The 58,724-nt window shown below is 31.2% G+C and overlaps 2 protein-coding genes, 1 non-coding gene and 1 pseudogene across 3 annotated transcripts; 2 read left to right on the top strand and 2 right to left on the bottom strand.

The window, feature by feature from the left end:
- Positions 1-10,359: 10,359 nt before the first annotated feature.
- On the bottom strand, positions 10,360-12,098 carry LOC101260517 (1-Cys peroxiredoxin A). Its single transcript, XM_004235194.5, has 4 exons — positions 11,918-12,098; positions 10,999-11,147; positions 10,780-10,926; positions 10,360-10,710 (listed from the first exon to the last, which is right to left on the bottom strand). The coding sequence occupies exons 1-4, from the start codon at positions 12,033-12,035 to the stop codon at positions 10,465-10,467; spliced, it is 660 nt and encodes a 219-aa protein (XP_004235242.1). The 5' UTR covers positions 12,036-12,098; the 3' UTR covers positions 10,360-10,464.
- A 13,683-nt stretch (positions 12,099-25,781) lies between these two features.
- LOC101260212 (xylan O-acetyltransferase 1) lies at positions 25,782-28,267 on the top strand. Its single transcript, XM_004235193.5, has 5 exons — positions 25,782-26,520; positions 26,594-26,765; positions 27,050-27,249; positions 27,327-27,485; positions 27,598-28,267. The coding sequence occupies exons 1-5, from the start codon at positions 25,988-25,990 to the stop codon at positions 27,944-27,946; spliced, it is 1,413 nt and encodes a 470-aa protein (XP_004235241.1). The 5' UTR covers positions 25,782-25,987; the 3' UTR covers positions 27,947-28,267.
- A 1,064-nt stretch (positions 28,268-29,331) lies between these two features.
- Positions 29,332-29,415, bottom strand: TRNAL-CAA (transfer RNA leucine (anticodon CAA)). The gene has a single exon. It is a non-coding gene; the product is annotated as a tRNA-Leu (tRNA).
- A 9,012-nt stretch (positions 29,416-38,427) lies between these two features.
- On the top strand, positions 38,428-41,024 carry LOC138347676 (uncharacterized; annotated as a pseudogene).
- The last annotated feature ends 17,700 nt before the right edge of the window (positions 41,025-58,724 follow it).

The raw sequence follows: 58,724 nt of genomic DNA, 5'->3' as shown, positions 1-58,724 counted from the left end.
GAGACTGACTTTCGCCTTTATTCTTTGAAAGATGAAGATTTACATCAATTGGAGTCTTTGCCCTTTTAAAATTCAAAAATTTGAATTTTTCAAGTATCTTTTGAATATAATGAGTTTGAGACAATGCTAGACCGTTAGGAGTTTTAAGAATTTTAATTCCTAATATCACATCAGCAACTCCTAAATCTTTCATATCAAAGTTACTAGCAAACATATGCTTTGTAGCTTTTATATTAGCAATGTCTTTGCTCATTATAAGAATATCATCTACATATAGGCATAAAATAACTTCCTGATTTGGAGTATCTTTAATGTAAACACATTTATCACATTCATTGATCTTAAATCCATTTGACAACATGGTTTGATCAAACTTTGCATGCCATTGTTTTGGTGCTTGTTTTAGCCCATAAAGTGACTTAATAAGTTTGCACACTTTCTTTCTTTACCAGGAACTACAAAACCCTCAGGTTGTTCTATGTAAATTTGCTCTTCAAGCTCTCCATTTAAGAAGGCTGTTTTCACATCCATTTGATGAATTTCAAGACCGTATACTGCAGCTAGTGCAATTATCATCCGAATTGATGTAATCCTAGTCACTGGCGAATATGTGTCAAAATAATCAAGACCTTCTTTTTGTCTAAAACCTTTGACAACAAGTCTTGCTTTATATTTGTCAATAGTTCCATCGTCTTTCATCTTCCTTTTAAAGATCCATTTTGAACCCAAGGGTTTGTTCCCTGGAGGAAGATCAACCAACTCCCAAGTATGATTGCTTAAGATTGATTAAATTTCACTATTAACAGCCTGCTTCCAAGAGATTGAGTCGCTAGACAACATTGCTTCCTTGAATGTTTGAGGCTCACTTTCAAGAAGAAATGTTACAAAATCTGATCCAAATGAAGTAGATGTCTTTTGACGTTTACTGCGTCTTGGACTTTCTTCATTTTGTTCATTCTCTTTTGGTTCTTCTCTGGGTTGTTTAGATCCCCCACTAGATGACTCAAGTCTAGTTTTATACGGATAGATATGTTCAAAAAATTCAGCACTATCTGGTTCCATTACCGTATTATCATGAATATCCGGATGTTCAGACTTATGAACCAAAAATCGACATGCCTTACTATTTGTGGCATATCCAATGAATACACAATCCACAGTCTTAGGTCCTATTTTTACCCTCTTAGGTATAGGAACTTGGACTTTGGCTAGACACCCCCACACTTTGAAATATTTCAAATTGGGTTTTCTACCTTTCCATTTCTCATATGGAATTACATTTTGTCTTTGAGTGAGGCACTCTGTTAAGTATCTGATTTGCTGTAAGGATAGCTTCCCCCCACAAGTTCTGTGGTATACTTGAACTTATAAGTAATGCATTCATCATTTCTTTTAAAGTTCGATTTTTTCTTTCTGCAATTCCATTAGACTGAAGAGTGTAGGGAGCAGTAGTTTGATGGATTATTCCATTTTCTAAACATATTTCTGCAAATGGAGATTCATATTCTCCACCTCTATCACTTCTGATCATTTTGATCTTTTTATCTAACTGATTTTCAACTTCAGTTTTATATTGCCTAAATGCATCTATTGTTTCATCCTTACTATTTAGCAAATAGACATAACAATATCTAGTGCAATCGTCAATAAAAGTTATGAAATACTTTTTCCTACCACGTGATGGTGTTGACTTCATGTCACAAATATCAGTGTGAATCAATTCTAAAGGATTTGAATTCCTTTCAACAGATTTATAAGAATGCTTAGCATACTTAGATTCAACACAAATATGACATTTTGATTTATTGCACTCAAATTTTGGTAAAATATTTAAGTTAATCAGTTTTCGCAAGGTTTTGTTATTAATGTGTCCCAAACGTTCATGCCATAAACATTTAGACTCAAGCAAGTAAGAAGAAGCAAAATCTTTATTCATATCAACTGCAATTACATTGAGTTTGAAAAGGCCATCACTAAGGTAGCCTTTTCCTACATAGATATCATTTTTGTTTACTACTACTTTATCTGAAACAAATACACATTTAAATCCATTATTGGTCAGAACTGGAATTGAAACTAAATTCTTTCTCAATTCTGGAACATATGAGACCCTATTCAAAGTCACCACCTTGCCTGATGTCATCTTTAATAGGACTTTGCCAGTTCCTTCCACCTTTGCAACAGCGGAGTTTGCCATAAACAATTTTTCATCTGTAAGTGCTGGAGTATATGATGAAAATAATTCTTTGTTGGCACAAACATGGTATGAGGCACCAGAATCTATCCACCATTCTCTTGGATTTCCAGCCAAGTTACATTCTGAAAGCATTGCATAGAGATCATCCATTTCTCCTTTGGATTCAGCCAAGTTTGCTTGATCTTTCTTTTTTTTGTCCTTCTTAGGACCTCGGCATTCATTAGCCCTATGACCATGTTTACCACAATTAAAGCAGTTTCCATTGAATTTCTTCTTATGAGGATTGCTTTTTGGACCAGATGCTTTCTTTCTTTTCTTTAATTTTGTGGAATCTTCTTCAACAAAATTTACTCCAGATATTGCTGAATTACCACGTGACCTCTTTTTTGCAGCCTTATTATCCTCTTCGATTCTCAACCTTACTATGAGATCTTCAACAGTCATCTCCTTGCGTTTGTGTTTCAAGTAGTTTTTAAAGTCCTTCCACAATGGAGGTAACTTTTCAATAATTGCAGCCCCTTGAAAATCATCATTCACAATCAATCCTACATTAAAGGTTATGTGAGTATTAAGGGAAAACTTAATATTTCTAACATAGGCATTAAATAAATTTATACCTTCAGCAAGGAGATTATGGATTATGACCTACAATTCTTGAACTTGGGTGACGACAGTCTTACTGTCTATCATCTTATAGTCCAGAAATTTTGCCACAATGAATTTCTTCATTCCGGCATCTTCTGTTTTGTACTTCTTTTCTAAAGCATCCCAGAGTTCTTTTGAGGTTTTGGCATTGTTGTACACATTGTACAGATCATCTTGCAGACCACTCAAAATATAATTTTTACACAAAAAATTTGAGTGTGTCCATGCTTCTGTTACCAAGAATCGTTCATCAGCCGGAGTTTCATCTGACATAACAGGAACATTCTCATTGATGAACTTCTGCAGACTCAACGTAGTGAGATAGAAGAACATCATTTGCTGCCAACTCTTAAAGTCGACTCCAGAAAACTTTGCAGGATTCTCAGCCGGTGCTAAGGCAGCATTTGAACGATTATGTGCAACCGTTGTTGTTGCAGCACTTACTATTTCAACATTTGTTTGACTTGAATTAGTCATTTTTTCTGTCACAAATAGCAGATAAATTAAGTATTTAAAATACTAACAGTAAAGAACAAATCTTTACACAAACTGTTTCTGATTTAACGATAAAGTTTTTATGTTCTTTTAATCGTTAATCGAATGAATTTTAAAAATTCAAGCAGAGTAGAAAACCATAAAGGTTTTAATCTCCAGAAACCTCAAATAAAGAAACTATGTAAATTTCTTAAGATTGTTATTAGATTGTTATACTTACAATAACCTGTATTTATAAAGTTAATAAACGGAAACAGAAATAAGATGAAGCAGAAAAAAAAATATAAAATACAAGAAATAATCCGAGTCCACAGAAACTACTGTGTGTCTTTAAGAAATTTAATCCCCTCACTGTACCCAAGGTTATGGATTAATTTCTCCCAAGATAAAACGGATTAAACCTGTTAAAGAAATAGCGGTACCTCAAATTTCTTTAACTTCAACGAACTTAAGAACAACAACAAGTCACACAGACTCAGTCGATCGACACTTTGATTTTTGTTTGAGAGAAAAATAAATGCAGAGAAAGAAAAATTTTCAGTGTTTGAAAAATCAAAAATTGACTTCCTTTTATAGCCATTTTCAGCAAAGAACATGTATGTTCAGTGAAATCTGTTCAGACCCATTTTATCAAGAAAGTTGTGTCTTTTGGAAAAAATAACAACTTTTCGAAAAAATGTGTCTGTTAGGAAAATAACTACTTTTTGGAAAGTAACGACTTTTCGAAAAAGTAACAACTTTTCGGAATGTTACCGTTACCCGCAAATTTATAAGAGATAATATTAACAGGATTTATTTGATTTAACAAAAACTGATTAAATAAATTTTGTCCAAAAAATTTATCAGTCGAGCGACGACGACGGCGCGAGGGGCATCTTCTTCTTATCTCTTTTAAGAAGTAATGGAAGTGTTTCCTTCTATAAGGACAACAATTTCCATTTCTTTTGCCGATATGGGAGAAATGACTTTTCATTTGCATTTTGCAAATGACTTTTCATTTGCATTTTGCAAATGACTTTTCATTTTCCCTCCAAAGTAGTTCCCTCACTTTTCATATTCTTTCTTTTCTTTTCCCATTCGCACTTGCTAAAACCCAACAATGTACACCTATTCCGTGCATGAACTAACATTTTTAGCTATATACGTTTTATCTCTGTCTTCTTCTTTCTTCTTTGATCATATCTTTTTTCAATACCATCACCATTTCTACCGCGCCCATCTCTACCACCACCATCCACCCTTCTCTTTCTCTCTTATCCTTAGCCACCTCATCCCCTTCTTCACCATTATCATATTCATCTAGAAAGCATTATTTTCCTTCTCAAAAATTAAAAAAATCTTCTTAAAATTGATTATTCTCCAGCATCCAAAACCAAAACAAGATAAAAAAGTAGAAAACGGAAATGGATTCAACTACGAACAAAACAATTTTAAAATTCATTTTTCAAAGGGAAAAACCTACACAAAATAGATTCAGTTGTGAAAATTATTTATTCAATTTGGACACAACCCAAATTATTATCCTTAATTAAAGGATCCATAACCCAAATTATTTATCAGCTTACTCCAATATCTCCTTCGCATGATGTCAACATCACTACTATGAGTTAATCCGCATCGATACTTGCTATTTTGATATAATATAGAATTGAGCTTAATTCTTTGTGTTACTTCGTTGATATATTGATACTTAAACGACATCATATAGGACTGGATTCTATTTTTAAGAAATAAATGAGAAACAATTTGGAGATAATTTATTAAAGTTATAAGGACTTTTCAAAATCGAACCGAAATCGATAACTCGAAAAAAAAAAGTTATTGATTTATCAATATAGGTTATTGGTTTAGCGATTTTGATAACGGTTTTAATTTTTTTTGTTATCAAGTTAGCGGTTCTAAATGGTTTGAAGTTCTTTTCTTAACGGGTTAACCGATAACCCGATAGGAAATTAAATAATGATAATACACCATAAAATGTTTGACTTAGAATTGGGTTTCCTACTTTTATTTTTTGTTGTCTCAAACAGTACTTGTTATTCTACAATAAAAAAGTATTTGCTTTTGAGCAAGAGGTAACTTGTGAACTCATGTGCATGATTTATTAGGTTTATCACCTTGTTTCTAAGTGATTTTCAATATTTTTTTGTGTCAAGTCTTAACGATTAATTGGATAACCGAACCGAGAATGATAAAAAATTGATAAACCAATAACTGATAAATCAATATCTTCTAAAAAAAAACAGTATTTAGTGACGAATTGTAGCGACAAACAATATTTCGTCGCTAATAACGATGGATTAGCTACGGTAAAATAAACTGGTCGCAAAATTATTGGATAAAATATTGGGATCTAAAATAGCGACTGAATAGCGGTAAAAACTAAATTATTACTTTTTTAAAGATATAAGTGTTCTTTTCCCTTTTATTAGTAATTTCTTCTGAAGCCCAATTCCAATTTTCAGAAAGGATTAACATTCGTTTGTTTCATTAGCAAAGTCTATCACAAAGTGCTTTAAACTCTGATGGAGAATATGTGTTGAGGGTTTCGATATAGCAGCTGTTATAATGAGTATCCATAGAATATTTGCAAACGTTGTTAGAATGTCAAGAGTAAGGCAAACCTTTTTGGCGACAATTGATGTTGCTGAATCACAGCGTGCAACGGCGATTTGATGTTGAATCTAAATAAACAATCATTCCAATTAATATCTGAACTCTTTTTGGTAAAATAACACTAAAACAATAATATTTTAACGATAACTAACCAATTGTTACATTTTTTTAAATATATTTAAGGAATCAAAACAGAATCATTGAAAGGACTTACACGATCTTTGAGGCTATTCAGAAACTCTCCTTGGGGACTATTTCTGTACAAACAATCAACAAAGACCTTGAGGTAATTATATAGAATTTATAATTAATTATAAGTCAAGAACACGTATTATAGTCTAGGATCTGTCAATCCACAAAAATTTAGCACACCAAACTTGAGGCTTCTCGAACTATAGAAACAAAAGAAAAGGGTAAATATTGGTCCTTAATTTTCCTTGAATAATCATAACAGGAAAAGAGTTGTAAAGTAGACAAAAATAATGGAATCTAAGAGCAATGATGAAATCCCATTAATAATTAACCATTTTGATTCCTTGAAACAATTCAAAGAATTTAGTAACTCAATAGTGAATTTGTGTTGAGTGATAATGAAACCATGATCTTTCCTAAAGATTTCAAACCCAGAGAAGTAGTGTAGGTGACCCAAATCTTTGACTTTAAATTCATCATCAAGAAACACACTGAGTGATGCTGACAGTTAATGATATCATCAACATATATGGCTATGATCATAATAAGATAATTTTTATAAAAAAGAGAATAGTCATTTACACTTTGTTTGGATCATTGTTTCATAATGTATCGTATTGTATTGTACTTTATTGTAATGTATTGTATGGTAGATACAATGGTTGGTTAGATGTATTGTTTGTTATTGTTTAGTAACATTTAAATTGTTTGGTTTGATTGTATCGTATTGTATTGTAATTTATAAATTTACTTAAATATCCTTAATTATTCTTATGTAGGAGCTTTGACTAGATTTAAATAAGTAAGGTAAAGGGTAAAATAGTATCTTGAAATATTATGTAAAGATATAATTGGAAAAAAAATTAAATAACAATGGGAACACACCAAATTGGTTGTTCCATAAATAGGGATTTCCATTGTTACGTAACAATGAAATTTAACAATATAGTACAATAAATTTTAAGTTACAAACAAAACAAAACATTGTAAGTATAGTAACGATACAATACAATACAATGAATAACAATGATCCAAACATATTGTTAGAGAAGAAATAAATCCTTTGAATTGTAAAGCAATTGATAGCCTAGCAAATCATAACCCAAGGTGCATCTTAGATGTGACATGGTAAATAAAATTTTGAAAGGCCCTAAACAAGCCACTTGACGTAAGTAATGACGTAAGATAAAGATATACAATATGAAATCAACAATAAAGCTAAAGAAACCTAAATCATAATAGCTCAACACAAGAGAACCCTTCATACAAAACATTAAATGCGGAAGCTATATTTTAAGTTATACTAAAGTCTAACACAAGTTTTTACTACATAGATGAGTCTTTAGAACCATGCTTAATTTTTTATGACTCTATTAGTAAATACAAGGCTTAGCATGTGTCAAAGGAATAGGTACATATATTAGGTGCTGAATATTCGGAACACCTTTGCTTCAGTAGCCCGATTGAATACCATTTAGACTATTACTAGTAATTATAATATAAAAAAGCTAAAAAGTGTTTTAACTATATGTGAATTCTGCCTTTTTGATGGTGTACCATTGGAAGAACTTGTAACGACCTGATCTGCGTTGTTAGGGAAAAGCAAATGGGGAAACAAATAGGGCCAGCATACTTCCGTAGTAACTTAAGATTTCTTAGTCTAGTCCAGATTTGTACAAAATCGGAGTTAGTGAGATTAGGAAAAATCTGATAACAAATGAGAGATCTATTAATGAATTTGATTACACGAGTGGATACCTAAGACGTTAAGGAACTCGTGCGACTTTAGAAAATTAAATTTGTGTGAGTAGAACTTCCAAACTAATCTTAGCATAAACGAGTAGAACTTCCAAAACTAATCTTCGCATGAACGAGTATTTCTTGAGTGTTATAGGATGATGTTGTGTTGTGAAATGAGGCTTGGAATTCAAATTCCAACATTCTCTCTCCGTGCATGCCGTTGTAAAGAGATGAATTCGCTGTAGCGGGATGGGTTCTGCGGTAGCAGAAAAGACGCGACTTAAATCAAAAATAAAATCCCAAAAATATTTTGTTCTGCACTTTTTGACTTTGAGAGCTAGGAGATGATCCCAGACGAGTTCTTGATTGTTTTTCATCATTCTTTAAGCTAAATGTAATACTTTAACTCCTTGAACACGTTTTTTGATCCGTAGGACGTAACCTAATTAATGGGTAATTATCGATGGGGGAAGGTTTGATCTGAAAATTACGGTGGAAAACCCCTAATCTAGGCCGATATGGGGATCAAGGGTTTGGTCTAGGGTTATTGAGTTTGTTATAATCCGAATAATTAGACCTTGATTTATTTATCCTTGCGTATAAATTGTTGTTTGTAGACCTAGAACAAGCGGAAAAAAATCTGAAAAGAAAAAGTCCAGATTCCTTTATAAGGGGATTCAATCTTGGATAAGAGGTAAGTGATGATTTTAATTTCATGTTTTGTGTGATGTATGTTAGTAATTGTTTCATTGTAATATGTGCATGTATATGAATGAAGCCTATTGATCACACCTACTGTAAATAAGTATGAACGAATCACCTCTTGTTGTATGATTGTGAGAATATAAATAGTGATTGTGACTGTGATTTGTTGAATAAATCTGGTGTTGCATTCCGACACACTCATTAAAATCGATTTCCACATTTTGGCATAACTATGGGACATCAATTACCACAATCTGACATAAATATGGAATTGGTTGTCACGTTCTGACATAAATATGGAATCGTTTACCACATTTCGACATAAATATTGAATTGAATACCACATATTGATATGCTAATAGTTTGGATATGAGTTTTATGAGTAACCCATTAAATTGCATTCTGAGAGAACCATTTATTTATTATATCTACTTGTTATTGAGATTGTGAAATCATGTATTGCTTCTGAAATGATAATCGTGTGTGTGTGTGTGTGTATATATATATATATATCCCTTCACTCCAAAATTCCTCAAAGAAAACAAGCAGCAAGTCAGTCTGCGCATAGCATACTCAGTTCTTCTCTTTTTACGATCGGTCGAAGGGGAATGGGCCAACTCGAAATGGACCGCAAGGATGGTAGCCCGGGGGAAGCTAGTCTATCAGAAGGCAGTTCTTGAGTAAGTGAGATTGGTTGAAGTTCAATATGCATTATCAACTGGAGAAGAAAGATAGGGTCGAAACTCTTTTTCAAAAAATTGGCGATTTAACTGTAGATTCAATAGCACCGATTATGAACCTGGAAAGAGAAGAGCACCGTCTACTCATACTGTCACTTGTCTACCTTGTTGTGATTCTGATATAGATTGTGTACTAGTACACGATGGTTGTGTATTGAAAGTGCACTTACTTATTTTTTTGTTGAGTACATGACATCTTCATGCGGCTATTGATAGACTTCAGCTAGGTGATTATTGAGTGTGATCGAATTTAAGAGTGAGTCAGTTCTTTCATATTGCCATAGATCTTTCTTGTTTAAGTTCACTATTTTCGGACTCAGACTATTGCTTGAGTTGTTCTTTAATTTCGAGTTGTACACCTTTAGACTTGTCATTAGAGTGAAATTTTAGTACAATGACTTTTGAGTTCTAGAAATTATTATTTCGCATTAATTGGTTATTTGAACCTTTGGTGTTTATTGAAACTCTATATAATTTCTGCATTTTTATTGAAACTCTATATAATTTCTGCATTTTGAACCTATTTCCTTTTTTAACCTATTTCTGTATCATTAAATGTCTTAATTTTCATAAAATTTGTTGATTCAAATTGTATAATGATTCTGCCACCGAAAGGGTAATACGGGTGCCAATTACGACAATTAAATTATGACGAGAAGTTAAAGATTAAAATAACACGAAGATTTCGTTAACCAAGGAAAAGAAAAAAATTGTTTCTATTATTAAAGGCTTTTATCGCCTAAAGCAAGTTTCAAGAGTTGATATAGCAGAATTGAAGATCATGCGTTGAGACTTGACTTTGTACAAATCTGAAGGCACTCTTTAGATTAAAGATAAAAATAAAGGAACTGATTTTATCATTATTTCTCTTTTATGTATGAAAATTCAAGGCAACAAGCGTGTACCGATGATTAGATGCTTGATGTATCTCACCACTACTACAGTATCGAATAATCTATTTGTGGCATGTACTTTATTTAGATATAGCATTTTGCAACTGAAATGCATTTTTAGAGAAGGCCCAAAAAACACAATAAACTTTATTTGTTATTATATAACGAAGAGAAGCGATATGGAACATCAAAGTCCAAATATAACTAGTGCACAGAGTGTAAAAAGCTGGAAGAAAGATATTTAAACGTTTGTGAAGCGGAGGTAACCCTTGCCAGATGGAAGATTGGCAGTGTCAAAACCCTGTGGAAACATCTCCTTTGCTTCTTCATTGGATACAGCCGGTGCTATCACTACCGGTTCTCCCGGTTTCCAGTTTGCTGGGGTTGCAACTTTGTACTTTGCCGCTTTCTGTAGCGACTCTACCACCCTCAACACTTCATCCATGTTTCTTCCAGTGCTTGCTGGATACAGAAAGCTCAGCTTTATCTACACACATTTGTTTAAACTATTAAGAAACTTTCGAACTAATCAATAATAATAAGTTCAATCAAATACCTTTTTGTCAGGTCCCACGATGTGAAGCGCACGAGAAGGAAGGTTATAGCCAGAGGAATCTATCTCATCAGGATCCACCATGTTGAGTTGCTTAATCAACTCTCTATTCGGATCGGCAATGATTGGGTATGTCACTTTGTGTCCCTTCTGCAAAATATTTATTATTAATAAAAAAGAAGCTACTTGTAAGGAAGAAATTAAAACTGTGAGTGTAGGTACATTATAAGCTTCAATATCCTTGATCCATTCATTGTGAGACTGAACATCATCACAAGAAAGTCCCAGAAGTTTAACTCCTCTCTCAGCGAACTTGTTAGCATAAGCAGCCATCATAGCTAGCTCCGTCGTGCATACTGGAGTAAAATCACCTGCATGCATCCAAACACCACATTAGGAAGATACAACAACCCCAAAAAAAATTTTAAAAAAATCTGTTCTATAAAAATAAAATATTTTTCCCCTAGCCCCTTCCCAAAAAAAAATAATATATATTTATTTTTTAAAGCTTTTAGATTTTTTTTTTTTCTTACCCTACCTCACTAACGGAAGTGTGTCACGGGACACGACTTTGCGTTAGAAAAATATATATTTAATTTAATTAAAACAAAAAAATATCAATGATCACATAGTACAAAGTGTTAAATATTTACACAAGTATATGTGTGGCGCAGATAGTCCTTAGTTAATTGTTATTACTAAGGGACATGAGTTTGAATCCCCAACAGTGTTTCTATTCATATATATTTATAAAAAAAATATTTAACTCCATTATTTTTAATGATATTATTTAAAAATGAAAATTTAAGTTAATATATATTTTCTTTTTTACCTTTTGGAATATATGTATATATATATATATATATATATATAATAGGTGACACCGCTTGAAAAAATATCTAAGGCCACTGATACTATCGCAACCACCTAGCTCCAATTAATACTTCTTTCTTTTATGAATGGGAAATAAAAAATAACTTTCAAAATTTTAAAATAAGAAAGCAATATGTCATATCACCATCAAGGAGAGTTTATATAAATAAAATAAAGAAGAGGGAAAGTAACTTATTTTAATCATTAATATAGTATAGGTATAAAAAAAATTACTATAGGTGGTGCATAAAAATTAAAATAAATTAACCTGGATGAGAAAATAGAATGGTGTAGCTATCGCCAACATAGTCATGAAGTTTCATCTTTCCATGGTTCGTTTCTACTTGAAGATTAGGAAGATCATCTCCAATAGTAAGGCCTGGCATTTTTATTTTTATTCTTTCTCTTTTCAAATCAAAATATTTTTTTTGTGTGTGGAAAATGATAAGAGGAATAAGCGTGATTTAAAGGATGTTGAAACATTGTTGCATGAAGAGAACGTGGCTTTTGCAATTTGCCACTTCATTCTCCTGCTTCCACGTATGTCCAATTTTGTATCTTCTTACTTACCTGCAATATTTGAATACAACTTATAACACACAACAACTACCTGTTACCACTTTATATGGCATCTTTTCGATCTAATATTTTTTTATAATGTATCATTGTTCTATATTCCTATCCCTCCAAATACATTTCTATCATCTCTGATAAAATAAAATAAAAAAATTCATATATATATTAATATTATAACAATATTTATTATTTATGATAATATAATTTTTTTAATTAAATATAATACTTTAAAAAATTATGAAATTATATCGCTTTTTTCTCAGCCTTTTTTCTATTCGTTCTATTCTTCTTTTTATACTTTTTCTTCTTCCTCTCTTTCCTCTCATTATTTATCTTCCTCCTTTCTTTTTTTTTAATTTTTTTATTCTTCTTCTTTAAATTTCACTTAAATAACTTTTTTTAAATAACTTTTGCTCATATTTCATTATTTTTACTTAAAAACACGATGAGAAGAGAAAGAGAAAAGTCAAATATTTATACTATATCATATTCTCAAATAGAACTTTAAATTTTTAAAAATATAGAAATAAGAGTTCATCATTAATTGATGGTCATTATAAAATTTTAAATTTTGAATTCATTATTTGAACTTTACGAATTTGTGATTAATTTGGACAAATTATTTTTATAAATAATTTTAAAAAATATCGTTTTAGAGTTTATATCTTAATTTTAAGAGGATTTGATTAAGTTTATAATTGATTGTAGGAGAAATTTTAGATTGAAACTTGATAACATGAAATTTATGAAACTGTATCGCAATTGTATTAAAGTTATATTAGATATGTTTCATAATTGTATTAGAATTGTATTAAAATCTCGAACAATACTTTATGATACATATTACAAACTTCACTCCTTTTCTTGTGATATCAATCAAATAATTTAAGTAACACACTTGTAATATATTTATAACATATGCACAATACATTTGTAATATGTATTACAAATATCACTCATATTCTTAGTGATACAAATCAAAATAATTTATAACATATGCACAATACATTTGTAGTACATATTGCAAACATCACTCATGTTCTTAGTGATACAAATCAAAATAATGTATAAGACATATATAATACACCTTTTATTCATAAATAATACTCTCTCTGTCCCTATTTACTTGTCCATATTTCCTTTTATATCTATCCCTATTTATTTGTTCATTTTAACAAATCAAGAAAGGACAATAATTTTTTTCCTAATATGCCCTTATTTAATTCTAGAAAATTTCTAGTACTACTAAGTTGTAATGCATGCTTTTTGGAACTAGAAAATACACTTATTATACTCAGGGAGTTACATAATCTTTTAAGTTAAAGGTAAAATTGTAACTAACCTATGATGATAATTTGTGTCTTAATATGTTTTTCCCTTCTAAAGTGGACAACTAAATAGGGACAGAGGATATACAAGTTTAATTCAATCTATAGATTATTGTCTTGTCTTTTGTTAGTTACGTCTTTCATTTATTGTTAATTTTCTCTTCTAATTCAACTTTTAATATTGTAATACACTTTTAATGCAAAATTAATTCATTTTGTAGTTTATTATTTGTTACTATTAGATTACTTCTTTAATTCACTATTGATATAAGTTTAATTCACTCTATCTAGTGTTTCATTAGTTACATTTTTTATGTATGCTTAATTCATATTTAATATTTGTATAATGTACTTTTAATAAGTTAATTCATTTTGCAGTTTATTTATGCACACTTATAATATATGCATAATAATTTTAATACATATTACACTTAGTGGTATAAATCAAAAGTAATTTATAAGACACATATAGTACTTGTTTTATTCATGAATAATATATTTATAATACGTATTGCACACTTCACTCATTTCTTACCGATAACAACAAGAATAATTTAGGTAACACACTATGATACATATATAAGATATACACAATACATTTTCAATGCATATTACAACCATCACTCGTTTTCTCAATGATAAAAGAAAGATAATTTATAAGATATATATGATATATAAGTTTTATTCATGAATCATTGAGTTTAATTCAGTTTATAGATCGTCGTCTTGTCTTTCGTTAGTTACATTTCTCATTCATTCTTAATTCTCTCTTCTAATTCAACTTTAATATTATGTAATACAATTTGAAAGCAATTTAATGCATTTTGCAATTTTTTGATTTATTTGTTACTAGCAGATTACTTGTTTAATTCATTATTGATAAAAGTTTAATTTACTCTATAAACCATTGTCTACTCTTTCATTGGTTACGTTTTTTATTCATGCTTAATTCTCTCTTCCAATGCAACTTTAATGTTTGTGCAATACACTTTTAATTTATTTTGCAGTTTATTTGTTGATTTTTTATGATTGAATTACTTGTTAAATTTATTATTATTACAAATTCATTCAGTTTACAGACATAGAATGCTTTTTCATTTGCAACATTTTGCATTCATGTATAGTTCTATTCTAATTCAATTTTAATGTGTGTATACATTTTTAATTCAAGTTTTTTTATTTTGCAATTTATCATGTCTCTTCATTTGTTACGATTAAATTATTTTTTAATTGATTAATTAATTAATTATTGATATAAATTTTATTGATCCTATGAATTATTGACTAATGTACCTTGAAAAATAGAGAAATAAAGACCAAAAAAAGAAAGCAAAAGACAGAAAGGAAAACTAGCAGCAAAAAGAAACGAAAAAGAAAAAAAGAAAAAGAAAGTAGAGAGAAATAACAACTAAAAGAAAGGAGCGAGAAAGAGAAAAATTTAAAAGTTGAGATAGAAAAAAGAAAAAGAGGCGAGAGAGAAAAATTTAATATTAATATTGTTATATGTTACTATTAATATTGTTATATATTACTATAAATGATAATAATTAAAAAAAAATTATCTAAAATAAGTTATTATTTTTTTAAAAAAAATTAATCCTAAATAAATTCTATTGGGTCAAATATTTGTATATGTTATTGTCTTTGGTACGGTTTGCTTTGATTTTCATAATGGTTGTGCTTTAATTTTATTTGTGTATTTAAACAAGAGTATTAAGTGGTTTGGATTTTCTTTAACGTTATTATATATTATAGAAATTTTTTACTTTCTTTGTTAGTATGTTATTTGTGCATTAATTTTTTATGATGATGTGCTAATTAATTAGTTCATTTGCTACACTGATGTGCTCACTGTGAACTTCTGTTTGTCAAGCTAATGTTTTTGCCATTCATTCTTTCGTAATCTTGCATATTACTTGATTAGATTAATTATATTATAAGTTGAAGAAAATTTCAGTTAATATCTTAAAAGGTCATTCAATTTTAAAGTTTATCTAATAAAATAATTAAGTTTTATTTAGATTATATTTGGTATGAACGAAAATATTTTTTGAAAAATGTTTTTCAATTTTCTCATGTTTAGTTGGAATAAAAGTTTTGGAAAATGTTTTTCAATCAACTCATTTTCCTCAAAATTAAGGAAAATGACTTCCGTTCAAAAATTAATGAAAACATTTTTCAAAACTCTCCTCCAATTTTAAATTACATTTTTTTTTTTGGAAAAACAACAATTTAAAAAAAAAAGTTAATTTTACCCCTTTCAATACTAATTTCATCAAAATTATCCATCATTTGATGAAATTCCCACAATTGACCCAAATTATCAGAATTTTTTAAAACTATCATCCTATTTCTTATTTTTAATCCAATATTCCACCCCATTTAGAATAGTCGGTTAATCCAATCAATCCAATGCCCTATTACCCATTCTAAAGAACCACAATCAGTATCCAGTTACATTGTTTATATTGCCAGGAGGATGTTGGGACATAATGTCCAATAATCCTTCTTTTATTTGTACTCTTTCATGTAAACCTGTGCAAAAATCGGGTCAAATCATTAATTTGAATCAATTTTTTATTTATTGAGCTAATAGGTCAGGATATTGGATAATTGGTTTGGATCGATTCAGTATTTTTTTTATTGGATTAACAGTTCGGAATCGAGTTGGGAAGGAAAAAAACTCAGGTACCCGATACTTCGATAAGACCCGTTACTTTTTCTCCCTAATTTCTAATTTCTCAGCTAGGGACTTAGGTTAGAAAACTCTTCAGTCTTCATCTCGACTTCTCGCTGCTCCCCTCGTTTCTCCAAATTCCACACTCCAAAGTATCTCCAATTTCCAAACTCAAGCGAGGTGATGACTAACCAACGAGTCACGATTTGACTCCAGTCGCTCAGGCATTCGGCGAGGCGTCGACTACTCCAGTCACTAAGGCGAGGACACAACTTGCAATGTAACGACTAACGATGGCAGCTCAGTCCTTAAGCCTGTAATGTTTTTATTCGTTCCATTTATCATAATGATTCATGTATGTCTATTTTCGTTATTCAAAGTTTAAAAAAAAAAAATATTGGATTGTTAGTCGATTGTCAAGCTTCGGTTACTCTAAAGAAGTGCATATTGTTGTCTAGTTGGATTCAAATACGAATTCAGTGCATTTGTGTACTATATTCTGGTCTAATGGATGATTTTCGCAATGGTAGAGTTCATTTTTAACAGTTTGTTCTGCATAACTGTCTAAAATTTCCTCCTTTAAATTTCATTTGTTGGTTGTCTAATAGGTGAAACGTGAACAAGCTCAAATTTCAGAAGTTAGAAGCTCGAGACTTCGAGTCTTACTCTTCTTGTGTTGAGTGTCGATTGTTGTGACTGTTGGCGGTTAGGTATTAACTATTAAGTGGATGAATTGTGATATTGTGTGAGGATATGAGACTATGAAAGTTACTGGCTTGCTGTTGTGCTGACTGTTGAGTGTTTGTTCTTGATTGTTCACTGCTCACTTGTAATTATACAAGTGTTGTTCACAACTAGGCCTTGCAGGTGTTGTGTTGCATTGAGAGTTGGGTGATGCCAGTCGCCAAGCTTTATGAATGTTCTTGTTGTGTGAGTCTTGGCTAGTAGAAAGTGTTGTGTTGTGTTGTCTTGAGAGTTGGGTGAGCGTAAATGCATACTGGTAAGCCTTAGTGTGAACTCTAAGGAACTGTGAGAGTTCGATTCAAGAATATGATCTAATATGATACATTCCTCTTGTATCTTGGTTCTTGTCTCTCAATTTCTTAGTACACACATCTCCTCTTTCAGGGACTTGTTTCATGTAAAAAAAAGTTGTGATGGATCGTGTACTATCTATTTATGTTTTAATTTATGGCTTTGTGATGAATCATATTCTTCCTTCATTTTTCCCCATTATTTTCTGTTTGTGTTTCAGTTTGTGGCTTTGTGCTATACTGCTATACATGATTTGCCCCTCAACATTTGTTAGCAAGTAAAAAAAAGAGAGAGACGATAGGGGTTGCAAGACTTTCTGACAAAAATTGATCGAGGACTATTTGCATGTTTGATAATGACCTTGATCAGTTCTTCATGTGGTTTTTATTTTAAAAAATTGTATGATATATAAACGGTTAACTCGATAATCAAACCGGTAAGAATCAATAACCTGCTGATAATTGATTAACGATAACTTGAAGATTATTTAACGATTTATCTAGTCTACAAATCGATAATCGATAATGTTCAAAATCGAACTGAATCGATTGATATGCAGCCCTACTTTCATGGTCACTTTGGTAAACAAATCAAGTTTGGTTACAAAAAGAGGGGGGAGGGGGGCGGTCATGGTCACTTTGGTAATGAAATCAAGTTTAGTTACAAAAAAAAAAGGTGTGTACTACTAATATTAAAATTTTTAGGTATTGGTCATGAAAGGATTTTTAATACATATATTAGCACGGTTAAAGATTTCATGGCCCCTCAAATACTCTTTTAAGTATTATTCATTATAATTGTAAAGGATATCTTTGTAAATAAATATTTGTATGCAACGCATGCTGTTTTTAATACATCTAACTAAACAATGCATAAAAAAAATATTTTATGTATAATTAATTCATGCATTAATACTACAAGTTGCATTATGAATGCAAATATTACCAATACACTCTATTTAACATTATCCGTATACTCTCTTATCGGTATAATAATTAGTTTGCTCCTTGTCACAATTATGTAATTTCCCCTTTTTTCTTTTGTAATACTTCAGCGGTATTAGCGAGCATGACCATTCGAGTTTTAATGGTTAGACTCGTACCTTAAGACAATGATGCGCAACAAAGCGATGACAAACATTAAAAGTCATATTTCATCTCATTCTCTAAATGATTAGAACTCATGGTTAAAAGTTATATAGTTATTCATATGCCCAAACCGATCAAAAAGGTCACTGAAGGGATACTTGATCTGAAACTCAGTAGTCGTGTTTAGGTCTCAATTATAGGTATTCAATGATCTCTTGGTCGATTTGCTTGTTAGGAATCAAAATATTTTCATCTTCCTGACTCATCTCTATATCTCCGTACTAACATTTGGCATCTCGAATTTCATCAATCGTTGGAGTAATTTTCGCTGTCCCCAAAATGAAATACCATTTTTCGTTGTTCCAGTATCAGGTGAGGACATCAATTAATTTAGGTCAAGCGGTCATAACTACAAGTACTATCAATGACCCAATGTGCTTATCGAGCTGCCTTTTGTGAAATCTAGGGCTAAAAATAAATACGAAAATATTGAATTAAGTCGAATTATTTTGATTTTTGATTCGGTATTCGATATGAATTTTTGTATTTTTTGGAATTTTAGCTCGATCTTTAGTATTTGAATTTTATGTTGTTCGATATTTCGGATTACCAAAATATATTATATTATAATATATAGGGATAATGCCCAAGTACCCCCTCAATCTATGCCCGAAATCTCAGGGACACACTTATACTATATTAAGGTCCTATTACCCCCTGAACTTATCTTATTAATAATTTTTTACCCCTTTTTAGCTTACGTGACACTATCTTGTGGGCCCAACGATGGTTGACTTTTTTTCGAACTAGTGCCACGTAGGCTAAAAAGGGTAGAAAATTACATATAAAATAAGTTCAGGGGATAATAGGACCTTAGTATAGTATAAGTGTGTCTCTGAAATTTTGGTCATAGATTGAGGGGGTACTTGGGTATTTTTCCTAATATATATTAATATTATATTAATTATTAATAATAAATAACAAATATTATTGGCAAATAAGGTCAAGACTCTAGACTTCTCTTTACAAACTTTCTATTTTCAGTTCTCAAAACCTACTCAGCAATAAGTGTCGCACGTCATCAGTTCCCACTTTCAACGTCAACCAACGACCGACCAGCACAAAATCAACAGCCACCAACACTCAGGTCTCCAGTCGCAATTGACCGACGAGGCGGTGACCACCAACAAGGCAAAAATCGACCGACGAGGCGGCGACCACTAGCAAGGTAGCAACTGAATTAACAAAAATTAAACTGAAATAATAAAAATCAAATCGAATTATTTCGATTCGGTGTCAAGTACATACAAGAAACAAAACTAAAAAAAATCAAAAAAATCAAAAATATAATAAAAATTGAAATCGAACCGAATTATCGGATTGTCAGCCCTAATGGAATTCGTTGAGATAATTAAACCACATCTTAATCTTGGAAGGTTCATCTACAATCATGTCGAATTTGAGAAAACATGTCATACATACAAGACAAAGCACAATTAAAGTCCCCCAAGAGGTAACAATTTGATTACTACATATACTTATTTCAAATGTCACACAAGAATGATATGCCGATAGGTCATGGACTTTGGACATATTTTAGTTGTTTAGTACTAGTGGACTTAATACATCTTGTATATTAAATCGTCATATGTTAATGCTTAAATAGGATTTTGGCTTCGCTTTACACTAGGTGGACTAGAGTTGATTCTGAAACAAGACTTGATTATCTGAATTGGACAAACTGTGGGGTGAATATAATAAATGTCGTTAGATAACCACAAGTCAATTATCAGTCTATAAATTCAAAAAGTAAAGTATTTGTTTTTTGAAGGGACAACCACGAATAACCATGTAGCCGCCCTTTTTATAATGTACACCATTTGTCGTGTGGCGGAATTTAATGTCATGAGTGCAACAGTTATAATTTAAAAAATTAAACAAAGTAAAAATAATTATTCAATATAACCAAATAAATCAAAATCTTTAGGTTAGAACCTATTTAAAGTCTTCGCAAGAATCGTCAGTCTGTTTTATTTTATTTTGTTAAGATAATAGCGTCACTTGATTATTATTTCTTTGAGAAAAATCAAGAAACTTTAATTTCAAAAGATTTAAAACAGAAAATCAATTGAAGTATCAAATGGGGTTGGGGTTCATATTAACACTTCAAGAAGGATTTTTTTAAGCACTCGATGTGCCCACTAACACACGTTTATCCAACAATTAAAATTTTTTGGCTAAGACTAAAAGATCATGTTTAATTACTTTTAAAAAAATAATCAAATTTTTAGACTTCAATAAATTTTTTTAGGAAAAAGGACATTTTTGTTTCAAATATGATTGAGGTTTCCAAATATTTTTAAAAGAACAATTGAAAAGACAAACAATTTATTTATTTATAAATAACTAATACAACAGTAGCTATATATTGGGAATTTTGGATTAACTTAAACTTAAGATTAATGAACAAACAACCAAATAATAATTAAATAAACTGAAAATACGATAAAGAGAGTGAGGTTTTGGATCCCAGACTAGTTTCTGTCCCACTGAGCTAGCTAGTGCTTCAGCATAATTGATGATTCTCTTTGGGTTTTTTCCCCAACTTTTGTCGTCTTGTAACTAATTCACAAAGTCTGCTGAATAATAAATGGGCTTTGGCCCAATTACATTCAAAGAAGAGCTGTTGGAATTCAAGTAGGGGTTGAAAGGGGCTTTTGGCCATATACAATGTAAATGATTACTGTATATTTCTGTATGTCTTATATTTGGCTGTATACAATTTTTATTCTATCTCTTTTTTGACTCTTGAACACCTATAATTTAGTTTTTCAATCATATATTTTGCGTATAAACCTCAAACTTCGAATTTGACTCCAAAGGAAAGGATCCAGAAAGAACTTTGGGCCGGTGTGACCATTCAAGAATGCAAAGGATGAGAAATTAAGCCCAAATGGACTCCTTAGTAAGGCCCGTATGCATCATAAAAAAGACAAGTAAGAATCAATGTGAGTTGGGTGTAGAAAATCGAATCGAAAAGCAAATCAAATTGCAAATCGAGTTAAATTGGGGGAAAAATCACTAATTGTTTCGTTTGATTTGGTTTAGTATTGAAAAAAAAAACTCCGACTATATTTGGATTGGTTTGGTTTAACTAGACGAAAAATTCGAGACCAAACCAACCCTACATTATATATATAATTTAAAATTTTTGTTTTATACATAAAAATATTTACTTTGATATCATTTTAAAATATTTCTTATACTATTTCATTGTTTTTATCTTTTAATATATTATTTAAGTTTAAAACTTAGAATTCGAAATGATCCAATAAATATTATAGTTCATAGATATTGATAATTATAATAAAACTTAAATCAAAATCAAATTAACACTCATTAAAAAAGAAGATCAATTCAACACTAAGAATGACACTAATACTGAATATTTGTACTTTAGTTTTACTTTGGTTTAGATAATTAAAATACAGAATCTAGTAATTTTAAATTATGATTATTTTCATTATGACTTTAGTAAGCCAACTACTTATTAAACTTATTTTAGCATGTTAGTACTTTTAAATTATGATTATTTTCATTTTGACTTTACAATATTTATTTTATATGATGATTCCATTATTATTTTTTATCGAATGTTTTTGTGTCATCAATACTCATCTCATATTTTTTGTTATTTTTTTATGAAACACCTTATATAATAGTATTTTGGTTGGAATAAAAAATATTTATAGCACAAGTTAATTATATGTTTGTATACAAACTATACCCAAAACAACAAAATATGAAAAAATAATCCAAAGTTTATTAGTTTGATTTGATTTATAAATTAAAAAATTCGATACAATGGTTTGGTTTGGTATTTGAAAAATCCAAACCAGCCCGAGGTTGAAAAATCTGATTTTATTAGTTTGATTTGGTTTATAAATTTAAATTTTTTACACAAATAATTTGATTTGATGTTTGAAAAACCTGAACTAACCCGATTATGTACGCCCCTAAAGAATCGATTAAGCTACTGTGCAACATAAAAAAATTCTAACAATTTATGCTACTGCTAAAAATTCACACACAAGTTCACACGATCATTTTTAAAAAAGTCGAGGAATAAAAAAAGAAAGAAGATGATGGGAAGAAAATTAGCATTCTGATTAGAAGAGGACTCAATAGTCACTTCATTGATTTAACTAATCATGCTCAATTGCTCATGATATGACCAAAATTAAACTAGCTTCCAACCTACTGGACATTAATCAGTGATCAAATGAACACTAAACAAACACTAATTTCAATTAGAATTGGAAGCAAATGGAGGAAGGTAGACACGATCAAGTAGAAAACTAAAACATAGTGAGAAAGTATGTAGTAATTATATATATGATTTTTATAAGAAACAAATTATCGATTAAATTTGTCAAATGGGATGAAAAAACTAAATAAATAGATTATATTTTTTATTTTCATATTCTTGCAGAAGTTCATCATATGTAGACAATATACATATTATTTTTTTACCATTACTATTACTATTACTTTATTACTGTTACCGTTACTGTTGTTGTTATTATTATTGTTATTTATGAAAGCTTGATTAAATAAACGTAGAGAGCCAAAATTGGGTGTCAACAACTAACAGTCTTGTTCGTAATTAATCTACGTGAACTGTAGTTATCTATATAGAGATCTAGAATATATATTTAGGCTTGTGAAACCGTAGGACGACATAACTTATAGGTTTGAAAAGCCTTAGAATGGCATAAAATGCAGGTTGGGGAAGCCTTAGAGTTGCAAGAGGATCAAATATTTGATGGTAGAGTTGATAGTTGGGATCAAAGTGTTCTAGTTTATGAGCATTATACCTGAGATGGTAAAAGCATGTGAATAAAGACTTGGAATGGTGTAACCTTCATAGTGCATAGTTTCTTCTGAATGTTTGCTTTGGATTAGCTAATGAATTTGGATCCATCGATGATATTATTTATCGGAATGTATTGTATGTACTAATATTATTTTTACTATGTCACTTGGCACAATATATTTACATAATTAAATAATGTTTCATAAATATAGACGATGATAATCTTAACTATATCAATGAGTTCTTCCTTTTGATGTCATCAGTATGTATGCAAATCTCAAGCTTCTATAAAAACATACCAAGCAACAATTCAGATAAAGTAGCAGCATGATCTCTTTTATATCTTGGGATTAACTTGACTAATATTATTTAATCATATAATTTATCATTATTTGATAAATATTTTAAATAAACAATTTAAAATTTTAAATTCTAGAGAAAATTAGTATTTGAGTCAAATCCTATTGTATATTTTATAAAAATACACATTATTTTTAGTTTTAGATTGAATATGAATCCTAGTAATTCATTGTACAAAATCTATACAGTTATATATATAATTTATATATTTTTTTATTTGAATTGAAGTCACTTTCAATTACAAGTAGCAATAATAACTTTTTGTATACAAATTAATGGTACTTTTTTTCTCTTTTTTTTTTTAGATTCATATTAGTTGTGCTCTTTGTTATACTTTTCACGATACATGTTCGCTTTAAGATGATAATACAAACTTATGAGTATTTTAAATAATTTTTAGAACTTATGAATATAAATTATATTTCTTCATGAAGTCAAATATTTTTCTAAAATATATGATCAAAGCGTAGTAAAACTTCATCTAAAAATAACTTGCCAAAAATATTTAGAAAACTATGATCAAACGCTTAATCAATAATTGCCAAAATTTCTACTACGAACTTATTATCTTGACGTTTCATTACAACGAGAATTATCTTCCTTCCAAATATTTACATTGCCAAACTAAAATCTTATCAAATTTAAAATAACATTGAAAATTATTTCAACTAGTGAGTTTATGGTTAAAGAAAAAATATGTATAGTGTTAGAAGAATGGGAGATGCAATTGGAAAAATCTAGGTGTCTTAGCTTGGCTTGGAAATAAAGATAAAGGGTTATTACAAGATGTCATCTGTCAGACAAGTGAAATGAGGAGATTAGATTGTTGGTGTAGAAGAACAAAAGCTTACGTAGCCTTTACTTTTCTCTAATATAAAGCTAACCATTATTCATTTCTTACTTAATTCTTTTACCCTTACCTTAATTATTCATTAAGAAAATTAGTGATTCTTGATGACAATGAGAGCTTATTTAACCATTCATTTATCAAAACTATTTGTAGAAAGATTACTAGGAATGTACTAATAATTATGAGCACCTCATTCTCTATTGGCCAAACATTTATTAATCAAAATTCATTAGCCAAAGACAGATACTACTTCTTAAGTGTGTATTTTTTCTAAAAAAAAAGGAAATACTTTTGTGGTAAAAACTAGGGTTGCGCAAGTATTGTGCATATCGACATATTGTCTTTGATGTTATCTTGATAAATTGTTCACATTCATAATTCCTTTGGTTTGTCATATTACAAACAATAACTGAATCGATAACGTCAGCTGATTAACCATCTTAACATATTAGTATGTCTACAAACCAACATTCAATAACCCAATCAATAACCTTCAAAATCAAATCAACAAATACATAGTCCAAATGAAAATCATGAAAAATCAGGATTTACTCCCGCATAGACCAAAAAAAGTTAGATGACTTAAATGTTTAGGACATGTATCGATGAGTGATAGTAGATATGTCATTAAATAGTCTAGGTGTATGTGAATTGATCCGAGCACAACTACTATTAAACAAAATTTCAAAATTATTTTCCCAACTAATTTGCTTATTGAAATAATTAAGTCATCTCAAAGATTTAAATAATTGAGTTATGCAGAGTATTGACGTATTTCTATAATAAATAATATAATTTGAAGTTATAGTAGTTAGACTAATTAATTAGCGCACATAATTATAGATGCCAAGAGTAACATGTTTTAGGTAATATCTAATTTTGACTCGGATCCGTATGGTGATTATTTTGCTATTTGTTGTTCACTTGCTTCATATATATATATATTAAAAGAAATGTACAAGCTAAGACAACTTGTATCTACACCATAATTTTATTTTAGTTTCAATCATTTTTATATTTTTAAGGAGGATGATGAAAAAAATATATCTTCTTGATCTTTAATTAAAAGTTTTAAATTTAAATTTTAAAAATAAAAAAACCTCTAATAGGTAGAAATTTTCATTTAAATATTCTTAGGCTACACAAAATTATATTAATAGTATCAATTACCGAATAATTACTATAAAAATCATTTTTATAGTTTGAAAGTTACATGTTAACGAGAAAATGACGCCATTTATGGGTTCCATTTTTGAATGAAATCCTTCATTAATATATAATAATAATTAGAGATAACAGTTTAATAAAAATGCTATATATTAAAAGTAGTTGTTTGTTAGCTGGAGGAGTAGGAGGAACAAAGTAGTTTGAAACAGTTGAGGAGGACAACTCTCCAGCAACTGATACTCTCAGAAAACCTCATTTCACCAAATCTTTCCCCTATTATTATTATTATAATCTTAACTCAAATATTAAAAATGTTACTCTTCTCTTCCTCTATATTTCCTATTCTCATCTCACCATTAATAACACCCATACTCATTTCTCATGTATTCATCACTTCGTAGTCGTAAAACCCCTCTTTTCTTCTCCTCCAATTTACTCAAGATGAAGCATAATGCCCGCAAGAACAATCATTTTTCCATATTCGTTGTCGTTTTCTCCATATTCCTCTTTGGATGCTTCATGTACAATGAAGACGTCAAAACTATTGCGGAATTCCCATTTTCAATGACTAGAAATCAAGATATCTACACTCCACCTTTGAATCAACAAAATGGGGTTCAAGAAATTGAGACTAAGGTAGTAATGAATTCAAGAACAGAGCAAGAAACAGAGCAAGAGAAGGAAAAAATTGAAATCCCCGCTGAAGAAGAAGAGGAAGAGGAGAGTATTGAATTGCCACCAGAAGATTGTGATCTTTTTACAGGGCAATGGGTTTACGATAATGTAACACACCCAGTTTATAAAGAACCAGAATGTGAGTTTCTTACAGCACAGGTAACTTGTATGAGAAATGGAAGGGAGGACTCCATGTATCAGAACTGGAGGTGGCAACCCAGAGACTGTTCTTTACCCAAGTATGAACTAATTCTTCATTCTTTTTTTCTTTGTTTGTCCAGTTTTCTTTTTGACAATATATTGAAATTATAGGTTTAAAGCAAAGTTGCTGCTTGAGAAACTGAGGAACAAGAGACTCATGTTTGTCGGAGACTCGCTCAACAGAAATCAATGGGAATCCATGATTTGTTTGGTTCAATCTGCAGTTCCTTCAGGCCGAAAAAGCTTAAACAAGACTGGTTCTTTGTCTGTTTTCAGAATTGAGGTAGTATGATTCAAAAGTCTTTTTTTTTTTACTCATGTCAATAAATTGAGACAGAGGGAGTATTACGTTATAGATCGTGTTGCTTAGATTGCAAGTTATTAACTACTTTTGCTTAATATTTAATCTTTGATTGGTTGGATTATATTATCTATAAGTATGAACAAAGACTAATTCTATAGTTAAGTTTACCTAATACTGGTGAAGTTGTTGGGCGGATCGCTCTCAGTACACGTACCCCTTGATAGAAGAAGCTTTTGAATTTATTTTCTAATGTGAACATGTAGGATTATAATGCCACTGTGGAATTTTACTGGGCTCCATTTCTGGTGGAGTCAAATTCAGATGATCCAAACATGCATAGTATATTGAACAGGATCATCATGCCTGAATCAATTGAAAAGCATGGAAAGAACTGGAAGAATGTCGATTATCTTGTCTTCAACACCTACATTTGGTGGATGAATACGTTTGCCATGAAAGTTCTGTAAGTAATTATACTCAACTTGATGTGTTCTATTCCTCTGCTGCATACAGTACTTAGGTTTGATATTATTGTATTAGACGAGGGTCGTTCGATGAAGGAGCCACAGAATACGATGAGATTGAAAGACCAGTTGCTTATCGGAGAGTTTTGACAACATGGTCACAATGGGTGGAAAACAATGTGGATGTCAATAGCACAAAAGTCTTCTTCATGAGCATGTCTCCTCTTCATATCAAGTAATCCCCATTTCCTTTCGCGTTTTATCCATTTGGTACATCTCATATCAACATTTTAACTCTCAAACGTTATGCAATAGTAACATATTTGGGCTTGGTTAACTGTCTGCAGGAGTTTGGATTGGAACAATCCTGATGGGATAAAATGTGCAAAAGAGACAACCCCAGTGTTAAACACATCAATGCCGCTAAGTGTTGGGACAGACAAGAGACTATTTGTAGTAGCAGCAAATGTTACTCAATCCATCAATGTCCCTGTTTACTTCCTCAATATCACCTCCCTATCAGAGTACAGGAAAGACGCGCACACCTCTGTCCACACCATTCGACAAGGCAAAATGCTGACAGCGGAGCAGAAAGCTGATCCAACCACCTATGCTGATTGTATTCATTGGTGCCTCCCTGGATTGCCTGATACTTGGAACGAATTCCTCTATTCGCGAATTTTATCCCATTCTTAACACTAGGTACTATATAACAAATGGTGTCCCGTCATTTCACCGGACATCTGTCATCTCAATTGATCGATCATTGTGCAGTTTCTACATTCTTTAGGGGTTTAAGAACCACTATTTTTTTTTTGCTGTCATTGTTATCTTTTTCCTTAAGAAAAGGAAAAATCCTGTAGCTGTGATTTGCCCTGAATTTTATGGTGGTACCAAAGATGTTGTTGGGCTTTTGTAGTGGTTCCCCCAGTTGGGTAAACATCATTTGTTAATCATTGTATTATGGAAGAAAATAAATGAATAATATATACCCAACTAACAATATATTTGCAGAAACTTGTGTCATTCCTTCCTTTTCATTTTTTGCCCAAATGTCTACATTCTTTATGTGACTGATTTAGCCGTAAGTACTTTGGATACGTTCTAAAGTTGGGGAGAACACACTGGCCCATTTTATATGTTACCTTTTTCCATTTCAAAAGTTAAATAAATCTATCATTTTTCATAGATCTTATACACATTTTGAATTATCAATTATTGTGAATTATAGTTCTTTTTACATAGTTTATAATTATATAAATTTCATTCCAAAAAATTGAAGATTTTATGCGCAAATTTTCGATCAAACTAAAACTATTTGCATCAACTTTGCCCAACATTGTAGGATATTTTTTTTTCACCATATTAGTATGAAAAAAATTGTAATTTTTTAAAATTAATGTTGAATTAATAGTACCAAAATTAGTATTCTCGTGAAATGAAACCCGACTACTTTAATACGGAAGGAGCGACAAACAATTTTAGTACACCCTATTCCGTTTTATGGGGATAATAATTTTCTAGTCATGTATGATGAAAATAGAAAAAGCTCTATGTGTAGACGGACGGATCCTTATACTATCTACTGATATACTACCTCCGTTCACTCGTGATTTTCTTTTTAGAATTAAATTACAAAAAAATTTATAGTGTATTTTTATCATATTGATTTTTTTAAAATTGTTTATTCATACTACTTTTCGTATAGTTTTTTTATATTTAATTTTCTAAAAAATATATTGAATTAATGTAATGTAATTCAATTTTGAAATTAATCAATTCAATACGATAATTAAAGGTGGACGGAGAAAATATAATTTAAACCAAGAATAGAAGCCAATAAGGATTGATGATTTAGCTAATTCAATTAAATTTGCTTAAGTTTTGTACTTTATCTATTTCAATTCTTAACCAAAAGAGATTTTGAAACCCACAGCCGATGCAATAACCATATTACTTCAAGTAACAATCAGTGGTAGACAGAAAAAGGAAAATACTAAGCAAAGGAAGTGTTGTAAATAGTTAAATCATTCATGTATTTTAAAGGCAGATCAATTGTGAAAATAATTCAAGAAAAAAAATGTCAGAAGTGGGATTTGAACCCACGCCCTCTTACGAAGACCAGAACTTGAGTCTGGCGCCTTAGACCACTCGGCCATCCTGACAATTGTGAACAAAATATTTTCATTAGACATTATATATCACCTATTTGGATTTTGGACTATCCAACTACAAAAATTAATGTTAAAAACTTTTGATATAATAAATAAATAAATAAAATTTATGTCACATTAAGCTAGATACGAAATATTCCTTTTCTTTCTTTCTTCTAAAATAACATGATATGATTTTAGTTATAATCTATATAATATTATAAAGCGGGATATCGAAAAAGTGATATGTCATCTTTCTATGACCAGCATTTGACTTTATCTTTTTTCTCACTTTTTTGATAGTTTTTTATTTTAATTGCATTTTTATTTTATTTTTGCTACTAATTAAATGACTACTATTAAAAACTTATAAAAATCACACCCTATACACATTTAAGGTTATATATATCGAGTTATAAACATACTTTTTAAAGATTATTACTTATAGCATATTATTATTGAGTTATAACATATCAATTAAAAATATATTTAATTAAAAATAAAATATAATCTAATTTAAATACTAATTAATATATTAAAATTTTTATTTTAATTTTACAGTTTTTTTTTTTTAAAACAAACTTTTTAAATTTTTAAACAGGTTAAGTATTAAAAGTTTACTGCTACCTTTTTGAAATTAAATACTAAATTGATATTACTAGTTTACAGTTACCTTTTTAAAAATAAAAAATAAATTACATATTTTTAGGGATTTGATTTTACCACCTTCTTACTTTATCGTTACTCAATCCTAACCCACCCCCATCACAAGCCAACCGGTGTATACACCATTATTATTATTTTTTCCCAACATGTCTCACGCCTTGAAGCACTATCCACACCAATCTTCTCCAACACCCACAACTCAAGATCCACAATTGTTAATCTACAACACTATTTAATAATATTTGAGCATTGATTTCAAAAATATTTTCTTTTAAATTCTTATACAATATCGAAGAAAGTTAGTGGAACACTCCGTAAAAGTCCAAGATTTGTTGAGGTGATATCATCTAATGATTTTCATATTTCTTCGTTTAATATTTTGACTCAAACTCCACCGCACAATTCCGCTGAAAAAGAGACAGGTAATTTTGTTAAATTGAAGGTTCAAAAAGACCAAAAAAAAATTAGGCAAAGGAAAGAGGATCTCCAAAGAAACGGAAGAAGAGGAAGGGAAAAAAAACTATTCAAACCTCTTCAAAATCTAATTCTAACTTTGTTGATGAAAATAAAAAAGAAAAAATCAACAAATGTTGAACTTGATCGATAAATAAGAACATCATCAAAAAGGAAGAAGTCAGAGATACAAACTTCTAAGAAAGTCAAAAAAGTGGTTAAGGTAAGTAAAATGCTTAATTTAAAATTTGGGTAAAATGTTATATGTGTGTGAGTATAATTATTGATTTTGTTTGACAATCGTTTTATGTATAAATATTATCTGAATTATGTATGAATTGATATAAAAGTATTGTATGAGTACAATTTATGAGTTTGATAGTCACTGTGTAGATTTTTGACAATTTTATGTAATACTATTGTATAATTTATGTATGAATTGACGTATTAATATTGTATGAGTATTATTTTGTAGTTTGAAAGTTACAGAGTAGATTTTTAACAACCATAGTTTAATATTGTATGATTTCTGTAGAATTAATGTATTAGTTTGTATGAATTGTGTATAAATGATGTATGAACTGAGATATGCACTAATGTATTCGTTGTTGTATGATTGTTGTATAAAAGTACCTTAGAATTTCATTTTATAATTTGTGTATGAATTGATGTGGTTGTTGCTTGATAAGGCAGTGTATGAGTGATATTTGTATGAAATTATATATTTCGTTAAAAGTCTTAATTTAGTTTTACCAATTTTATAGGATAAGAAGGTACACACATTGGTCTTCATGTACTAACAAGAACGTGTTCGCTGATCAGTTGATCTTCCTTGGTCAAGATAGATTCCAACAATTTCTGCAAGAAACACCATTTGTTTTTTTTTTTTAAAATGAATTACATAACATACAAATTCAATATCTATTGCTGCGTCATATTTTTATTCTTAAATCTGAAAATGTCAAAGATGACATGTTTTTATTAATGTAAATGGTACAGAACTACACTTTGATGTAAAACAAAAAAACTTTCACTCTTCATACACATTTAATACAAATGTCATACAACAATGATCTAGCACATTATAAATAATCCTTTCTTGCACGTTACTAAACATACTATAACATAAATTTGTTGGCTTTTTTTACTAGTAAATTAACTTATCATTATTCATTTTTTTTATTTTTCTAGAAAACACGTACTAATAAAATTTTCAATTTTAATAAAACTAAAACGTCTATGTTGTTCCATATTGTTGTAAATATGGTACCTATTACCATTTGCATAAAGAAGAAAATTACCAAAAATAAACCAACAAACTATAATAAATACCAACGTGAAGGATTTCACCTTACACCATATTTAATTAATATAAATATGTTGTTGTCCATCACAACAAATCACATTTTTTTCACAGTAAAATATCTTCAATCACAAAAAAAATTGAAAATGCAATCTACAAAAAAGAGAGAGAAACACGATAGAAGAAAAAAACAGATTTTAATTTGATTTCAAATTATTTTGAGCGTCTTAAGGAATCAAAATAGAATTTAATATGATTTCAACTTAATTGAGAGGAAACTGAATAATTTGATTTTTTAAAAAATACATTAATATGTGATAATTAGTTATTATCTATTATTAAATTAAATTATTTAAAATCACAACAATCGTGCTATTTTCAATTTTAAAACAGAAATATTATTTATTTATTTTTTTAAAAATAAATGTTTTCAATTATTTAAATCAAAATTTAATTTATATTAATATGCTATAACTTGATATATTAAATGTTATATATTGAAAGTCAAATTCTAATGCTATAACTTGAGAATATTACTATATAAAATGCTATATACCTAATTTTCACCAAAAAAATCATAAAACTCAATTAAACATAAAATTGCAATACAGACCCAATTGAATCTAATTGCAGCCCACATTGTGTCATTACTTCATTAACCTTGAATGATTTATGAAAATAAATAGATAACAATAAAGATGAGATCATGGAATAACGTAAAAGAGGAATCAGGAAGGGGAGTCACAAAGGGCTTTAGAAATGGATTAAATAGTATTAATAATTATTATTAAAAATAATTTAACATTCAATTCGGTACAATTAATGCATATAATACTCATTTGTTTATAATTACACTCAAATCCGTTAGTATTTTTTATATGCTACATTTTTAACTTTTTTATCAGTATAAATTCGAAAGAAAATTATTTTTACTTCATAACATTCTTCCTAAAGTTTTCTTCTCAAAATCTTTATTATAGTTACTAATTTACTCCTTCATTTGACACTCTTTTTTCAGAAAAATAACTTCTTGATTTCTTTTTTTTTTCCTTTTGTCACCATTATTAATATATCATTCTTGTGCAAAAAATTGTTATTAGGAAACAAAGAAGAATGACATATGGCCTTACTAGTGAGAAGTATATGTACAATTCAAGCTCGGAAATAGTTATTATCATCAATATATCAAATTTATTTTTTTAATTATTTGTTGCAAGTATGTACGTAGTTATAACGTAGATGGAAATGTATTAATTTTATTTTTTATGGGACAAATATTTTATTATAAAATTCACGAAATAATTGTGTTGATTTTTTATTAAATTTTGGTATTTCTTACGATCTTGAAGAATACGTTATTATTAGCTATGTATCAAAATTTGTTACTCTTTTTAAAATTAAATTGTTGCAAGTTATATGTCGTTATAGTGTAATTGAAATAAGACTTTGAATAATATTTAACATTAGCTATAAATCAAATGTCGTTATTTTTTAAATTAATTTGTTGCAAGTTAGTACATAGTTATAATGTGAATTAAAATACAATAATTTTATTTTCTAGGTTAAATTTCCTATTATAATTTTAGCAATAATTATATTAATTTCATAATGATTTATTTTGTACATGCTTCCGAAATAAATGACATCCTTATAAAATATGGTATCTATTTTATCTCAAAATAATTTATGTATAACTAAAATTATGCAAAAGAAAAGTGTTGTGAAACTTTTCTTTGCCCGGCAATTTTATTAATTTTTTTATTTATTTTTATTAAATATTTTATTTTAAAAATTCATCTTTATCTCCATAGTCTTTTTTATTGTACTGTAACTTTGAATTTAGCAAACTTGTTAAAGAACGTTGTTAAGAATTTTAAAAATATTTAACATATGAAATCTTGCTTGATAAATCACTATCATTCACAAATCACAAGTATTTTAGTATATTTAATTTATCTTTTACCTATTAGTTTTTTTTGCTTTCTCCTTCCAAATAGAATTTTAATATTGCAGCAAAACACACTTTATAGGAAAGCTGAAATGTTAAAAAATAAAAAGATATATAACATCCAATGAATTCAAAACGATCAACATTATAATCTATAATAAACTAAAGTGGTAAATTAATTTCAAATTAATAATAAATTAATTAAATTAAGTAATCACAACGAATGAAGCACGGTCAAATTTACTAGTTTATCTATAAATGTGCAATTCGTCTCATCTTGTTATTGGCAATAATTCCTTAGGGTTTACTTGATTGGAATAAATTAAGTTATTTTGAATTTTGTGGTTATTATTTTATATAATATGAGATAAATAATGTTACGTTTTGGGCATATCCTAGACGTGAATGGTAGTAAAAATCAATTCAGATTCCAAGAAAATTCTCGATCTGACTTATTGCTAACTAGATGACCGAATAGCTTATGTGGAAGTTGTATAAAAATGAGCATCATAATGATTTAAATAAACAAAGATATCAACAACTTTATCTAAATGTCTGAAAAGTCTTAATAATAATAGTAGTAATAAATGAGTTTGAGCACATAAAAAAATCATGACTCAACTAACTCATCTAGCTTATCTATGAAGACTCTAATAACATGAGGATAGGTGTAAGGACAAGATCTTTGACTATCTAAATACTCTACTAGCAATTTCTCCTAAATACTGAATAAATTAGAACAAATTGAAGCCCTCCAAAAGTATAAAGGTCTTACTAAATGCTAATAGGGAAAGATCCTATGAAGTATCTCGCTAATCTCACTTTGTTCGAGTGGCTCGGTCCTCTGACAAGGACATCTCTTTCTCTGCTTTAGTCGTAGATCCTGAATACATGAATCTGCATCATTTAAAAAATAGTGTCAAATGATGTCAATACATGAAATGTGGGTTATGTAAAATAGTTGAATGAAACAAGTGATAATTTGAAGTGAAAGAGTAAATCTTAAGGTAGACTGTAAAATAATCAACTGAAAAGTAAAGAATGCACGTTTACTTTAATAAACAATTTTTACATGTTAATATGAATGCAGTAGTAGCAAATATTGAAAATAATATGATTTTATTTTCTTTGTAGAGTTTATCTAACCAACAACCATCACTTTGAGTATCATAATAAACGCCTTGCTCACGTTGTCAGAGTCATCCTATATTTTGCCACAATAAAGTATTGCTCCTAATTACACACGCAAGTGTACACTGTACATGATTGAGCAAGTAATATAGTGACTCTAAATGAGCTCAATTATCAAATTCAAAGAACTTGTCGATTAACTATTGTACTCTATTATACTATTTATTTGGGTATGCCAAAAGAGTTTAATTTATACTTAAATACTATGAATGTAAGAATGAAATAAAAAATATTACCTACAATTGTTGGAAATTTTCAGGGTTGCGGCATGCTAAACGTTTCATGTATCACAATTCATATAATAAAGTAGCTATGATTATCAAATTATTGATTTACAGAAAAATTGATTTTATCATGATCTGTTGACCTTTAATCACCTACTTCATTAGACTATCTAACTACATTGTTGAGTAGGTATAAGCAAATTGAATTGGCGATCGTTTATATTTCATACTATTTCGTAATCAAGCTTGATGTTCGTCCGAGTGTCAACTTTGAACTCAAATATGAACAAATAATTGCAAGAGAAATCGAACTCTTTGTATCTTTTTTTTGTCTATCTATTATTTTTTTTGTGTTCAAGAGTAGACAATATATTTATTTATATGGTGATCAAGTATGAAATACTAAAACAAGAATACAAAGGTAAATATAAGTGATCATAAACATTAATTCAAAACAATTGATGTTCAACAATAATACGTAGTTAAAGCCCCAGAATAAGGGTCTTTAGCTACTAATGTTTAGAAAAGAAGAAGAAGAAAAGAAACCTAAAATTATTATGGCTACAAAGGATAAAGAAGTTCTTCTTCACAAAATATCCTTAGGATCCTATTTATAGAGTTTAGGAAAAAATAGTTCTACTTCTAGTCCAATTAGGAATTCCAAATCAATTAAAATTTGTCTAGAAAGTCGGAATTGGCTTGGGGCAGCGTGTCCCCATAGAGCTAGGACTGTTGGGACAACGCGCTAGCAGTACGCTAGAACTTGACTCTAGTAGTTTAGGCCTTGGAGCGACGAGCCAAGGCTGCTCCAGGTATTTTATTCTTCATACTTATTTTTCCTTCGCTTTCGTTGCGTCTTATTTGGCTCATACTTTAGTAGAAATCCTTGCATATGCTAATCATGTAGTTTAGTGCGTATTTACTACAATATTAAATGAAAGCACAACAATTATCATCAAGAATATTTTTGGAGAAAAGACATAAAGTCACTATTGAAGTTATCCCAAATTTTTAAGACACCTTAACTTTGCAACCATCATATTACCTCACTAAACAATTTTAAATAGATATAGTTACATCATTTTTCGTCCATCTGACATAAAGAATGGTGTGCACTCTCTCAAAGAGAGTGAGCATCCTAAAATAACTATTATAATTTTATTTTTATAAGTATTTTATTATAAAATATATTTTCTTATTTTTTTATTATTTTAGCTTTTTTCCTTTTTTTTCCTCTTTCTTTCTTCATTCTTTTCAAAAATTCATTATCATTTCCATTCATCGAAGCTTGTTACTTTCAATGTCACTATTTTTATCGCAATTTCACTTTTTTTTATTCCTATTAATTTTACTCTCTTTAATTTTAAAATTTTATCTAAATGTTTTCTTACATTTCGAAGAATTCGATAAACTCATTAGATTTCAAGATGATTAGGAAGTATCATATAGTTTTTATTATTCAATTTCAATTAAGTTCTTTCAATCTTAGAGAAATTAATTGATTCTCTTAAAATTATCATTTCTAATCTTGAATTTATATGAAAATGAGTAATTGATGATACCTTCAAAATTTTAAATTTTCTTTAAAAAATAATTAATTTTGTTATCAATAATTCAATAAAGTCTCAATAATGGTATGAATTTTATAAATAATTTGATCGGAGAAGATGAAGAAAAAGAAAAGAAAAAAAATGGAAATGAGTTTCAATTTGACATGGGGGGTGGGAGGTGAAAAAAAGAAAAGAAAATGGAGGGATGCATCACTTGAAAGTGGGAGGTGAAAGATGAAATAAAATTTAAGGTATATCAAAATTAAAATTCAAAAAATAAGAGAGAGAGAAATAAAGAAAGAAAAAGATAAAGAAAAAAATTAAAATGAAATAAACTATATTTTTTAATTACATTAACATGTGTCATATAATGATTGGTGTGTGAATTCACTTGCTTTCTAAAATTTTGGGTTGATTAAAAAATGGTATAATGATATCTGTTCAAAATTGTTTAGTTGGGTAATAGGACAGTCGCAAAGTTAAGGTGTCTATGAATATTCGAGACAACTTCAATGGTGACTTTATGTCTTTTCTCAATATTTTTAAAACATAAGGCACATACATGTAAATCATAGTAAATAAGTATATAAATATGCCTAAGATCATAAAGAACGAACTTAACTAATGAATCCAATCTCTGAATTCTTACTAGAGACTTCATGAGGAATCGTCTGAATCAACGACACAGTCCTATCCTATGTTGATGCACAATTATTGGGTTTGAATTATATAACTCTCACCCACTTGATATTCAATACTATTTTCAAAACAATGTAGTATTGCTCAATAACTGTATTTTGTCCCATTTAGGGGTCGTTTGATAAAGTGTATTAGAAAAAATGGTGTGTGTATTAGTAATACCTTGTTTGTTACATTTTTTTTGTCATGTATAACTAATGCAAGCATTAGTTATACATAATATTGTGTATTACTAATACCAAGAAATTCTAGGTATTAGTAATACATAGCATTTTAACACTTGCATTAGATTATGTAATTACAAAAGTACCCTCAAAGCCCTTTAAAAAAAATTCTGTAGTACTTTGTTTCAGAAACCTATCATCTTCTCTTTCATCACCTGTAGTTTGTCAATGGAAATTCAAGAGTAGGTTTTCTTCCTTTTGCTCAATCAAACATTGTTTGCTCATCTTCATAAGATTAATACTCTTATGACTTATCTTTCATTAAAATCTGTATTTTTCAACATCTTTTTCACAATTTAAGATGAAATTTAGGTATAGCTCATTTTTTAATATGCTTTGAGCTCGTCTATTTCACTCTTTATATGGTCGAAAATTAGGGCACATAGATACTTGTTTAAAAGCTTTATATGTATTCATTCTTATTTTTATGGAAAATATAGATGTTATTATGGATCTTCAATCATTATCATGTATTGAATATAGTATTCTTTTGGAAATAGTGTTTCAGCAAGTTCTTGTTCTCATTTTTTGTCTTTTCATGGATAGTCATGGTCATTCTCTAAGAAGACGATGTCAAAACAGACGTGAGGTTAGATATTGTATGAGTGTTCAAGTTCCGAAAATTATTTCTCGCTTACACTATATTATAAATATGTATCGATAATTTAAGAATGGATAGAAATGCCTTTCACATTCAGTTCTCTTAACTAAGGATATTGGAGGTCTGCCTAATAGTAAAAGTATGTCAAGTAGCGAAAAATTAGCAATGTTTTTAAATATCTTGGCTCATCATGAGAAAAATAGATCCATCAAGGTTGATTATATTAGATCGGGATGGAGCGTAAGTCATGCTTTCAATGAATGCTTAAGTGCTATTCTCAAACTAACTCCATTGCTATTTGTTAATCCTAAACCGGTACTTGAGGATGAGATTAAAGATCGATGGAAATGGTTTGAGGTAGGTGAAATTATCGCTTAGCATCTTTTAACTTATATACAAATTATGCAGTTTTAATAGTTTTAGAAATATATTATATATTTTGAGATAACAATATAATTTATCTTAAAGGGTTGTTTAGGTGCACTAGACGGTACTTACATTCCCATTAGAGTTCCAATCCAACACAAACCAAGATATAGAACAAAAAAAGGAGAGATATCAACTATTGTTTTGGGAGTTTGTGATAGAAATCTCAATTTTACTTATGTGTTACCTGGATGAAAAGGTTCAGCTGCCGATGATCGTGTATTACGAGATGCTATAGTACGAACGAATGGTTTGAAAATTCATGAGGGTAAGCCTTTTATATGCTTTCAAGTTACATCATAGAAAGAATGACACTAGTAACTAAATTATATGTTTATATTATAGGTAACTATTATTTGTGTGACGGAGGATATACGAATGGAAAAAGATTTTTTTCACCTTATCGAGGTTATAGATATTGGTTAAAGGATTGACATGGCGATAATCCATCGCCTCGTTGTAAAGAAGAACTTTTCAACATGAGGCATGCTAGAGCTCGTAATATAATTGAAAGGGCATTTGGTTTGTTGAAAGGACGTTGAGGAATTCTTAGAAGTCCTTCATGGTAATCTGTTAAGGTTCATGACAGGATCATTAGTGCTTGTTGTTTGATTCATAATTTCATTCGTTGAGAGATAGAAGTGGATCCCTTAGACGTTGATATAGAAGAACAAATGGAGTATCAACACGAGAATATTAATGTTATTGAATCGTCGGAGGAGTGGACCACTTGGAGGGATGAGTTGGCTCAATCAATGTGAAATGCAAGATTTAACAATTGACCTATTGCTACATTTTGAAATATGTTGCTACTTGTTCGCTATAGAACCTTTTTGGAATTTATTTGCTCTTTAGAACTGGCTTAGTATAAATTATTGAACTGCTAGAGAGTATGTTTTTTTGTGACCTTAATTGCACGACCTTATGTACTCTTCACGTCTCTTTTGTTCTATGCTTCAGTTTATAGTGAATCTTATGATATTTGGTTCTTCCTGATTTTTTTTAATAATTTATCACACAAGTTCTTACAGGCGAAACGAATAGCCAATATCATCAAATAAGAGATTAAAAAAATCAAGCAACACAACACCTTCAACACGAAGGACATGGATTCCAGAAGAAGAACAAACTCTTTTCAAAAGGACTTAAAGAGTTGTGTGCTAATGGTTGGAGAGGTGATAATGGTACCTTTCGACCAGGACACTTGATGGAGTTAGAACGTTATATACACAAACATCATCTTAGAAGTGGATTGAAAGGTGAACAACACATCAAAAATAAAATGAGATATTGGAAAAGATGCTATGGAAGTATAACTTTGTTGAAGACTCGAAGAGGATTGAAATTTCAATACAGTGATGGTACTATAATAGTTGAGGATCCAAAACATTGGATTGACTTTATAAAGGTAGTTAATATATTTTTGTTTTTTCATATGGTACTTTCCTTATTAATTACTTTCATATAAAGTAGCATTTAGCCTTTCTTTAGATCCTTTTACAATTAATTAATACCATATTGTTCTATTTTCTTAAAATTTTCTAGATTGACCCACAATCTAGAAAAATGAATGCTAAGAAATGTCCAATGTTTGAGGATTGGGAAGAAATCTTTGGTAAGGATAGAGCAACAGGAGAGTTCGTTGAAGGGCCGCTAGATGCTACTGAAGAAATTCAAATGAGTCAAGCTCCACAACATTCTAATGACATGATTTTGGGATTTCCTATTGATGTTGATCTTGATGATGAAGAAGAAGAAGAAGAAAATGCTTACCATAGCTCTACAGTTGTAACTGAAGAAGCTGAAAATGCCACTGGACAAGGTGGATTTGCTATAGCTGAAGATTTTACCGAACCTAGTTCATTTACTAGAGCTGAAAATGTCACTGGACCTAGCATATTTAATAAAGGAGAAAATGTTGCTGGTTCTGAAAGTGAACATGTTGGATCCCCAAAAAGTCATAAACAAGGTGAGTATTCAAAAGAGCATCTTCTAATGTTAACGAGAAAGAGAAAAGCAAGAAAAGGAAAAAATAGTAGAGGATGATAGTGAGACATTTCTTAAGGGTATGATGGAAGTTATGAAAAACTTTATTGAAAGTCAAGATAAAAGAATTGGTTCCTTGATTGAAAAGATGGGGGATCGTGATCGATCAGATGTTCGTGGTCAAGTTTATTCTATTCTTGAATCCCCTGCATTTGAGTTGTACCCCACAGAGCATCGTATAAAAGCTGCAATGATTCTCTGTAAAGACGACAAAAAGATGGTTATTTTTACGTATGGGTGAACATGATCGTCATACAATGATGTGGATGGCTGTCCATGATAAACTTTGAAGTACTGTGAGCTTGTGATATAAGTAGCTACACTAATTTAGTAATTTTTGCTTGAAATCACTTCAAAGTGTGACAACAGTGGCTTTTTTTTGGCATATTTGATTATTAATGTGCGCATGAGTATTTTAAATCTTTTTGGGTAACTAAATTTTATCAAAATATCTTAACTCTTGTGTCAATTCTAAGTGCAAATGTAATTATATAGTTGTTATTACAACTCTTCAAATTTTATTGTAGCCATTTACTTTTGAGATTCTGAAATGTAATTATATAGCTGCAATGACGGTTTTCTAATATGTCTAGTATTTCTGTGTGTGGTCTCTGTTTTTCATTGTTAATTTCTCTATGAGTTGATGAATGTGTGTGATAGAAGATATGAAGAAGTTCACTTCTATTTGTTTGAACAGTGTGGCAGATGATTTCTCTAATCGTTATGCTAGTATTGTTCCGGTTGGTGGCATTTCAATGTCTCCTACATTGTTCCTGTTGGTGGCATTTGATTCACTCTATATTGGTGCTCGAACTCTTCGAATGCATGTCAGATCCTAAAAAAATAGTGCATTTATGTCTCCTAAATGTTTTACATTGTTCGTATCGAATACCCCTACCACCTAGCTAATTCCGCCTTATCAATTTTTGATAAATGATGGCTAGATTCTTGAAGTCGTGTTGAATTGATGTAGTTATCACATTGTTTGTGCTGGATCTCCCCTGCCACCTAGCTTATACTGGCTTATCAGTTTTTCGATGAATAAATGATCACGTTGAACTACATACTCAGTATTGCTCTGTGTTTTCTTGTCCTTTGAATCTTGATATTATTTGTAGTTTCTTGTACTTCGACTATCATATTATTTTGTTGTAGTTACTGTCTTGTTACTCTCTGCTGTTTTTGTTACTATGTGCTATTTCTTTTACTACTTTTTTTACTACTATGGACTATTTTTCCCCTGAGACACTGCTTAAATCAAACTGTGACAAAGGATCTAAAGAATGTTGTCCAGAGATGATGGTGACTGCAGTTCAACATGATGTTTGCTCATCAGAAGATGAGGATGTATGTCCCACATGCCTCGAAGGTAGATAACATTATATTACAATATTGTGATTGTAAAAAGCTATTTCAGCCCCAACATATTGACAAAAGAAGCTTCTCTAAGGCTCTAAGCTAATATTTCATCTACAAGGTTGGATGATTCTCTTGATCAACGTAATAAATCAAATGACGCGATTTTTTTTGTTTGCAGAGTATACACCAGAGAATCCCAAGATATTTACAAAATGTTCTCATCATTATCACCTCAGCTGTATTTACGAGTGGCAAGAGAGAAGTGAAACATGTCCAGTTTGTGGAAAGGCAAGATTTTCTTATTTCTTTTATTTTTCACAAGTCGTTAACTTTGTGCCTAGTTTAATACCGCCACATAATTTGGGATGGATCTAATGCATGAGTTGTTAGTATTGTGATATACATAGGTTTAAGATAAAGTCTTTATAATCTGAAAGTCACAACAGCGTAGCTAGTCAATGATCACTTCTCTCATTCAGACGTCTGAGTTGTATTTGAGCTGGTATATGTTCGTGTTAAAGTGGCTCATATATTGGTGATATGTATAAGCTTATATCTGCAGACTGCGCTTCGATATTTGTACTCTGCACGTCTTGATTCCTCACAACAATTTTGTGGACATTTTGATAGAACTAGAGTTCAGGGGTACACAAAAGAAGACTTGATGTAGACACATTTCTTATATCAAAAATTTTTACCTTACCTCTTTGTTACTTCACACATTGACGACTTCTATTATATAATTGCCAGAATCATCCTCGGGAAAGAAATGTGCCAAGATGGTGATTAATGCTTAAACTTGAACTATTTTTGTGTTTTCTATTGTAAATGCAGTCCAATCAAGTATTTTTAGCTTCATTTCTCTTAACACTTTGATTTTCTCGCCCAGTTGATGGAATTCGAGAAGACAAATTGATGGTCAGAGTTGAAGAGAAGGAGCTTAGATGAAATGAAGATGTAGATGTGAAGATTTCCTGCATCTTAGTAAGATGAGAATAGACAGACTCAAGGAATAGGTTTACAGAAACCTCCAACAAGAGGTATGGACATCCCAGTATGAAGTATTAAACTTCCTGTTTGCGTGAGGAGCTGGTGATTTATATCTATGTTCATTCTACTTTTGATGAATCGCTTAGTAAGTGTGTCTTAAGATTATGTATTCTGCGAAAATACAGCTTCTTGGACGAAAACTAAGGATCCCTACCTTTGCATATGAATAAGTTGATCTTTTGGACTTATAAATTGTCAAGGAACCAAGGAAAGGTATTAAACAAAGCTTCAGAAGTTAAAGATTCCCCTAAAATTGGTGATGCCAGCATTGGCAATGGCAGCCTGAAGAGGAAGCTGCTATGAGATGTTGCTACAAGTTAAACCTTCAACTTTCCATTGGTTGTGAACATCTTTGTATATTTCAATTAGGCTATTTTTGGTGTAAATAAGTAATTGTAGGCCTTCCAACTGACTTAGGATCATTTTCTGCTGACCTTTTTTGAATTTTTTAATCAACTGGATCTGTGACTTTCCATATATATTGAAGATATTTGACATCTTCTTCTTTTTTAATCTTATTTCAATATAGTAACAACTTTTTAATTTTATATTTGAAAAAGAAGAAGAATAGGAAGAAATAATATTTTAGCAAAGAAATCTTTTTTGATGTTTTAGCAAAGAACCTTGTTGCAAAGGAAGTATATAAAGAAATAAGTGTAAAAGGGTATTTTTGTAAACATGTAATTTTTAAATAGAAATTATGCAAGATTTGTTTTTTCTAATACATCAAATCAAACAGTGTATAAGAAATAATGCAGACATAACTAATGCAAGCATTACTAATGCAAGCATTACGGACAAGGGCCTAAAATACCCTTAAAGTATTGAAAATGGTACAAAATTACCATTCATCCACCTATTAGCTCCAAAATGCCCTATTCATCCACCTATTGGCTCCAAAATACCCTTGTCATCCACATTTGTGTTCAAAATTGACCCCCTTTTTAATTGTTTTAAAATTAAACTCTTTAAATATTTGTCAAAATACTTGGCGTTCAATTATTGATTATAATTATAATTTATCAATATAATTTATAAACCAACCCACTACCCTCTCATTACTAACTAAACCTCACCCAATTGATAATCCAATTATAATATCAAAATCGTCATAAACACTACTAAAACACGATAAAATTATAGATTTCTGAAAATGACATTCAAAATTATTCGAGTCCGAATCGGAGCCCCAATTAAATTTAGGTTGAGCCGCTTATTTAGGAGGACACTTTCTTTCAAAATAAAATTAGAAATTTATAATTAAAAGTAAAGAAGTAATACATCCCGAATTGATTCATGCACTTTTTTTAAAATATAATCTTATAAATATTTATGATTTGTTTTAAAACTTTAATATATTATTTTTAAAAAAAGTTACCTATAAAGTAACATCACATTATTGAGACGTAAAAATAATAAGATGAACATAGTCAGATTTTTAAGTTTATTGGTGATCTACAATTTTTAAAAACACTCAATTAGCAGTAGCTTGCATTAATAATGTGACAGGTTCATTAATTTAGAGGGATTTAATTATTAATGGGTGGGTAGTGGATTGATTTATAAATTACACTTATAAGTTAAATTATAACATATAGTTGAGCCGCCACGTATTTTAAAAAAGATTTAAATAGTTTAAATATAAAACCGTTAAATAAGTGGTCAATTTTGAACCAAAAGGTGGATGACAAGGGTATTTTGGACCCAATAGGTGGGTGGGAAGGATATTTTGGAGACAATAGGTGGATGGAGGGTAATTTTGTACCATTTCCAATACTTTGAGGGTATTTTAGACCCTTTTCCGCAAGTATTACTTATACATCCTATTTTGCATTGTTCTTATAAACTCTACCAAACGACCCCTTAGAGAATATTACACCATCTTGAGTTAATATTTAAAAATGCTTCTTTATAACTGTACTTAACTTACTTTACAAGACTATGCTTTTATAAAAAAATTGATGGTACTTTCTCAAAATGAAGATATGATTTCTTTAAAGCTAACTATGCTTTTCTTTTTGAAAATAATGCATTTGAAGCGACCAATTTATGCTTTCTTGAAACTCTTTGTGAGATATACTTTAAGAACTTGTTCGACATTGATAATAAAAATTATTTATTTTTAGAAGTGTTTTTCTAAAATATCTTTTTTTTAAAAATGCTTTAAAAAAATAATTTATGTTTGACAAATTCATTTGAAAGGTACTTTTGATAAGCAATTTGTGTTTGGCTAAATTTTTTTAAAATGATGCTTTTAAGAGTAAGATCACGAATAAGGACAAGTATCAATGTGTTCTTAATATTAAAATTATTTCATAGAGAAACTATTTCAAACATAAACGTTAATTACATTTTTATTTAATTACTTAAAATGTACACAATCAAATTTGCAATCAATATTGTATATATATAAATATTGTTGAAAAATATTGATAGTGCCATAAACATATTTGTATTATAGTGAATGTCTAATTATGTGGAGTCCTTTTAGGATATGGTTAGGAATCCTACTTGGGGACCAAGTTACGTTTTTCCTATAAATAAAGGGGTTTTCCTTCATTGTAAAGAAAATTCATGAATGTTGAATATACTTCAAGATGAATAAGAAGTCTTTTATTTTCTCCCTACTTTATTCTTCTCATTATTTTATATTATTTCATAACACATTATTGGCACGAGTCTCTAACCAATTGAGTTTGAGTTAATATATCCGATTAAGGTTAGCATAAACTTTATGAAGATTAGTAGATTTCATTATTTTGGATCCACGACGTGCTTCTAGATTATTGAAACTAGGGGTGGGCATTCGGTATTTCGGTTTGGTTTCTTTTTTTTTTTGGTTTTTTTGATTTTCGATTTTTGTAAATTGCGTACCGAGTACCGAACCGAAATATTTTGGTTCGATTCGGTTTTTATATTTTGGTTTTTTAATGGGTCTACTTAGTGGACTTTTTAAAATTTTAAACTTTACAATTTTTTCATTTTTTTGTTCAGCCTTCTATATATATAAAAAAATCACAATAACTAGTAATAAAAACAAAATTAGAAAAAAAAAAGTTGAAAAAAAATTTAAAAAACAAACGGACAAACCTACTGGCTGCTGTACTGACTCCTGCGCGACTGTTGGCGGACGGCGCGGCGCCGCCATTGTTGGCTGCTTGACGGCGCGGCGCGGTTGCTACTGCTACTTCTTCTTCTGGTGGACGGCCGGGCGCCGGCGCTGCTGCTTCTTGCCTGCTTCTGATGGACGCCTGGACGGCCGGCGCTGCTGCTTCTTCTGGCGGCGTCCGGCGCTGCTGCTTCTTCTGGCGGCGGCCGGCGCTGCTGCTTCTTCTGGCGGCGTCCGGCGCTGCTAGAGGAGAAGAGGATTAGAGGAAGAGGAAGAAGAGGAGAGGAAGAGGAAAGGAGAAAAAGAAAATCAGTAAAATAATTATAGGGTTTTGAAGGAATATTGATTGTATTGAAGTGTTAACCTAATAAGGGAATACATGGGAGATATATATAGGAGATATAGGAAGGAGTACTAATCCTAATAGTACTAGGATTAAAGAGTACTAATCCTAATAGGACTAGGATTAGTACACAGTAAATACCAATATTATTTAATACTATTTATTTAATACTATCTGTTATTATCCCCCCTCAAGCTGAGCTGAGCGGAAGCGAACGGAAGCTTGGAACTGAGGTAATCGTGTTGTCGGCTCGGGAGAGGCTTGGTGAGAATATCAGCCTGTTGTTCTTCAGTGGGTACATACTGCACAGTCATGGTGCCGGCCTGAACTTCATCGTGAACAAAGAGACAATCGGTATCAACATGCTTCATTCTGGTGTGTAGGACGGAATTCTTGGCCACACAGATGGTTGATTTGTTGTCACAATAGAGAGTAGGAACAGTGTGAGTGGTGCGGAGTTCGCGAAGAATATATGTGACCCATATGGTCTCAGCAGCAAGAAGAGCAAGGACGCAGTATTCAGCTTCAGTCGAGGACCGAGAGACCTTGGGTTGTTTTTTTTGTACACCAGGAGATCAGGTTCGGCCCAAAAAATGAGAAACCCCGATGTAGATTTTCTGTCATTTTTATCATTTGCCCCTGAATCTGAGAAACCCCGAAGCTCCAAGTCCCCGGGTCGAATGAGTAAACCACGACCAAGAGTGCCAAAAATGTACCTGAGAATGCGTTTTAGACAATGGTAATCATGTTCACTTGGTTGATGCATGCGCTGAGCAACTCGATTGACAGCAAACTGGATGTCAGGACGGGTAATGGCCAGATACTGTAGCGCCCCAATGAGGCTGCGGAAGTGGGTGATATCGGCAAACGGGGTGTCGGCTCCATTCGTAGACGAAGAGACTGCCATCGGTGTTGATTGACTGGTGCATTTTTCCAGTTCAGCTTTCTGCAACAGATCTCGAGCATATTTTGACTGATGAAGAAACAAGCCACTGCCTATCCGAGAAACCTCCATTCCCAGAAAATAATGAAACGGGCCAAGGTCCTTCATTTTGAAGGTAGTATGCATAGCTCGAGTGACATCCTGAACGAGAGCTGCAGTAGAGCCTGTAATAATGATATCATCTACATAGACAAGTAGAATGACTGTACCGTGTGCTGAATGTCAAGTAAACAGACTCGTGTCGTGTACACAACACGTGAAGCCGAGTCCCTAGAGGAACATTTTCAAACGTGTGTACCAAGCACGGGGGGCTTGCCTAAGCCCATATAGAGACTTCTAGAGTTTGTAAACATGTTGAGGGAAGCGGGGATCAACATAGCCCGGTGGTTGCGTCATGTAGATAGTTTCATCAAGCATACCATGAAGAAAAGCATTGGAAACATCCAACTGATTGATGAGCCAATTGTTGCGCACGACGAGTGACAGTACCAGGCGAATGGTTTCCTGCCGAATAACAGGACTGAATGTCTCGGAGTAATCAAGCCCATACTCCTTATTGTAGCCTTTAGCAACCAAACGAGCCTTGTACCTGGAAATACTGCCATCTGGATTGTGTTTAATTTTGTACACCCATTTTACAGCCCACTGGGTGCCGCCCATGGGGCTTAGGTACAAGAACCCAAGTTTTCTGATCAGTCAAAGCCTTAAACTCGCCATCCATAGCATGACGCCAATAAGCATTTTTTGAGTCAACAGAGTAGGTTCTTGGTTCACTATCGGGAAGGGGTGTATTTGGTAGTATGGTAGCCTGAAAGGTTTTGGGTTTAAAGATACCGGCTTTGCCACAGGTTAACATGGGATGAGTATTAGGGGGTGACACGGGCGGTGGTGATTCCGGGGTGGCCGAGAAGGACCCAAAACGGATTGGGATGGAGATGTTGTGGGTATGAGGTGGTTCGGGTTGGTTGTCAGTGTGGGTGGTGGTTGCGGGTGTATTGTGGGTGACAGTCGAAGGGGTGATGAGGGGTGGTTGGGTAGTGGGTGGAGGTGTAGGGGAAGGTGGTGAGGGACCATGTGAGTATGTTGGAAAAGGGGGAAGGACGCCAATGAATGATATATTTGTGGAGAAGGAAATAGACTCGTAGGGAAACTCATTTTCGACAAATTTGACATGACGAGATATGTAGACTTTATGAGTTTGTGGGTCAAGACAGCGATAACCCCTTGGAGGTAGGATGATATCCCAAAAAAATACAAGGACGGGATCGGGATTGTAATTTGTGAGTAATATGAGGGCGTAGCCAAGGGTAGGCAAGACACCCAAAGACGCGGAGGTTGGTATAATTGGGAAGTTCTTGGTAAAGGAGTTGATAGGGTGATTTGTTGGAGAGGGCGTGACTGGGCATTCTGTTAATGAGGTAGTTTGCGGTGGCTAGAGCTTCTATCCAAAAGGAGACAGGGAGGTGAGATTGATGTAGAAGAGTAACAACCGTTTCAATGATATGGCGATGCTTACGCTCAGCCACCCTATTCTGTTTGGGAGTGTATGGACAGGAGGTTTGATGTATAATTCCCAGGGATTGCAGAAACTGGCCAAAGATGTTATTTACATATTCCTTTCCATTGTCACTTCGAAAAAGTTTAACATGAGAATTGTGTTTTGACCATTTTTTTAAAAGTGAAAAAGGTGGTGTATGCTTGTGATTTGTGTTTTAGTGGGTACAACCAAGTGTATTTTGTAAAATCATCCACAAAACAAATATAATAGCGAAAACCAGTAAATGAAGGAACAACGGTAGGACCCCATAGGTCAGAATAAATAAGTTGAAAAGGTGCAGTTGTACGCTTCTCAGATAAAGTAAAAGGTAATTTATGAGATTTAGCAATTGAACAGGAGTCACAATTGTTTACATGAATGGAAGAAAAACCTAATTGAGACATTAAAGAATTTATTATTTGAGTAGACGGGTGACCCAGACGACTTTGCCACAACAGACTGTGACCATCAGCCGAAAGAGCCACCGGAGCCACAGGAACACTTTTTGAAACTGGGTAGGCAGACGAACTTGTGCCAGGAAGAACGTACAGACCATGCTCACAGGGGCCCTGAAAAATCACCCTCTTGGTAGTATTGTCTAGAATCTGAAAATCATTAGAGGTGAACAAGAGTGAGAAATTATTGTCTTTTGTGAATTGGTGAACTGAAAGGAGATTGGTTTTAATAGAAGGGAGGGGGGTAAGGTTACCTAGGTGAAAGATAGAGGTGGGGGTTTTAATGGTACCCGTGCCAGTGTGAGAAATATTAAGGGACTCACTGTTGCCAACAGTAATACCATTGGAGCCATGATATGGATTTGGAGCGTTAAGCTTGGATAGATCAGAAGTAACGTGCATGTTGACCCCAGTATCCAACAACCATTCAGAGGAAGGGCCGGCTTGAGATGCATAATTGGCACGATTATCACTATTTCGTCTCTCCTCATACCGAAACCAGTAACAAACAACGGTGTGTCCTGTTTTCTGACAAATTTGACAAGTTGGACGATCCCGCTCGTAAGTGCCCTGCCCGCCGCTGGAAGATGACTGCCCGCCGCTGCCGAAGGAGTGCAGGTTGTTGTTGCTGCCGTGCTGCTGACCGTCGTACGGCGGACGACTGCCCTGCCGACCGCCGCGCCCACGGCCTCCGCTGTTTCTGCCGTAGCCGCCACGGATCCCCTACCAGCCGCCACCACGCCCCCCGCGATAGTTTTGGCTTGTGGTGAGGGCGGTGGTCGGCTCCATAACAGCGGATTCTCGGAGAAGAAGTTTGCTCTCCAGATCCACGTTGATTTCTTCACTTTTTAGCCACGAGGAGAGAGTAGCCAGGTCAACGGGCATTGGACTGATGCGAACCGCCTGTTTAATGGAGGAGTAAGCTAATGGGAGCCCCCGAACGACGCACATGACGAGATCTTTTTAGGGAATGATTTCGTTCACGGTGTCGAGGGCTGTGATGATGATGGAGACCTCGTCTAAATACTCCGCCATTGTTTTCGTGCCTTTGGTAATTGTGTGGAGACGATCACGCAATTGAAAAATATGAGAGTGGGAAATTGATGCATAGCGTGTTGCGAGGGCCGTCCACAGGGTTGAAGCAGTTGTGTAGGATCGGACGTGTTTCTGAACCGTGGGAGAGATGATCGCAATCAAACATGATCGGATCTGGCCATCCACGGCTTTCCAGGCGGCATGGGCCGGATTGGTTTTTTCTAATTTGTCCGTGGCGGTGATGACTTCCGGCGGTGGTTCTGTGCTTTCATCGATGTATTTGAGAAGGTAATTGGCCTCAAGGGCTGTAAGAACGGTGATTTCTCATGTAGGGTAATTTATGTCTGATAATTTTTCGAGAATCAGGGCATGAAGATGCCTGAGAAGGAGTTTAACGCCAGAAGGAAGTGAATCGAGAATCCATCTCGGTTGTCATGGCTGCCGCCGCCCAAGAGAAGAGAGGAAACGATCGGTGCCCTAAAGAGAGAAAAAAAACCTAGAGAAAAGAAGATCTAGGTTTTTTGGTTCTTGATACCATGAAGGAATATTGATTGTATTGAAGTGTTAACCTAATAAGGGAATACATGGGAGATATATATAGGAGATATAGGAAGGAGTACTAATCCTAATAGGACTAGGATTAGTACACAGTAAATACTAATATTATTTAATACTATTTATTTAATACTATCTGTTATTAGGTTTCTATTTCTTACTTTTAAAAAAAATTATTTAATATTAATAATTATTAATTAATATAATATAAATTATAGTATAATATTTCGGTATACACTGAAATATCGAAAACCAAAATAATACATACCAAAAACCGAATCGAAATACCAAAAAATATAAAAAAGTAAACCGAATATCGAACAGTAAACCAAAATACCGAAACCGAAATTCTGAAAAATTTTGGTTCGGTTCGGTGTTTCAGTTTTCTGGTGTTTATGCCCACCCCTAGTTGAAACCATTGGTCGTATGCCAAATTTTGTGTGAATAAAGTCATTGATTATACTATAACTAATTTACATAACATGTTATAATTTATTATAATATTGAAATAATTTGGGTGTCGTTACTGTGACATCGGCTATGCGGCAATGATTGTTGTTAGGTGATACGCTCAAACTTAATTCTTAAATAAGAAGTAAAGCGGTCGTATCAAGTAAAGAATCCAACTTATGAGGTTGGAATCGTTCCCACGAGAAAAAAAGTTCAGACTTAACTTTAATCTATTATTACTATTATTTAGTCAATTATTTCCTTAGAAAATAAAAGACAATAAAAGGGGGGGTTTTATTTCTAAATTAATGAAAATAACTAACTCAATTAAAGTAAACAACTAACAGATTCAAATCTTGGAGTTTAATCAATTAATAAAAGTAACTAGGGTTTAAGTGTTCCCGCAGGTTCCTAACTTGATAATTCTAACTATAACAATTCTTTCCTAGTATCTTGCATGCAAAGTGATAAGTTATGTATTTCTAAATCATTGGTCCGACATCTAGAAAATTTCACTCCGCACCTTGGTTCGACTACGTGTGTTGCTATACTAACCCTTACATTTACCTCATATTAAGCATCGTATTCGATATTTGACTAAGTTATTACCTCGTACCAATCGACACTAGCCTATTAGATAGTATACACTAAATCTATGTTGATAATTCTTTTCCTATTATCTACAACCTTGGTCCGGCAAGTAGCATTAAGGCGAGTTATAACGTTGACCATCCGTTAAAAAGACTTCTAAACGAAAAAATTATCAATACATGCAAGACACTATTCCGAAATTATTATTTTAGTTAGATTTTGCCTCATTATTCACCCATGGTTCCAACAACCCTAGTTATGGAGTTTAGTTACCCATAGTTATAATCACAATATTCATATATTTAATATGAGAATTCATACACTTACTTTGATGAGAAAGAATAAAATCCAGAAATTCACTTGATTAATCAACAAAATCACCAACAATTAATTCCAGAAAAAGTGTAACAATTGCTGAAATTAATCCTTCAATACTTGAACAAGAGAACTAAAGATTCTCCAAAAGTCTAACAATCAAAAAGTCTAATATCAAAGAGTCTACTAACAAAGAGTCTAATTCCAAAAACGGGGTTTTTCGAACTATTTATAATAAATACAAAACCTAATAAAAGAAGGATTCTAAATACTAAAAATCTGTCAAAACGCGGCTGGATCAACAGACCTCGTGACGGACCGTCATGATCACGACGGGCCGTCATGGCCTCCGTTGTTCCATACTTCACAAATTCTTCTGCTGCTCTCTTCATTACCCTCGACAAACAGGTATGATGGACCGTTCTAAGCATGACGGTCTGTCGAGGGTCTTCGTTCCATAATACTTAAACTTCTTGGAATTTGGGTAGTGGGACTACTCTCTGATCATTGCGACGAACCAGCAGGACTTCCATAATCCCACACTTAGGTCAGACTTCCCCATCTTCCTTCAGCAGCTTTACTACGATGCCACCTACAGATCGTCACAAGCTCCGTAACTGGTCTCCTCTGCATTTCTCGCTCAAAACTTTCCGCGTTATCTTTGGACAGATTTCCTGCAAATAAGGAGAAACTTACATAAAAATCAATACAAAAAGGCTTTTGGACACACACTAAATTTAAGGGAAAAACATTAAAAATACCGTGAAACCACGGTATATCATTAGGCATAATACATAAATATGCCCTTTAACTTGGCTTCAAATTACATTTATGTCTTCAACTTTGGGTGTGCACAAGTAGACACTTAAACTTGTATAAAGTTGAACAAATAGACACATATGTCCTATATGTCATCCTACATGTCATTTTTTATCTTACGTGGTGTACTACGTGTATTTTGCCATGTATGACTGATGTGTTTATTTATTTAGAAGTTGGATAGTTAAAGTATTTGTTTGTAAATTATGAAAGTTAGAGGTCAAAGTTAATATCTGAAGCCAAGTTTGGGGTCCAATATATGTATTATGCCTTGTTGTTATCTTAACATAATTACTAATGTGCAATCTTATGATTGACCAAGTTGTAAAAATATGAATCTATAATATGTTGTAAATATGAATCTATAATATGTTGTACATTCGTTGAAGTGTTACACACAATATACTAGCATTAAATAATGTCTTTTACCTTGCTTGAGGTATGTTTGCAATCCTGTATAAGTTTGCGACTTTATTTATAGGCATAATACATATATTGGACCCTAAACTTGATTTCAAATTTTAACTTTGACCTCCCATTTTCACAATGTACAAACAGACACTTTAACTATCCAACTTTTAAATATATAAACACATGAGTCCTACATGGCACAATACACGTAGGACACCACGTAGGACAAAAAATGATATGTAAGATGACATGTAGTACATATGTGTCTATTTGTTCAACTTTATACAAGTTTAAGTGTCTACTTGTGCACATCCAAAGTTGAAGGGCATAAATGTGATTTGAAGTCAAGTTAAAGGGCACATTTATGTATTATGCCTTATTTATATTATTATATGGAAAAAATGAGATGGCCAACAGAGGTAAAGTAATTGTATGGATCTTTTACTTTTTATTTTTTATTCAATATTATTATTATTACTTATTAGTAACATAATTGATTTTTCTCATTAAATTTGAGGAACCTAACTGGTTCAGGATATCAGTATTGTATATTTATATCTAATTTAGATTGTTAAAAGACTTGCAAAGTGAAAGTAATTATAAAATCTCAAGAGTGAGCCCTATTGCCCTTTAGCATATTATGTCATAAGTTGAGGATAATAAAGACGATGGATTGACGTTCTATCACACTAAAAAGGGTAAGATATCATGTTAAAGTCCTGGTTCATCATGGTAATAAGATGTTGAGTTTAAGTTCCATCGATTTATGGCTAAAACGTCTTTACATGGATAAGATACTAGGTTTAAATCATTATGCACCATATTAATGATATGTTGACTATAAAAGCAAACAGTGTGCTTTTGATTAAAATTAATTATGAAGCCTGTCATAATGAAATTGCTCCATTCCCCAAAGTGAATGTGATAACAGTGAATAATATGTCTAAAAAAAGACAAGTGATTGAATAATGCACATGAATATGCAATGAGGTACTAAAGCTATCATGATTTGATATGCTCAATGTTTGTGTTCCATTCATGAAGAATGAGAACTTTTGCTTAATGGTAAAAATACAAATTCATTCTCTAAAGTGAGGTGTAAGCCTCCATGCTAGGCGTAGAAAATATCCAACTTTTGATTGTAGATGTGGTATCACTAAGAATTTCTCTGGACAGTTATTTGTATTGGACAAGGATTAGTGCAATTGAGGCAAATACTATAGTAAATCAAAAGTTTTCTATTTTGAATATTGTCGTACTTAAGCATGATCATCTGGGACATCATGGGTCTATATCATCTATGACATCATGGGTCTATAATGATGAGACAAATTACATATAATTAAAATAGACGTTCATTAAAGAACCTAAAGATTCAGTAATGGAATCATGACTCACCTCTAGAAGGGGTAGAATAACTGAGAAGAAATAAATTTGAAAATCATTCTCGGAGTAATAAAATTGAAATTTACTCATATAATAGTAAATTAGAAATTTACTAAAACAAAAGGCACATGACATAGTAAACTTGGTGTTTACAAGTACTAATAATTTTTTTAGTTCGGATGAATAATTTGGTCATCTAAAAAATGTGTGTACCGAGTAATAGACATACACTAAAGAAGTAGAAGATTATTTAAGAATTTTTTATGTTACTTGTTCTCGTGATTTGTTGATTGGATCAACTAAAGTGTTGAGATTAAATCTCTAAATTCTGAAAAGTATAGAAGGTGAATATGATTTCGTTCACCTAGTATTTGATATAATAAATAGATGCATTTATAAGATAATCACATGTGCGTATGTCGTCTACATGTAGTTTGACATTCGCAAAATTGTGTGTGCAAGATAATTGGGTTAAGAGCACACCTTTTTTAATATGGAATCAAGATAATTCATCTTGATAATTTGATAAATATCCAAGTTGATGTGACATTAAATTTCTTAAGTAAATAGTCAATCATTGCTTATGAAAACATTTCATGGTCTGAAATATAATGTATTACATACTAAAGTAGTTGTATACATCAGACTAATAAATTATGATCAAATTTTCTTTCAATCAATTTATGGTTAGGGATCAAATATTTTTCATCTGATTATTTTGATATGTAGTATATAATCAATGAATATACAATAACGCACAAAGATAGATTCTCCAAAAGATTGAGATATATGTTAGTTTGTCTAACATAAGGGGGAGATCAGAAGCAACACTAGAGTTGTAAACACTCCTATTCAATGTCTCTTAAGGATAAAGTCTATGACATACATGAAGTATGATAGACTAATCAATTCTAAGTAAAATAATCCTTGAAAAAGGGGAGGATAAAAAACTCAAAATGATCATAATAAGCAGAAAATGTGCTTTTGGAGAGCCTATGACATAACACTTTATGAAACCTCATGAGAGGGATAGCTACCTAAAAATAATGAAGTGATGAGATCTCAATAAGTTATGTCCTATTGTGAATTGATACAGAATGATATATCGTTGACGATATCCTTGATATAATAGCGCAAAATATTGTAAAATATTATGAGGATATAAATTCTACGTCTATTAAATTATACTGGCCGGTGTAGAAATAATTATCAAGTGAAAAGTGAAATGGTGCATCTTGGTAGACGTAAAGTTTATTTGACTTCCAATCTAGGCACTAGATATGTCATACATCTAATATTGAATGTTGTCTTGACAAAGTTGATATGAAAATATCCAATGGGTACAATACCTAAAACATATACAAGTTTTTAGAAAACTTGTTTGTAATCCTCATATAAAGATTCAAACAATCGAGAATCTTTTGTATTTTTATGCAAGTTGATGACTTGGAATTGAAACTTTTGAATAGTTTTCAAAAGACAATAGATTATTTGCTTAAAAAAGTTGAAATAAGGAACTTGTAGAAATCTTTGATAGTGTAGGTATGATTTATAAAAGGAGATTGAAGAAAACATATTTCGTCAAAATTTTTCTACACACATGAGCTCTCAAGAATGGTGACATCAACATACAACATGTTTGTTCAAGTAATACTATAATTGATTTACTCACCAAGTCTATACCAACTACAACTTTCAAGAAGATAGTGCACGAACTTGAAAAATGAAGATTCAATTATGTGGATGGATGTTCTCATTAGGGGGAGAAAATATGTGACATACTCTTTTTTTCTCACAAAATTTTGTTCCGTTGGGCTTTCTTTGTAAGGTTTTTAATGAGGCATCTATAATGCATATTATTAGATATGTGTACTCTTTTTTCTTCACTAATTTTTTTCACTGAATCTTATCTAGTAAGATATTAACGAGACACATAATCTACTGACATTTAAGGGAGAGTGTTATAAACATATTTGTATTATAGTGAATGTCTAATTATGTGGAGTCCTTTTAAGATATGGTTAGAAAATCCTACTTAGGAACCAAGTAAAGTGTCCTCTATAAATAAAGAAGTTTTCCTTCATTGTAAAGAAAATCCATGAATGTTGAGTATACTTCAAAATGAATAAGAAGTCTTTTCTCTTCTCTCTAATTTAACTTCTCATTATTTTATATTATTCCATATCAGAAACAAAAATCTTTTTGTTATTTGTTACTTATTTTTTTGGATTCAATTTTAGCTATTATCCTTTTTTTGTTATAATACTCTAAAGTCTTAAAAAAATTCAAACTTAAATAAAGTAATACATAAATTAAGAATTTTTATAATTAGTATTTGTTATTTTTTTGGGAGGGTCTAAATCTTTAATGTTACTTTTTTTAATCCTATAAAATATTGTTGTTTTAAAATAATACGTAAAGTAATATATGAAATATAATATATAAATCGTAATAGTAATATAAAACATAAACAATAAAAAATTCATTGTAAAAAAATAGAATTCTTGAATGAAAATTAACCGAACCTATAAATATGTTAATTAATAAATAAGGGATATATTGATAAATTTGTATATGTGTAAGGAATATTTTAGTCATAAAAAAATAAATTTTTGCTTTTGCTTTTGCTTCAATTTTTAATAGAAATTTTGACTTCTTCCCAGCAACAGAAAAATTGTTTATGCTTCTATTTAAAAGCAGTTTTAAGAATTTTCCTTTCACTTAATTTTTTCAAAAGAAGTGTTTTTTTCTAAAAAAAATAAATAAAAATTTTTAGCCTATCAACAACAATATTAAACCGACTCTAAGGCTTGAAATTCACCTTACTCATGAAAAGAATGCATAAGAGATACTATGTCAAGATTTTTAAATAACTCTTAGCTAAAACGGATTTATGTGCTATAATTAAGTATGAACAATAATCAAAAATCATCTATAATGTGAAATAATGAAATCTTTATAATGAATTCAAGAATCAATAATAGGAAATATAAATAAAAGTTTGAACATATTGAATTTTGGGATAAAAACCCTAGTTTTGAATTTGCTAGTTGAAATTGCAAATGTAATGTGTGGAAAAAAATTTAATCTCTTACTATGATAGTTTTACATGCCTTGGTGAATAAGAGTTCTTGAAGAAAATTTAGTTGAAAAACGTGAAACCCTAGGTTTTCTCTTGATTTTTGCTCAAAGTTTAGGGAGAAAGATATGAGAATATAATGAGATAATATTACGATATAATCCCCAATTAGCTATCAAAACATTGAGATCAAGGCTTAGAAAGAATAAAAAAGATTAAGATAACCCCGGTTAAAAATTTGTCAAAATATTCCACGAGCGCAAACCATGACATGTGGTTGGATCTACGAATAATGGATTCCTTATGTGGAATTCATGACAAAAAGTGAGCATCCGAAGTTCATTCCACAAGCACAAATTATGTTCTGTGGTTTGATCTACAAATCGTGATTTATATCCATAAAAATCAGACAAAATTAACTGTTTGAATTTCAATCCACAAGCTCATTCTACAGTCGGTAGATTGATCCACGACCAGTAGGGTGGGTCCATGGAAAGCAAGCCGAAAATCACTCTATAAAATTTGGTTCATGTTTTTCAATATACCATCCATA

Source organism: Solanum lycopersicum, chromosome 3 (genome assembly GCF_036512215.1).
Source record: "Solanum lycopersicum chromosome 3, SLM_r2.1".
Classification (NCBI taxonomy): domain Eukaryota; kingdom Viridiplantae; phylum Streptophyta; class Magnoliopsida; order Solanales; family Solanaceae; genus Solanum; species Solanum lycopersicum.
The sequence above is the reverse complement of the archived record's forward strand: the minus strand, read 5'-3'. Positions and strand labels throughout refer to the sequence as shown.

Excerpts from the sequence above, each read along its gene's own strand:
- LOC101260212 (XM_004235193.5), top strand. The coding sequence starts at position 25,988 with ATGTATTCATCACTTCGTAGTCGTAAAACCCCTCTTTTCTTCTCCTCC. Across the intron at positions 26,521-26,593 it reads AGAGACTGTTCTTTACCCAA|GTTTAAAGCAAAGTTGCTGC; the intron begins GTATGAACTAAT and ends TTGAAATTATAG. Across the intron at positions 27,250-27,326 it reads ACGTTTGCCATGAAAGTTCT|ACGAGGGTCGTTCGATGAAG; the intron begins GTAAGTAATTAT and ends TTATTGTATTAG.
- LOC101260517 (XM_004235194.5), bottom strand. The coding sequence starts at position 12,035 with ATGCCAGGCCTTACTATTGGAGATGATCTTCCTAATCTTCAAGTAGAA. Across the intron at positions 10,927-10,998 it reads AGGATATTGAAGCTTATAAT|AAGGGACACAAAGTGACATA; the intron begins GTACCTACACTC and ends AATATTTTGCAG. Across the intron at positions 10,711-10,779 it reads TCGTGGGACCTGACAAAAAG|ATAAAGCTGAGCTTTCTGTA; the intron begins GTATTTGATTGA and ends AAATGTGTGTAG.